Genomic DNA, 72089 nt, shown 5'->3' on the forward strand with positions numbered 1-72089 from the left:
ATTAGAGTAACCATTTCATATGTAGCTCCTTTAGAGCTATGCTGTGCACCTGCCAATCTGTATAATCTCATAGTACTTAGAAAGTACACATTGAATAGTGATGAATTTATATCCAAAAAAATTCTGATAAGCAAATAGCCCATAGTAAATTTGGTGATACCCATATTCTTGTAGTAATATGTTTAAGTTTGGTGAGAGGGCATTTTAAGAGAATCAAGAATGATGTTGTAAAGATATAATAGTCTATAATGCATCTGTTATGAGAAGTAAAAATTCAAACAGTGTGAATGCAATGTGTAAAACTTTCATTTGTCATTCATTTTTATTAGGTATATGATATGTCATGATGGATAAAAACATTTGAGCATAGGGATATTGAAAAAAGCAACACAACGTTTTTGTTCTAAAACAATGAGAAGATATATAGTATTCTGACTTTGATAGACATAAGGAATATGATACTCATTTGCAATTAATTGGTTTTATAGCTTTATGGGGAATATCCCCAAACACATACTGTAGAAAATCTTTCTGAGTACTAAGAATTTGGATATTCTTCTGTGTGTGATGTTTTACAGTCAAATGTGTTGTAATTCACACTACAGGAAAAATTATGAATGCAGTCAGTGTTATAATGATCAGAGTTATTCAAAATTTCTTCAGATAGCTGAAATACATTACATAAAAATTACATATAAAAAGATAATGTTATAAATATGAGACATGTAATAACCATCACAGGTGACTTAACTCATGATGAAGCAGAACACCATAAACATACAAAGGAATGAAACCTTAAGTTCTGATGCTTCTTTACCATTAGAACAAATTGTAAACATAATTCAGATTCTTTACATGATTGATCAGAGTAATGCATGTGGTAAAGTTTCACATGTGCAAATTATCTTTGCAGGCATGCAAGACGTCATAGTGGAGAGAAACCCTATGTGTGTAATCAGTGTGGTAAAGCCTTTGCAAAGCCTAGTCTTCTGCAATATCATAAAAGAACACATACTGGAGAGAAACCTTATGAATGTAATCAACGTGGTAAAGCCTTTGCAAGACAGAGTAATCTCCAAAGACCTAAAATGATACATACCGGAGAGAAACCTTATGAACGTAATCAACGTGGTAAAACCTTTGCACAATGTAGTACTTTCCAATGTCATAAAATAACATATACTGGAGAGAAACCTTATGAATGTAATCAGTGTGGTAAAGCCTTTGCAAGACCTAGAAATCTTCAATATCATAAAAGAACACATTCTGGAGGGAAGCCTTATAAATGTAATCAATGTGGTAAAGCCTTTGTAAGACCCAGTGATTTTCAATATCATAAAAGAACACATACTAGAGAGAAACCTTATGAATGTAATCAATGTGGTAAAGCCTTTGCAAAGCCCAGTCTTCTCCAATGTTATAAAATAACACATACTGGAGAAAACCTTATGAATGTAATAAGTGTGGTAAAGCCTTTGCACATCACAGTACTTTCCAATATCATAAAAGAACACATACTGGAGACAAACCTTATAAATATAATCAATGTGGTAAAGTCTTTGCATGTTAAAGTAGTCTGCAATATCATAAAAGAACACATACTGGAGAGAAACCTTATAAATGCAATCAATGTGGTAAAGCCTTTACAAGACCCACTAGTCTCCATTATCATAAAACAACACATACTGGAGAGAAACTGTAGGAATATGCACAATATTTTAAAGCCTTTTCATAACATAGTTTTTTCCAAAGACATAAAAGAACGCATACTGGAGAGAAACCTTAACATTGTAATCAATGTGGTAAAACCATTGCAACTCCTAGTCATCTCCAATTTCATAAAAGAGCACATACCAGACAGAAAGCTTATTAATGTATTCAACATGTAAAATATATTCTGAAGGGAGAAGTCACAAAATTCTCTGTGCTGGAGAGAAACCAAAAAAATTTAATCATGAATTAATTGGGAGTTAGGGGGCTATCATAGTATGAATATGATAGACTTGGGTGCTTGGCATTAGTTTAACTCTGGATATGTGTCTTTTGATGCTTTGCCAAAGAAGATTGCTGCACTTTACCCTTGTCTGAATAGTTTCTATGAGGCTAAGGTAAAGACGTTTACATTAATTGAATTGATAGAGTAAGTCACTAACATCATTGCATAAAATTTTGCCTGACAGTTTTTAACATGTATAGAAAATAAGAAAGGAAAAACATAAAATATAACGTTCAAAATGCAAGGCATCATCAGGAAATTGAATGAAGTTTAATCCTGTGGTTATTACATTTATCCTAAGTATATACAATGGTATTTAAGGAATGGTTACATTAGAGCAAGATTCTATCCTGCTAAACTTATGAATTTGCAGTGTGTGAAAGAGAACTGCATCATGGTAAAAATTATTATTATCTGATTAGTGTTGTCATATGGACATATGAAGATACAAGTATGTGTCAAACTGACAAAGGATAGATCTTAATGGATCTTCTGGATTTTCAATCTAAGATTGAAAATGGAAAGCTTAGGTCCAGGCATAGTGACACATGAATTTTATCCCAGAGTTTAAGAGACAGAATCCTGCATATCTCTGATTTAAAGATTAATCTACTAAGGAAGTTCCAGACCACCATGTTTAGGCCATGAATGTTTTGAAAAATATAAAATGGTTGAAAACGCAATGGAAGGACCATGTTTCAGCCATATCAAGGAGGAGAATTCAGCAGCTTTGTCTATGTGGCTCTGGATTTAGAGGCAAGAACAGAAGGGACTAGTAAGGCAATTAATGCTGGAAAGCTATGTCAAGAATTAGGGGTGATGGAGAAGAAATCAGCATTACTGAAGTAAAATCACCTGGGTAGTGTTTTCTGAGTGACAAAGAAGGTGTGTTCCAGAGATCACCAAGGTGCAGGTGGAACTGGTCATGTTTAAGAATTACCCAGGTAGTATTGCTGTATTTTGAATGCATGAAGTTGTCATGCAGAGCAGCTGAGGCATGGCACAATTGAGCAATCATAACACGGGCTATGTGTCAAGCCTAATTGCAGCAGAAGAACTCAGCATGCTGAATATGCAAGTACCATCGTATGAGCAGCAAGAACAGTAAGGGCAGTAGAGTGGAATCAACCAGAGCTTGGAGTGATACAGAGTAACAGAGCTCAAGAAGAGACCCAATCTTTTAGAATGCACAGAGATGCACATGTGTAGATCCTGGAGATTGAAACAAGAAGACATAATATTGAAGTTATCTTGGAAACACCAAGATTTTGATATGTTAGAACTGTGTGTTGCCTGCTCAGGAAAACTTGAATAAGGGAATAAAACCACTCAAACAGAAAGAACTGTGATTCAGTGAACAATGCACAAAGTAGATATAGATCAGAAGACTGCTGTGACATCAGACCTGGACATGCAGAGTTTAGAGATTGCCCAGCTGGCTTTTGGTCCTTTTTAGGTACAGGATTTCCCCACAATGAAATTAGGAATGGTGAAGTGTATCATGTTTATATGAAGACATATGATGTACTTTTTGTTTTTGAAAATATATGTGGTTACTATTACATTATAGGATTCATCTCAGAAGAGTCTTTGAACTTTGGACTCTTAACTTTTTGAGACTGCTATAGAAGATGGGTACTTTTGGAGTTCGAGCTCATGTATTCTGCATGTTTATGTATGATCCCTATACATTCAGTGTTTGAACAATCATATGGGGGCCAGGCAGTGGAATATTGTAATTTAAATATGCTAAGCTATGTTTGTATCATTATATTGTGGTATGGCCTTGTTGGAGGAACTGCATCACTTGAGGGTTTGGGCTTTGAAATCCCTATCAGTGATGAAGAGACCCTCCTATTAGGTCCCTGGAAGACAGTCTCGTAGTAGCTTCCTTTGGATAAAGATGAAGAAATCTCAGGTTCTTCTCCAGGATCATGTCTGCCTGCATGCCTGCCATTCATACTGCTATGATGAAAATGGACTAAAGCTCTGAAACTGTAATCCAGCCCCAATTAAATGGTTGCTTTTATAGGAGTGGTGTTGCTCATGATGTCTTCATAGCAGTGAAAACACTAAGACAGAAGCATTGCGAGTGTTTGCAGTGCGGTCATGTCTTTGGACAATTCCTTACTCTTCATGTTCATGAAAGAATATGTACTAGAGAAAATCCTTATGAATATATTTAGTATAATGAAGCTTTGCCAAACCACTATACTCATCATCATTATGAAACTATTCATACCGGAGAGAAATTCTGTGAATATTAGCAATGTGGTAAAGTCTTTATGTTATGGTATCCCTGAGTTCCAACACAAATCAAATAGCAGGACACTTCAACAGACAAGAATTTTTGTAGTCAACTTTCTACTCATTAATCAGGACCACAAAAATATACTGAGAAGCTTAGAAATTGATTTTTGTTTGTATTTTTAGTTAGTTATGTATGCAACAACTTTTCTAAAAGTGTTTATCAGTCAGGAATTGCCTTTGGAAATTTTTTGTTCGCTTATACATATGACCATGCCATCTTAAAATAAATGTAATTTTACTTACTCCTTTCTAATTCATATTTCTTTCATCCCCTTCAGTTATATTGTTCTAGTTAAATTTTAGATAGAACTTTGATTATATATAGAGAGAATTAACCACCTTGACTTCTTTGTGAATTAGTGGAATTGATTGGAATATCTCCCCATTTAATTTAATGTTGGCTATAGGCTTGCTGTATTGTAATGTTAGTATATTTAGGTAAATCCTTGTGCCCTTACTTACTCCAAGATTTTTTCCATAAAGTGGAGTTGTGTATTGTTGGAGAAATTTCATCACCTAACGAGATGATCACTTAATTACTCTTTACATTTAACCACATCATTTTGAAGCATTGTTGCATCTCTTTAATCACCTCATTAATCATGGTGAATGACCTTTTGATGAATTTTCTATTTTATTTCTTTTTATTTTAATTGGTATTTTTGTTTTATTACGTTTTTTTTTCTTGCATTTGTGTTTTTGCAATATTGACCTGTAATTTTGTTGCTTAGTCGTTTTAACTGGATATTTGAGAAGTGATAGGTTCACTAAATAAATCATCTAATGTATTTGTAGACAGATATTGTCCAAATTTGACTTTGTCATGGACTATCTAATTTTTCCATTTGTGTTGATTAAAATTTTTTCTACATACAAAAATCTGTGCATCTGTAATTTCTGCAGCACATGTGTTCAATCCTTTCTGGCATTACCAGACTCCAATGAATGTAAATATCATGAAATTGAATGCTGTTATCACTTTTTGAAGTGAAAAGCTCAGTTTCATGTGGATGACCTTGTTATGCTATAGTTTGTTTGCATACAATGGAATTTATTTTGGCTCCCACCTAAGGAACCATGATAGAAACAGAATGAACACTACCTAAGTCATTCTATCTTTATTTGTTTAAAAAGTAAATTATTGATTTCCAATGCATCACTGCTCTAATCTCTTGTTTGACTTTATTTCCCTACAATTACAGAACATTAAGAATTCCTTCTTGTTTTTTCAAGTTCTATTGATTATTTATTTCTGTACATAGAAATGTTGCCTGTAGCAGAGGCTTCCTCTTTTTAGGTAATTGAGGATTGCCTTAAGCATCCTATCATTTCTCTGCTGCTCAGTGCTAGAATGTGTGTCGTGCAACTTCTCCAGATAGTTCCTGAGTGCCCAGTGAAAAGCAAAAATAAAACACTAAGTGGATTCCTCCAACCTATCTGGCTTTTCTTGGGGCTTAAAATGTAGAGCTTCCTGTGCAAGAATCAATTGCTAAGACCATCTTTGAAGTCACAGTACAAAAAGGGGTGGAAAATAAAGGTAAAAGCATCCCTGTTTTGACTGTGATTGGCATTAGCAGGGAGTTGAGAGGTAATCAATTTTAGATTATCAATAAATGTCCTGACTGGCCATTTCTAGGATCTGCACACTAGGCAATCAAGAATCTGAATAAAAAAATCTGAACTTATGTTAAACCAAATTACTGTAGTTGCACTAGTTCAATAAAAACAGGAAATTCGGATATCATGATGTGGCCCTATCTAAAAGGACTATTATTTTCTAGATTTAAAATGTTCAGCCGGAGAGAAAAAATTATAAATAAAAAGTCTGTGCTCAAATTCATGATCGAAGACTCTGGGCACATGGCCATAAAGCCTGGTATATTTTACAGTTATATTGTGAATTTAATTACATAATTTCTTAACTGCCTTCCAAAATTGCTTAATAAAGATGCCTAAGGCCTAATGCTGGGCAGAAGAAAGGTAGATGGTGCTTCAATTCCCAGGCTTGGTGTCTGGGTTAAGACCATGAAGGATATAGAAGAGGAAGAAGGAAGAATGGTCCATGGGGTACATATTTGGCCAGGAGGACTGGCTTGGGTATATGAGTAGCCTTGGTAAACATGGCAAGTGATATCTCACAGTTATTAACAGGAACTACACAAAATAGTCTGTACAACTGTAGTGCTTTAAATCTTATTATAAATACCAAATCATTTGTGTCTTTCATTTGGTACCTTTATGATTCAAGTGTGGTATTAAAAATAAATAAAAAAATATTTACCACAACAAGGTGGCTTTAATTAGTTTTTCTGTCCATTGATTGAAATGGATTGGAAAGTACGATGGCAGAGGATACTCAGTAGGCCTGGCCCTTGTTCTTTTTAGAAAATGTCACATTGTGCTTTCAGAGATCTTTTTAAGAAGACAAAGGGAGGAACTGTTCCTGTAACATTATTAGATGTGGAAGTTGAAAGGCAGCCCGCTGCTCCCTGTGATGGTGCATGCCTAAATCCTCAAAACTCAACAGACAAGGCAGGAAGATCATAAGGCCAAGACCCAGCTCAGCTATCTAATGAATTTGATGCTATTCTAGGCTAAACTAAACCATGTCTCACTTCCACCTCAAATATTTCCATCAAGTGTGGATAGAAAAATTATCATATGAATACATATATTCACACATAGTCCTTTCTACTTTATGTTTTTATATGTGTATAACAGGATTGGGAATACAAGTAGAATCAATAATAGAATATTAAAATACATTTTGATGGGGGATTTAAGTGTACCTTTTGGGATTTCTCTTTTTCATCCGTATTTAATCATTTTCTTGATCAAACATGGATTCCTTGTGCAGTTTAATCAAAAGTACATGCTGTGACAAGTAGTATACACAAAAGGTGTGGCCTATAATGTCTTCTAATTTCATTCTAATTCCTATGGCTTTAAAAAACAGTTATTAAATAAACATTTGTGATGCAGATGCAAAGATCACATGTGGATCTGAAGGGTCTCTAGAAGGAGAAGGCCAAGAAAATATGCACTGAAAAAGATAAATCCTATAATGGCCAGCAAGAGATTTTGTCTTTTCATTAAGCAGCAGCAAAGCCTGCCTCATAATAAGGCATTGACTCTGCTTATCACAAGAAAAGCTTAGTAAGGTGAAAGCAGAGATTGAGAGCTGGTTTAAAAGCATCTGAATATGAGAAATAAATCAGAAGCTTGTAGAGCAGTTTTCAGCCTTGATGTCAGCAGTGTGATGAACAGTGAAGAGAAGAGACAGTTAGGAAAAAAGGTGACTTAGTGACATCCTTACTTCAGAAGATGAGCACATCTCTCGGTACATGGTGTGCAGTTACTGATCTAGTAATTGCTTTTTGCTGCTATATCTCCATTAACATCACCAGAAGCAGTGTGCTTTATTTGCCATTGACAGTAGTATACCTTTAGTGTTTTGACTTGAGGATATATTATGTTTAGATCAATGTGCCATAACTAAGGTAGAGGGGTCTTTATCATCTGTGTCTTCCAATAAATAAGATATTAATTATCTAAAGTGCACATTATATAGAAATTACCTAGGAGGCACAAGGTGTCAATTAATTTGTACTCATTGGTAACCCATAAGGGCATCAGAGGACCGAAAATAGATCCAACTAAAATGTAGTAATCTTCTAATTTAGTAAAATGCTCAGGAATCTATTGGTGTAGGGTATACAGAAACATTATTTCCAAGGTGTAATATAAGACATTGAACTTGGACATTCACCACAAGTAAAGAAGAACAACAGTGATCATATCAGGATTTTGGAGACACCACACTCCTCACTTGGATTTGTTACCCTAGCCAGTATAACAAGTAGCCCAGAAAACTGCTAAGTTTCTGTTGGGGTCTAAAAACAGGAGAAGGCTCTGTAATGGGACCAAGCTGCTTTGCAGGCTGCTCTACCAGTTTTATGGTCAGATAAGAATATTGTTTGGGGTCTTTGGAAGCCCCTTATTGTGTACTATATGTTTTGAATATTGGACCAATGTTCTACCATCATCAACTCAATTCCACTATTTTCCCTCTTAAAAACAGTTCTTGGCCTACTATTCCACATTAGTAGAAATTGAGCATGTTGAGTCAGGGGAATGTTAGTGATTCCCAAAAAAGGCACATACAGGAGCCAATTAGATGCAACCCACAACAGGGTGCTTTTTTATTAGACCTAGATCAGGTCCTCTCCCCCAGTGCACATAATGTTTTTGATGATGGGAGAACCCATAATGTCTACATGGGCAACCCTTTTTGGTAACCATCAAGCAGGGAGTACATGTGCAAGCATCTAATTGAAAATCTATTGTGGCCTTTAACATAATTGGCTGGTGCTAGGAGTTATATCATAAATGTAACTTCTGCCCCATCTGCATTGATGGTCATTAGGCAAAGGATGGGCCTGTAGACTTGGGATGCAGACTTGTTGCCAGGAATACCATGAGACACTGGTCTTGTTGAGGGTATAACCTGGAAACTCTAGCCTTGTTGGGGTTTAACCTACAGACTGGATTTAGGTTCAGGTTTGTTGGGGGCAACTTGGAATCTAGTGCTAGGTATCAGCCTGTGAGATTGCCTGAGTTAACAATTATGTGTGGTTCTCAAAAATGGAGTCTGACTATAAAGGATTTCGCATTTTTGTGAGGAATGGAAAAGCTGATGGTTTACCTTCTGTAGGACAAGACCTGTCACCACACTCACAAGAAATCAGGTGACAGTAGACTCCTGCTATCCATGATTTTATGGCACCAGTCTGGAGACCCACAAGGTCTCTTGTGCCATACATTGATTCTCTGATTCACAGTCAGTCTCAGGAATCAGATTCTTCCTGGGGATCTTCACAAGATGAGCTCACTGGAAGAAATACTTTAAAAGATAAAGATATTTTTAAATTAACATATTTTTCTCTGTATAATAATTCAAATATGTATATGTCATAATTTAAAGGACAGATATTTTTTCTTGTATTAATGAGGACTATGTCCAATGTGAATTACACCTTCTTATCTAGGACTTGTAAACTGTTTAAAATTAATTTAGAACCTTATTGGATACAGAATGTGTTATGAACTAGAATTTGGACAGGGATCAATGAGATACCATTCAGACCAGAATTGTATGTCCTTAAAAGTAGACAATAAAATTTAAAAATATATCCTTAAGTTACCTATTCCAAAGAAAGATTCAGAATCGTATTATTAATTTATATTTATTTTACCTATGTGGATTTATTGATTAAATGTATTTTCATTCTTTTATATACATTTTTAAGTCTAATGTCAAAAGGAACAAAATGAAATAGGGCCACATTAGCAATTTTAATTTACCTGTAATATACTTGTTATTATATACATGATATTAAATTCAAACCATGATCTCATGTGTATAGTCTATATGTAATAAAAGGGCATATTTTAAAACGCTATGAATTTGTGTTTATTGCTTGTTGGAATTCAATTTCCATAATTTTTACTGTCAAATGAAAATTTCACGTAAAGTCCTTTAGGAAACATAGCATTAGTCTGGGAAGAAACTAAACTTAACTGTTTAAAGCAGAAGAATACTGAAGGGCATTTTGTCTCAGAGGAAAATTAGCTGCAGAAATAGCTGACTGTGAGACCCAGCATAGGGTATCAAAAATGTTCATTGTTGGAATCAGTCTGTCTGGCTCTAGGCAACTTATTTTATAATTATCAGTTGGGTTCTGCTATTATCAATGTTTCCACTTCCTTTGTTAGTATCCAACTGAAAGACTAAAACTTTTTCTAGAGCTGGAAAAAGTATCCAGTCTCTGATTCTGACAGTTGTTTGGCTGCATTAGAGATATGTCTGACACCGGTCTGCTGTTTCAGGAAGTTTATGGTGTCATTCTCACAGATAAGTTTTCAGAGGAAGTCTGAGAATGAAAGGTCTCAAAAGAATCTCCTTCTCTGAGTTACTATAGGCAGATAGCCACTGTACCTAGAAAAACAAATTTGGAATAAGGGTTGAATTGAGATAAACTGCGAGATATAATTTCCTATCTGACTCTTTATGGTTTCCTTATGTCACCAGATTATAGCCCAATGGAAAATTACAAGAATATATAAAAATTCACAGCAGAATAGCTTTGGACTAGCCAGCTCCTGTCTTTGGGGAGGAAAAACTAATGGAATAAAATCATCACCTTCCAGGAATTATGATAAGCAGGAAAGTTCATTAGTTTCACAGTGGCTCTATTTCCAGTTACACACTCCTGGGAAGCCAGGCTCAAGTGTGCCTATTCCAGGAAATTTAACATCACTTTTCCATGACTCACTGAGCCATTCCCGGGACCACATCTTCCTTGCTGTTTTAGAGTGAGATGGAAAGCCATCCTTTTGCCTCTCGCTCATTTCTCTAAGATCCTTATTCTCACTCTCAAGTAGACTTCTCTTCCATCTTGCAGATAAAAATATGGGTGAACTTTCTAGGGACTAATTGAAAGCTCTGAGAGCAGTGGGTATTGCGGCATCACTGGTGATATCACAGGGGATTCCCTGAGCACTCCAGGATACACTAGAATGTTCAGAAAAGGGATTGTTTATGTCAAGGGGAATAGGCTTTTCCTTCCTGTTAATGCTCTCCCTCTACTGAACATGGGATGCTGAGGTGACCATCCAGGTAGACTCTCCTGGGACACAAATGTTGATCACCCCTCCTTTCAAAAGCCAGAGATCTCAGCCACTGATATTTGTCAGTTTCAGAACAATGGAAAAGTGGTGTGCTTTATTTCCAAATGTGTTAACTGTGGAGAACTGGGACAGGATGGAGAGAAGAGACAGCCCATCAAGTTGGTAGTTTAAGACTTGAGATGTCCACTTTCTTCCTAGGCTTTGGCCGCATGAATGTATTAGAAGGCAGTTCCTGGGACACCTTCAGCATGTGGAGATTCAGGATGGGAGGGACGTTCTCAGGATGGTCTTGCTTGGAGATGATGCCTGTGGACCGGGATCAGGAAACAAGATGACTCAGATCTGACACTCTGACAGAGAGACGAAAACAAAGGATATAACATATTCTCTGTGTTACATCCTCTGTCAGACTGTGAGATACACATGTCCCTAGACACTCACCACTGGATATGCATCCACATCTGTCAATGAATTTCAAATTCTACATGCCCCAAACAGCCCCTGTCTTGTCTCTTAACCTTAGAAATGTGCACAAAAATGTTTTAAAATTGAATATTTTCATGGAAAATATAGATAAAATGGTACACATACTATACATTTCTAAACTAATTGAAGTGTTAAGTAGAAACATTTTCTGATAAAATTGTAGATTTTCATTGAAAATATTTCTGATAAAATTGAAGAAATATATGGAAAAAATGTTCCAGCAAAGAAGGAGAACTACAGGCCAATATCCATTATGATGCAAAAATACTCAACAAAATTCTTGCCAATCGAATTCAAGAACACATCAAGATGATCTTTCACTATGATCAAGTAGCCTTCATCCCAGGGATGCAGGAATGGTTCAATATATGGAAATCCATCTATGCAATCCACTATTTAAAAAAAACCCAAAGAAAAAATCCGCATGGTCATTTCATTAGATGCTGAAAAGGCATTTGACAAAATTCAGCATTGTTTCATGCTAAAAGTCTTGGAAAAAGCAGGAACTCAAGGCCCATACCTAAACATTGTAAAAGCAATATACAGCAAACAGATAGCCTACATCAAACTAAATGGAGAGAAACTTGAAGCAATCCCACTAAAATCAGGGACTAGACAAGGCTGCCTCCTCTTTCCATATCTTTTCAATATAATTCTTAAGGTACTAGCTAGAACAATTAGACAACATAAGGACATCAAAGAGATATAAATTGGAAAGGAAAAAGTCAAACTATCACTATTTGCAGATGAGATGATAGTCTACTTAAGTGACCCAAAAAAACTCCACTAGAGAACTCCTACAGCTGATAAGTTCAGCAAAGTGGCAGGTTAAATGTCAACTCAAGAAATCAGTAGCCTTCCTATACCCAAAGTATAAGCAGGCTGAGAAAGAAATTAGGGAAATCACACCCTTCAGAATAGTCAAAAAATCAATATAAATATCTTGGTGTGACTATAAGCAAAGAAGTGAAAGATCTATGTAAGAAGAACTTCAGGTCTCTGAAGAAGTATATTGAAGAAGACCTCAGAAAATGGAAAAATCTTCCATGCCTGTGGATGGGCAAGATTATGTATTATAAATAAATAAATAAATAAATAAATAAATAAATAAATAAATATAAAAATAAATGAAAGAAAAAAGAAAGGAATACTCCCAAAGAATCAGGTGCAGTATATTCCAGTTCTGGAATCAGAAAAGACCTAAGCTCAGAAGTTCACATAAAAACACACTCAAAACACAAATATACACATAACTGAAATTACATAAATTTTAGTTCATTTTACAAAGAAACATATGGGAAAATTGGTTTCATTTTGTCCCATTATTTTTTCTTACATTGTAAGAATATTTTGTTTATTTACTTATTTATTCGTTTCTTTGTTTATTTAAGTTGACCTTCAATTAATTTAGACATATTTTATGCCTACCATTTTATATGGAAAATTGTCCATAATAATCTTCAATTTTAACTTGTTTTTTCTATATAATTCTTCAATTTTTTCATAAATATTTCCATGTAACTCTTTGATTTTTTTCATAAAATACTTCTACCTTCCTTGTCAGTTAATTTAGCCATGTATATATGTCTACTACTTTATCTGAATAATGTGCCATGAAAATCGTCAAATTTAATATGTGTTCCTGTATATTTCAATTTTTTTCAGATTTATTTTCCACTTAAATCATCAATTTTATCAGAAAATGTGTATACATCCTCCTTCAATTAATTTAGAAATATTCTTCAAGTCAACCAATTTATCCATATTATTTTCCATTATAACATTCAGTTTATCAAAAAATGTTTATAAATCCACTTTCAATTAATTTTGAAATGTTTTATGTCAAACTATTTATGTTATTATTGATGAAAAACATGAAATTTAATATTTTTTATATATTTCTTCAATTATACCAAACACATTTCAATGTAAGCCTTCTATTTTTTCACAAAATATTTCTAGTTCATTTCTGAATTAATTTAAAAATGTTTTTATGCCTAACATTTTATCTGTATAATTTTTAAAGAAAATTGTCAATTTTAATGTGAATTTCCATATATTTCTTCAGTAATTTAGAAATATTATCCATGTATCTTCAATTTTATCAGAAAATATCTTAATTCCCTTTTCAATTACTTTAGTAATATTTTATGTCTACCATTTTATTTGTATAATTTTCCATGAAAAATTTTAATTTTGATGTATCTTACTATATATGTCATAAATTTTGTGAGAAATATTTTCTGTGTCAGTAAATATATGCCATTCAAATTTAAATCAATTTAAAAATATTTGTAATATTTTTATCTGTGTAATTTTCACTATAATCTTCAATTTTAACATATGTTTCTGTTACATGTATTGATATATTTCATCAGTTTTATTAGAAGTATTGTTCATGTATCTTCAGTTTTATCAGAAATTGTTTATACTTTCCTCTTCAATTAATTTAGATATCTTTTAAGTCAACAAATTTATCTATATTATTTTCTAATATAATCTTCAATTTTGATATTTTTATATATTTCTTCAATTTATATGAAACATTTCCCTTTAAAATTTCGATTTTATCAGAGAAGCCCTGCAGCCATATTTGCTGTCTGCAGATACACAAAAGGATCACTATGTACTGTAACACCCTGAGCGTTAGATTTCTGGTGGTGCAAACCGCCAGGGGTCTGCCTGCACTCAGGAACTGAGCACGTAGGCAGCTTTTGTCTGCCAGCCCTCCGGGCTTGGGGCCCGTGTCCTGCCCAGGTAGCTGTGGAAGGAGAGAAGCCCCGCAGCCATATTTGCTGTCTGCAGGGACACAAAAGGATCACTAGGTACTATAACTCCCTGAGCTTTAGATTTCTGGTGGTGCAAATTGCCAGGGCTCTGCCTGCACTCAGGAACTGAGCACGCTTTGGTCTGCCATCCCGCCGGGCTCGGGGCCATATCCTGCCCAAGGAGCTGTGGAAGGAGAGAAGCCCCGTGGCCATACTTGCTGCCTGCAGGGAAACAAAAGGATCACTAGGTACTGTAACACCCTGAGCTTTAGATTTCTGGTGGTGCAAGCCGTCAGGGGTCTGCCTGCACTCAGGAACTGAGCACATAGGCGGTTCATCTGCAAGCCAGTCCATCGAAGGATTTGTGTCCTATGTGAGAATCAACAGAGGGAGTGACCCCCACCACAACTTCTTCCCTCCATAATAGAGCAGACAGAGAACCCCTGGTTGACCTTGACAACCTAAGTATAGCATTGCTTGAGGCAATACTGAGAAGGGCTCCAAAGACACAAAAGAGGAAGCCAGCGTATCTGTAATCTGTTCCAGAAGAAACCCAGTCATCCAGTGGTGCAGAGATAATCTTAAAGATCCACAGTAGGTTGAAGCACCAACCAGTGACAATAAGACCATCTAACCACTGGGAGAACCAGATGGCTAAAGGCAAACGTAGGAACATTACTAACGGAAACCAAGGCATTATGGCAGCATCGGAACCCAATTCCCCAACATTAGCAAGTCCTGGATACCCCAACACACCAGAAAAACAAGATTTGGATTTAAAATCACTGGTCGTGATGCTAGTACAGGAACACATGAAAGACATACTTAAAGAAATTCAGGAGAAAATGGATCAAAAATTAGAAGCCCTTACAAGGGAGACACAAAAATCATTGAAAGAAATTCAGGAGAATACAAAAGCCAATAAGGAGGAAACTCAAAAATCACTTAAAGAAATACAGGAGAACCTTGATCAACAGGCAGAAGTCATGAAAGAGGAAACACAAAAATCGCTTAAAGAATTAGAGGAAAACACAAACAAGCAAATGACAGAACTGAGCAAAAATTTCCAGGATCTAAAAACAGAAGTAGAAACAACTAAGAAAGCACAAAGGGAGACAACTTTGGGAAGAAATCGGGGACCATAGTCGCAAATCTATCAACAACAGAATACAAGAGATAGAAGAAAGTATCTCAGATGCCGAAGATACCATAGAAACCATGGACGCAATAGTTAAAGAAAATGCAAAATGCAAAAAGCTTGTAACCCAAAATATCCAGGAAATCCAGGACACAATGACAAAGCCAAAACTAAGGATTTTAGGTATTGATTAGAGTGAAGATTTACAACTTAAAGAGCCACCAAATATCTTAACAAAATTATGGAAGAAATCAGGGACCATCGACGCAAATCTATCAACAACAGAATACAAGAGATAGAAGAATCTCAGATGCCGAAGATACCATAGAAACCATGGACTCAACAGTTAAAGAAAATGCAAAATGCAAAAAGCTTGTAACCCACAATATCCAGGAAATCCAGGACACAATGAGAAAGCCAAATCTAAGGATTATAGGTATTGATGAGTATGAAGATTTACAACTTAAAGGGCCAGCAAATATCTTCAACAAAATTATGGAAGAAAACTTCCATAAACTAAAGAGAGAGATGCCCATGAATATTCAAGAAGCCTATAGAACTCCAAACAGACTGGACCAGAACAGAAATACCTCCCGTCACATAATAATCGAAACCCCAAATGTACTAAACAAAGAAAGAATACTTAGGGCAGTAAGAGAAAAAGGGCAAGTAACATATCAAGGAAGAACTATCAGAATTACACCAGATTTCTCACCAGAGACCATGAAAGTTAGAAGATCCTGGGCGGAGCTCATGCAGACTCTAAGAGAACACAAATGCCAGCCGAGACTAATATACCCAGCAAAACTCTCAATTATTATAGATGGAGAAACCAAGATATTCCATGACAAAACCAAATTTACACAATATCTTCCTACAAACACAGCCCTACAAAGGATAATAGTGAGAAAGCACCATTACAATGAGGGAAACTATACCCTGGAAAGAGCAGGATATTAAGCTTCTTTCATCAAACCCAAAGAGGATAACCACACACGTATAAAATTAAAAACAAAAATGTTAGGAAGCAATAACCACTACTCCTTGATATCTCTTAACATCAATGGACTCAATTCCCCAATAAAAAGACATAGACTAACAGACTGATTACGTAAACAGGACCCTACATTTTGCTGCATACAGGAAACACACCTCAATGTCAAAGACAAAAACTACCTTAGAGTAAAAGGCTGGAAGACAATTCTACAAGCAAATGGTCCCAGGAAACAAGCTGGAGTTTCCTTCAGATAAAATTGACTTTCAACTTAATGTCATCAAAAGAGACATGGAAGGTCACTACTTGCTGGTCAAAGGAAAAATCCAACAAGAAGAACTCTCAATCCTGAACATCTATGCCCCAAATACAAGGGCGCCCTCATTCATAAACTTTACTAAAGCTCAAAGTACACATTGCACCTAACACAATAATTGTGGGTGACTTCAACACTCCAGTTTCACCAATGGATCGATCAGGAAAACAGAAACTAAGCAGAGAGACAATGAAACTAATAGAAGCTTTGAACCAATTGGAGGTAACAGATACATATAGAACTTTTTATTCCAAAGCAAAAGAATATACCTTTTTCTCAGCACCTCATGGTACCTTCTCCAAAATAGATCATATAGTTAGCCACAAGACAGACCTCAACAAATATAAGACGATTGAAATAATCCCATGCCTCCTATCAGATCACTATGGAATAAAACTGGTCTTTAGTAACAGTAAAAACAACAGAAAGCCCACATACACATGGAAACTGAACAATACTCTACTCAATGATACCTGGGTCAAAAAAGAAATAAAGAAAGATATCAAAGATTTCTTAGAATTTAATGAAAATGAAGGCACAACATACACAAATCTATGGGACACAATGAAAGCAGTGCTAAGAAGAAAACTCATAGCTTTGAGTGCCTACAAAAATAAATTTGAGAGAGCTTACACTAGAAGATTAACAGAACAACAGAAAAACGTGGAACAAGAAGAAGCAAATTCACCCAGGAGAAGGAGAAGACAGGAAATCATCAAACTCAGGGTTGAAATCAATCAAGTAGAAACCAAGAGAACCATACAAAGAATCAACAAGACCAAAAGCTGGTTCTTTGAAAAAATCAACAAGATAGATAAACCCTTAGCCAGACTAAACAAAGGGCATAGAGAAAGTATCCAAATTAACACAATTAGGAATGAAAACGGAGGTATTACAACAGAAACTGAGGAAATTCAAAAATCATCAGATTCTACTACAAAAAACCTGTACTCAACACAACAGGAGAATCTGAAGGAAATGGACATTTTCTTAGACAGATACCAATTACCAAAATTAAACCAGGATCAAATAGACCACCTAAACAGACCCATAACCCGTAAAGAAATAGAAGGGGTCATAGATATGCTTCCAACCAAAAACAGCACAGGACCAGATGGTTTCAGTGCAGAATTCTATCACACCTTCAAAGAAGACTTAACACCAATACTCTTCAAACTTCCACCAACTGGAAACATAAGGAACACTACCCAACTCATTCTTTGAAGCCACTATTACGCTGATACCAAAACCACGAAAAGATCCAACTAAGAAAGAGAATTTCAGGGCAATTTCCCTTATGAATATCGATGAAAAATACTAAATAAAATTCTTGCCCACCAAATCCAAGAACACATCAAAGGATCATCCATCATGATCAAGTAGGCTTCATCCCAGGGATGCAAGTATGGTTCAAAATAAGGAAATCCATAAATGCTATCCACTACATAAACAAACTCAAAGAAAAAACCACATGATCATTTCATTAGATGCTGAAAAAGCATTTGACAAAATTCAGCATCCTTTCATGCTAAAAGTCTTGGAAAGGACAGGAATTCAAGGCCCATATCTAAACATAGTACAAGCGATATACAGCAAACCGGTAGCCAACATCAAATTTAATGGAGAGAAACTTGAAGCAATCCCACTAAAATCAGGGAGTAGACAAGGCTGCCCCATCTCTCCATATCTTTTCAATATAGTTCTTGAAGTCCTAGCTAAATCAATTAGACAACAGAAGGAAGTCAAAGGGATACAAATTGGAAAGGAAGAAGTCAAACTATCACTATTTGCCGATGATATGATCATATACTTAAGTGACCCTAAAAACTCTACTTGAGAACTCCTACAGCTGATAAACAACTTCAGCAAAGTGGCTGGCTACAAAATCAACACAAGTAAATCAGTAGCCTTTATATATTCAAAGGATAAGCAGACTGAGAAAGAAATTAGGGAAATGACCCCCTTCACAATCGTTACAAACAGCATAAAGTATCTTGGGGTGACTCTAACCAAACATGTGAAAGACCTATATGACAAGAACTTCAGATCTCTGAAGATGGAAATTGAAGAAGATCACAGAAAATGGAAAAACCTTCCATGCTCGTGGATTGGCAGGATTAATATAGTTAAAATGGCCATCTTGCCAAAGGCAATCTACAGATTCAATGCTATTCCCATAAAAATCTCAACCTAGTTCTTCATAGAGCTAGAAAGAGCAATTCTCAAATTCATCTGGAATAACAAAAAATCCAGGATAGCTAAAACTATTCTCAACAGTAAAAGAACTTCAGGGGGATTCAATATCCCAGACTTTAAACTCTACTACAGAGCAATAGTGATAAAAACTGCACGGTATTGGTACAATATCAGGCAAGCGGAACAATGGAATAGGATTGAAGACCCAGAAATGAACCAACACACCTATGGTCACTTGGTCTTCTCCAAAGGAGCTGAAAGCATCCAGTGGAAAAAAGATAGTCTTTTCAACAAATGGTGCTGGTTCAATTGGAGGTCAGCATGCAGAAGAATGCGAATCGATCCATTCTTACCTCCTTGTACCAAGCTCATCTCCAAATGGATCAAGGACCTCCACATAAAACCTGACACACTGAAACTAATGGAAAATAAACTGGGGAAGACCCTGAAGGACATGGGCACAGGGGAAAAGTTCCTGAATAGAACACCAATAGCTTATGCACTAAGATCAAGAATTGCCAAATGGGACCTCATAAAACTATAAAGTTTCTGTAAGGCAAAGGACACCGTCAAAAGAACAAAACGTTAACCAACAGACTGGGAAAGGATCTTCACCAACCCTAAATCCGACAAAGGGCTAATATCTAATATATACAAAGAACTCAAGAAAGTAGAACGCAGAGAAACAAATAACCCCATTAAAAAGTGGGGTATGGAGCTAAACAAAGAATTTTCACATGAAGAAATTCGGAGAGCTGAGAAACACCTTAAGAAATGTTCAACATCATTAATCATTAGGGAAATGCAAATCAAAACGACCCTGAGATTTCACCTCACACCAGTCAGAATGGCTAAGGTCAAAAACTCAGGAGACAGCAGGTGTTGGCGAGGATGTGGAGAAAGAAGAACACTCCTCCACTGCTGGTGGGATTGCAAGATGGTGCAACCACTTTGGAAATCAGTCTGGAGGTTCCTCAGAAAACTGGGCATATCACTTCCTGAGGACCCTGCTATACCACTACTGGGCATATGTCCACTGGATTCTTCAGCATGCAATAAGGACACATGCTCCACTATGTTCATAGCAGCCCTATTTGTAGTAGCCAGAAGCTGAAAAGAACCTAGGTGTCCTTCAACGGAGGAATGGATACAAAAAATGTGGTATATTTACACAATGGAGTACTATTCAGCCATTAGAAACAATGAATTCATGAAATTCTTAGACAAATGGATGGAGCTGGAGAACATCATACTAAGTGAGGTAACCCAGTTTCAAAAGACCAATCATGGTATGCACTCACTGATAAGTGGATATGAGCCTAGAAACTTTGAATACTTAGGACATAATCCACAAATTAAATGATGTCCAAAAAGAATGGAGGAGTGGCCCCTGGTTGTGGAAAGTCGCAGCACAAGAGTATAGGGGAATTCCAGAACATGGAAGTGGGAACGGGTGGATGGAAGAATAGGGGGACGGAAGAAGGCTTATGGGACTTACGGGGAGGGGGGACACAGAAAAGGGGAAATCATTTGCAATGTAAATAAAAAAAATAAAATAAAATAAGAAATGAAATAAAATATAATAAAGAAAATGTTTACCATGACTTAAATTAGAATAGTTTTTATGTCAGCCAATTGATGTATTATTATCCATGAAACTTGTCAATATTTTTTAAAGTTGTCAATTTTAATACTATTTTCTACATAATTCTTCAATTTCATCAAAAATACTTTCCATGTAAATCTTCAATATATCATAAAATAGCTCTTCATTTTTCAAATTATTTAACTATTTTGATGTGTTTTCTATATATTTCTACAAATTTATCTGAAATAATTTCCATTAATTTCAAGTTACTAGAAAATGTTTATATTTTCTCCTTCAATTAAATTAGAAATGTTTTTCAAGTTAGCCAATTTATCTGCCTTATTCCATGAAAATTGACAATTTTAACATTTTTCTATATATTGCTTCAATTTTATCAGAAATGCTTATAATTCACATTTAACTATTTTGTGATTTATTTATTGCTTCTTATTTTAAGTCTTAGTCTCTTTTGTTCCATTTCACCACCTTTTAAATTGTATTTTCTTCCATTTTTTCAAGTGATTTATTTTTGCCTCTCTCAGGGCTTCTACCTGTTTTTTTGTGGGTTTCTATATTTCATTAAAGGGATTATTTTTATCCTCATTAAAGACATTTGTCATCCTCATGAGGTAACATTTTAGGTTAGACTCTTGTTCTTATTGTATGTTTGGGTATCCAAGGTAGGAGAACTGGCTTCTGATTTGCCAAATTACATTGGCTTCTTTTGGTTATGTTCTCGCCGTTTTCTTTCACCACCTGGTCATTTCTCTTGTTAACCTGCCTGGGCCTCTCTGACTGAAGCAGGTGACTTTGGAGACAGGCAGCGCTGTCTCTGGTTAAGTCCGGCCTTCTGTGTCCATGCTTAGTGCAACTTTCATGTGTCCCCATGTCTCTAATTAAGGAAGACCTCCTGAAATCCAGGTTAGCTTTGGGTTCTTGGGCAGACATATTGATCTGCCCTGGTTTCAGGTGGAAGTGCAGACTGAAAGGACAGTGTGGCTCAGGAAGCGCCTGCTAGATACCACATCTGCTGGTCACTGTGGGGGTAAATAATGGTATGGGGGTAAAAAAAAAAAAAAAAGGTCCGGCCTGTATTTTTAGGTATGGAAGGCCACCTGTTTGACAGGTAGACTGTTAGGAGTTAGTGGCAAAACCAGTTTTTCATAAGTTCAGATAGTATAAATCCTTCAGGTATAAACTCTATATACAGTTCTCTCTATGAAATGAAAACAGATAGAGGCAACCTCATGGTCCACAAAGCACAACATGGAATCAGATAACTGATTTCAACAAGAAATAAAAAGAAAATAAACTGAAAAGAAGCTATGAAATATTATTTATGAGACATAGAAGAACATTTTCTTCTATATACTCATAAAATACTGTAGGGAATTTGTTAAGAATGCAATCCAAGTGTATAACTTAAAGGAAAATGAAAACAAAAAAGAAAAAAGAAAAAAAGACTCCATTTATACTCAGGAAGGATAAAGTGGTGTGTGGTGTGCCTTCTTTCCACCATGTCAAGTCAATAACATGAGCTTAAAGCAGAAAGAAAATCAGTTTCAAGAAATACTGCTTGTGTTCCAAGGACATGGAGAACTTCTCTGTAGAAAGACACATGGAGTCTTACCTCTCAGTCTTGGCTAAATCAAATTCAAATTTATTGGAAGACCTTTATGCTTGACCTATAGTCTGGCTATAATGAGTATGGTATGGATAGAAGTCCAAAGCTCATGTGCATCAAATGACTTCCAAAGGAATGCCACAGCCCAGGATGGCATTTCCATAGTAGTCAGAGTAGAGTGAAGGATCAGCTTCCACGCACATTCCCAATTCATTTGACATGGTATTACTACCCGCTCTACAACAAGTATGGAATATCACAATTTCAAGGCTCACAATTTTCCCAATCTGCAAGTCTGCAAATGTACTAAAATTATTCAAATTGACAAAGTCATAATTCAACCAAAGTATGAAACAGATTTTTATTCATAGTAACTGAGATGGTACAATAAACTCCATAGCAAGATTTTATTATAAGCCAGTGAGTGACATTGAAAACATTCCAAAAATGGAGTTAAGGATTCCATTTTATTCAGTGAGTATATTATGGCCAAAAATGATGTAGTTCAAAAAATATATAAATCAAATTCAATGTTCCATCTGTGTTACTCATTGTAATCTAACCAAGTTACATAAGTTAGCATGACAGACATACATATGTATAGCTGCAAGAGAGGACTGTTTCAAAACAAATACCAACTAGACAAGGATGAAAAATATAAGGTATACACAAAAATTAGCAATATAATTCTCTCTCAGAAATGGCATGTCAATTCTTTCATTTCTTTGAGGAAAACATACAAAATTGTTCTCAAACTTCTTAATGAGGTGTGAACAAATATCAACAAAGAAATGTTTCATCAAATGACACTGACTGCCAGGGACTGACTATAAGGGAAAAGATAAGCATAATAACTCAGTGAATGTATGCACAGGTACTGATATTGGATAGGATGGGTGTTGAATCTTCATAAATCCAGGCATTTTTGGATTTTGCATAATGGCATGTTCTCCACATGACAGGAGTCACAGGAAGTTTGAAGATATCGTAAACATGACTAGCATACAATAGTATATGAACAACAGAGAATGTTCAACTCCCGGTACAATGTTTCATGTGAAACTGTGCTTCCCTACACTAGACAGTGGAAGACATAATGTCCCATTATTCTTCTCAAGGTGTGAATGATTTGGAGCTTTGATGACCTTCTAAACTCTTGTCTATGGAAGTTCTGTTGAAATCCATTGTGTTATACATATGGCTGTTGACACATATTCTGGCCAAAGCTGCGCAATGGAAGATTGTCCTTGGGAATTATTCCATGCATATGAATGAAATCTTGGCACCTGATGGAGAAATTGCTCTCTAAAACATGTTTTCAGAAATATGAATGACATCATGGTACCTGAGGTTGGAAAAATGATCTCCAAAACATATTTTCAGAAATGTTTTGAACAAAAGTTTTCAGACCTCAGATGTAGAGCTTGAGGCCAGAATTTTCTCAATGTATCCAGGGAGAATGACATAGGATGAATCGATGGGAACTGTTGAATATAATTAAGCGGACTTCCACAGAGCAGTAGATTTTAAAAAGACCTATATGTATAAATGTATATGTATGTGATATTTGTCAGCATAGGAAACTGATTTCACAACTGCATCTTAGATCCTAGCAGACATGAAGAATCTTTGTGCTTTCACTATTTCCTTTTTGCTCCTGAAGTTTTCTCTCATTTTGTGCTGTTTGATTGAACCATTTTGCTTTTGGAGGATAAGGAATACTGAAGATAATTATGGAGATTTGAGAAGTGACTGTGGTTTTTTCCTTTTTACAGTAGAGGGACCTGTTGAAGACTATTTTTATAATGATGATTTAGATTTTAGGTAAGCCATTAACTTTATTTTCTGCATCAATGACATTAATTAGAAATATTTAGCTGTGTACACAAAGTGTGGGGTTTGGCCCTGTTCCTCCCCTCTAAGTTTAGGAACCACTGAAAGTTAATTATTATATCAATCACTATTTCAATATTGTAAAATGTGTCACACTTTAGTTTAGCTTTAATTCTTTGGTTCACAGTGCTGTAAAATGAGTCGGATTTTCTCTGTTGAGTCTTAGTTTATATCATATGTTGAAAGATGACTTTTCATCTGCTTTGAATCCGCAATTTCCTCATTGAGCAAGTGTTCAATATTGAAAGACTGCATCATTTTCTCTATTCAGTTTTCTGCCAACAATTCTTATATGCGCATTCATCTAAATGCCTTCATAAAAATGTTATCTAATTTTGGTCTCCAACACTTGGGCATACATTCTTTCATTGAAATATTTTTGTATGTATTGGTCTACTATACATGATTAGATGTATAACATTACATGTGTACTTTTGAAAATACATATATTTTCCTTTGTAAAATAGACATTAAGTGAGCACATACTGCAATTCTGTATTTGACACTGAATATGGTAAAAGACTGTGAGGCTTCATATTCTGTTACAAGAATAGTATTTTGGTCCAATTCTGCAAATACTCAGACACAGATTAAGTTTATTGTCAGTATCAGATAGATGGGATTATTTCTATTAAATATTGAATAAATATAACATTAGAGAAAATCTAGGAGATTAAATGTACTTCTGTTTTATAAGAAGATGTCCTCAGTGTCTGAGATCGTAAGCATGAGATATTACCATATGTGCCTACAGATAATGAGGGAGGTGTGTTGAAATAACCCGTCTTTTAGCTAATCAATGTGTTTGGGACTTGTTTATTTCATGAACTTAGATTCCTTGTGCTTTTCTGTCTCTGATGCTCATCACATCTTTTATTTAATATTCATGTCTTTGGGATTTATAGAATATGCTTTCCAATTTGTAGCTACAATACACTGTACACTTTGATATTGATGGTTGCTTCACCTTATTATTCTTCTGTGTTGGGTTATTATGAAATTCATTTCTGATATTTTCTGTATTTTTCCATACCTCATTGGAAAAGTAGTGGAGATTTTCATTGGTGACACTTTTATAGGATATAATATGGTTTAAAATTACAAATTTATGAATTCTGTGAATATGCTTTTCAAGTTTAGAAACAAAAAATATTAGCTACAAACACGCAATTGAAAATGCAAATTTCATCAAAGAACATGTTTGGTGTGTTTACTCCTGATAAGAGGTAATAACTAATGATAACAGATGAACTGCTGTTGGGCAGATATACAATTTTTTTTATGAAAAGAATATCTCTGTGGTCAGTCATCACTTAAAGGATATCAAAAACTAAGGAACACTGAGGTGTTAAGAGAAATCTGATAGGCTTTTAACAAACTGACATAGTAAGAACAGACTAAAAGTTAACATTAAATTAGTGCATAAAAAGAGCCCAAAGGATAAAAATCTGGGTATGTGGTATATTATAGCATTTTGTGTACTTTCAAATAGATAAATAATTTAAATGAAATATATTATAAAATAATAATTCTCTTGGATGAATATTGACATTTGAAAATATTAAAATAATGATCTACAAATATCATGAAAATATTGTTAGTTTTTTCTCACTGTGCATGAACTTAGCATTCTCTTGATGTTTAACTTCAAAATATTTATTCTATTGTAAAATTTGTAACATATCCTTACGGATAAAATATTTTTTCCTTGTAACACAGATAATCATTTTTCAGTATACTGATGGTTTGACAATATACTTTTAGGTATATAATGCATTTTAAAAATACTCACACAATTCCAGTTTTTATCATATAAAGGCTCTCAAATATATATATATTTGTATATGCATATATATACGTATATGCATATCATATATACATACATATATATACGTATATATATATATATATCATTGGATATTTTCTTTTTTGTGTTTCAACTGTTATTCCTTTTCCTGATTCCTCTCCAGAAACTCCCAAACTCATCCCTCCTTCCACATATTTATGAGTGTATTCCTGCCCAAAATCATCCACAGCTACCTCACTTCACTGGCATTACACTGGGGTATCAAGCCTTGACAGGACTAAGGACATCTGTTCCCATTGATGCCCTACAAGGACATCCTCTGCTTTATATGCAATCAGAGTCATGATTCCCTCGATGTGTATACTTTGTTTTATTGTTTAGTCCCTGGAAGTTCTAGGGATTCTTGTTGGTTAATATTGTTGTACTTTCTATGGGGTTGCAAACTACATCAGTTCCTTCAGTCCTTTCTCTAACTCCTCCATTGCAGAATCCATGCTCAATGCAATGGTTGTCTATGAGCATTCATCTCTGTATTTGTCAGGCTCTGGGAGAGCCTCTCAGGAGACAGTTATATCAGGCTCCTTTCAGCAAGCATTTCTTAGCATCCAAAATTGTGTCTGGGTCTGATGACTTTATGGGATAGATCCCCAGGTTGGGCAGATTCTCAATTGCCTTTCCTTCAGTCACTGCTCCATACTTTGTCTCCCATGAGTATTTTGTGCCCCCCTTCCAGAAAGGACTGAAGCTTCCATACTTTGGTCTTCCTTCTCCTGTAGCTTCATTTGGTATATGAATTGTATCTTGGGTATTCTGAGTTATTGTGCTCATATCCACTTCTCAGTGAGTGAATACCATGTGTGTACTTTTGTGACTGAGTTACCTCAGTCAGAATGATATTTTCTAGTTTCATCCATTTCCCTGAAGATTTCATGAAGTCATTGTTTTTTATACATGGATAGTATACCATTGTGTAAATGCAAATCATTTTAGTATCCATTTCTCTGTTGAGAAACTTCTGGGTTCTTTCTAGCTTTGGTTATTGTAAATATGGCTGCAATAAACTTAGTGGAGCATGTGTCCTTGTTAAATGTTGATGAATCTTTTAGGTGTACGCCCGGGAGTGGAATAGCTGTGTATTCAGGTAATATTATGTCCAATTTTCAGAGGAACCACCAGAGTAATTTCTAGAATGGTTGAAGCAGCTTGCAATCCCACCAGCAAAAGAGAAATGTTCCTCTTTCTCCACACCCTCCCCTGTATCTGCTGTCAACTGAGTTTATGTTGTTGGTCATTCTGACTGGTGTGAGGTGGAATCTGTTGGGTGATGTGATTTGCATTTCGCTGATGACAAAGGATGTTGTTTTTTTAGATGCTTCTTTGCTGTTCGATATCCCTTCATTAAGAATTATTCATTTTGCTCTGTACATCATTTTAATGGGGTTATTGTGTTCTCTGTAGTTTGTTTTCTTCAGTTGTTGTATGTATTGGATATTAACCCATTATCACATGTAGGATTGGTAATTATTTTTTCCAACTCAGTTGGCTGCTGTTTTGTTCTGTTAACAGGGTCATCTGCCTTACAGAAGCATTGCAGTTTTATGAGGTACCATTTGCCTATTGGTGATCTTAGAACAAAAGTCAATGATCTTCTGTTCAGAAAATTTGCCTCTGTGCCTATGTGTTCGAGGATCTTCCCCTCTTTCTCTTCAATTAGATTCAGTGTATGTGGTTTTATGTGTAGGTCCTTGATCCACTTGGACTTGGGTTTTGTACAGGAAGATAAGATTGAATCAATTTGCCTTCCTCTGCATACTGACCTCCAATTGAACAAGCTTGAAAATGCTGTCTGTTTCCCACTGAATTATTTTAGCTCCTTTAAGAAAGATCAAGTGAGAGCAATAGTGTTAAAAACTGCATGGTATTGGTACAGTGACAGGCAGGAGGATCAATGGAACAGGATTGAAGATCCAGAAATGAACCCACACACCTATGGCCACTTGATACACTACAAAGAGGCTGAAAACATCCAATGGAAAAAAGATAGCCTTTTCAACAAATGGTGCTGGTTCAACTGGAGGTCAGCATGCAGAAGAATGCGAATTGATCCATCCTTGTCTCCTTGTACTAAGCTCAAATCTAAATGGATCAAGGACCTCCACATAAACCCAGACACTCTGAAGCTAATAGAAAAGAAACTGGGGAAGACCCTTGAGGACATCGGTACAGGGAGAAAGTTTCTGAACAGAACACCAATAGCGTATGCTCTAAGAGCAAGAATTGACAAATGGGACCTCATAAAATTACAAAGTTTCTGTAAGGCAAAGGACACCATCAAGAGGACAAGTCGGCAACCAACAAATTGGGAAAAGATCTTCACCAATCCTACATCAGATAGAGGGCTAATATCCAATATATATAAAGAACTCAAGAAGTTAGACTCCAGAAAACCAAACAACACTATTAAAAAATGGGGTACAGAGTTAAGCAAAGAATTCTCACCTGAAGAACTTCGGATGGCAGAAAAGCATCTTAAAAAAAGCTCAACTTCATTAGTCATTAGGGAAATGCAAATCAAAACAACCCTAAGATTTCACCTTACACCAGTCAGAATGGCTAAGATTAAAAATTCAGGAGACAGCAGGTGTTGGAGAGGGTGTGGAGAAAGAGGAACACTCCTCCACTGCTGGTGGGGTTGCAAATTGGTACAACCACTCTGGAAAGCAGTCTGGCGGTTCCTTCGAAAACTGGGCACCTCACTTCCAGAAGATCCTGCTATACCACTCCTTGGCATATACCCAGAAGACTCCCCACCATGTAATAAGGATACATGTTCTACTATGTTCATAGCAGCCCTATTTATAATTGCCAGATGCTGGAAAGAACCCAGGTATCCCTCAACAGAAGAGTGGATGCAAAAAATGTGGTATATCTACACAATGGAGTACTATTCAGCCATTAGAAACAATGAATTCATGAAATTCATAGGCAAATGGATGGAGCTAGAGAATATCATACTAAGTGAGGTAACCCAGACTCAAAAGGTGAATCATGGTATGCACTCACTAATAAGTGGATATTAACTTAGAAAACTGGAATACCCAAAACATAATCCACACATCAAATGAGGTACAAGAAGAAAGTAGGAGTGGCCCCTGGTTCTGGAAAGACTCAGTGAAACAGTATTCAGCAAAACCAGAACGGGGAAGTGGGAAGGGGTGGGTGGGAGGACAGGGGAAGAGAAGGGGGCTTATGGGACTTTCGGGGAGTGGGGGGGGGGCTAGAAAATTATATCGAATAAAAAAAAAAGAAAGAGAAAAAAAAAAAGAAAGAAAGATCAAGTGACCTTAAGTGCATTCGTCCATTTCTGAGGCTACAATTTGGCTACATTAATCTATCTGCCCATCTCTTTACCAACATCATACAGATTTTGTCAGTATTTCTGTGTAATACAGTGTGAGATCAGAGATGGTGATTCCCTCAGATGTTCTTTTATTGTTAAGAATAATTTTCTCTATCTTTTTTTTTTGCTATTTCAGATGAATTTGCAAATTACTCTTTACCTCCTTGATCACTTTAGTTGTAATTTGATGGGGATTACATCAAATCTGGTGGATTGTTTTCAGCACGATGGCCTTTTTTACAATATTAATCCTGATAATCCATAATTATTGGAGACCTTTCCAACTTTTGAGGTGTTCTTTGAATTATTTCTCAGAGATGTGAAATTTTTGTCTTACAGATCGTTCACTTGCTTGGTCAGAATCACACCAAGCTATTTGATATTATATATGACTATTGTGAAGAGTTTCTTTTCCCTAATTTCTTTCTCAGCCTGTTTATCCTGTGTGTAGAGGAAGGCTACTGATTTGTTTGAGTTAATTTTATATCCAGACATTTTGCTGAAGTTATTTTTCAGCTTTAGTACTTCTCGGGTGGAATTTTGGGGATCACTTAAGTATATTATCAAATCATCTACAAATAGTGGTAGTTTGACTTCTTCCTTCCTAATTGGGATATAAATGACCAATTTTGGTTATCTAATTCCTCTAGCTGGAAATTCAAGTACTATATTTAATAGATCGTGAGAGAGTGGGCAGTCTTATCTAGTCCCTGGTTTTAGTGGGTTTGCTTTAAGTTTCTCTTTATTTAGTTTATTGTTGGCTCCTCTTTTGCTGTATACTGCTTTTATTATGTTTGGGTATGGGCCTTGAATTTCTCATATTTCCAAGACTTTTAATATAAATGGGAATTGAATTTTGTCAAATGATTCTCAGTATCTAATAATATGATAATGTTGGTTGCTTTTTTAAAAAATTTGTTTATATTGTGGATTGCATTGCTGTATTACCATATTGAACCATCCCTGGATCTCTGTGGTTAAGCCTTCTTGTTTTTGTTGGATAACCTTTTTGATGTGTTATTGGATTCGGCTTGTGGGAATATTATTGCATAATTTTGCATAGATATTCATAAGGGAAATTGGTCAGTTTATATCAGTGTAACTGTGCCTTCATAGAACATAATGAGTAGAGATTCTTTGGCTTCTATTTCATGGAATAGTGTGAAATGTTTTGGTAATAGAATTTCTTTGAAGGTTTGATAAGAGTTCTGGCCTAAAACCATCTGTCCCTTGGCTTTTTGTGATTGGGGGGCTTCTAATGGGTGCTTGTATTTCTTTGGGGAATGTGGGACTCTTTACGTGGTTTACCTGATCCAGATTAACTTTGGTAAATGCTATCTGTCTAGAAAATTAATCAATTTAATCCACTTTTTCTACTTTTTTTGGATACAGATATTTGTAGTGCAATCTGATTTTTTTTTAATTTCCTCAATTTCTGTTGTTATTTCTCCCATTTCATTCCTGATTTTGTTCATTTGGATACTATCTCTGTACCCTGTGATTAGTCTGGCTAAATGTTTATCTTGTTGATTTTCTCAGAGAACAAGATCCTAGTTCTGTTGATTCTTTTTATAGTTCTTTCTATTTCTACTTGGTTGATATCATCCCTGAACTTGATTTTTTTCTGGTGTCTGCTCTTATGGTGTATATTTGCTTTTTTTAATCTAGAGCTTTCCGATGACCTGTTAATCTGATAGTGTATGATCTCTCTACTTTCTTTGGGGAGGCACTCAGAGCTATGATATCATCCCTTAGCATTGCTTTCATTGTGTTCCATAATTTGTATAGGACATTCCTTTATTTTCTTTGAATTATAAAATGTCTTTAATTTCTTTCTTTCTTTTTCCCTGTAATCAAGCTATTATTGAGAAGACAATTTGTTCAGCTTCTATGTATATGTCAGATTTCTGTTATTTCTGTTGTTAGTGAATATCAGCCTTAGTCTGAGCTAGTTGCATAGATTCATCGGATAAATTCAACATCATTATATCGATTGAAGTTTGTCCAAATTTTGGTCCATTTTTGAGAAGGTAACAATATATTTCTTAATGGTTCAGATTTTAATATTTTTTCCTCTTTTTGTATGCTTAATCCCCCAATAATATCGTGTATATTTTGAAATAATTTAATTCTTTACTTAGATAAAGGATCCCCATGCATAGATAATATTAATAATATTTTCAGTGTATGAAAATATAAAAATGTGAAAGTTGAACACTGCTTTTAAAGTATTATTTGTTTCTTAAAATAAACAATATTATTAAGATGTTTGATTATTAAATGGTTTTGAATAATAAAAACTATGGAGAATATATTGTATATTTAATAAGTGGTTTAAGAAAACCTTTTTTTAAATGTATTTGTGGGATCATATCTCCAATATTATTTTATAGTGTCTTATTTTTTGGGATTGCAATATTGTTCAAGGATGGCATTAAAAGGTAAATTGAACTCCTTATCAATTTACACAAATACAAAATTTATCATATCATATCACATCATATCGAATTATATCATATCATAGTGCCCTATGTCTAGGAATTCCTAAATTGTATTCAGCTCTACAGATCCCTTATTTTTGACACTTATTTTAAGACATTTGTTCAGAAATTTAGCGTGTATCATAGTACAAACTTTACTGCAATTGAAAATTTATCTTTAAAACATCTGCCTTAATCCTCACTATGCCTTGTTTTAGAATACCAGCAGCACGATATGAATTTTTTCTGGTAATGCTTTTTGCGACTGATGAGATCAACGAGAATCCTTATCTTTTACCCAATATGTCTTTCATGTTCTCCATTGTTCTTGAGCTCTGTCAAGATACATTGGGAGTTCTGGATAGAGCACATTCACAACAAAACAAACGTGTGAATTTTATTAATTATATCTGTAGAATATATCAAATTTGTTATGTACACCTTACAGGCCCATCATGGAAAACATCCTTAAAACTGGCAATTCATTCTAAGACACCAAAGGTAAGAATACATGACAATGGATGTTTCAACAATATTAAATTCCATTTAAATGTACCAACCATTAAAAAAATGACAGCTTGAATTATGAGTGTCCTGCTAAACACACACAAACACACACACACAGAGTGAGTGAGAGATAGACACACACACAGACACACACGAGACACTATATATATATATATATCACTATATATATATATATATATATAACTATATATACATCACAATATCTATATCTATCTATCTATCTATATCTATCTATATATATATATATAGATACAGATAGATAGATAGATAAGTAGACAGACAGATAGATAGATAGATAGATAGATAGATAGATAGATAGATAAAAAGAGAGAGGCAGAGACAGAGAGAGAGAGGCAGAGAGACCGAGAGATAAATGTATAAATTAAGAAATTAAAAATAAGGTCATTAATGTACTGGATAAACAGGGAAAACTGTGTTCCAGAAAATTCAGACTTGTCATAAACAGTCTAGAATCTAAAAGGAATAATACATGATATTTAGAGTATAATCATACTATCCATGATAGGAGTTTGGAAAGGTGAGCAACATTATTTGTATATGATCCCAAACATTCTAATAATCATATTCCTCATGTGGATGTTTCATCCTCTCTTCTACATCCTTTAGGTTTTCTTTGGTCCATTTAATCCTAACCTAAGTGATCATGACCAGTTGCCCTATGTCCATCAGGTAGCCAGCAAGGACACACATTTGTCCCATGGCATGGTTTCCTTGCTGCTTCATTTTAGATGGACCTGGATAGGCATGGTCATCTCAGATGATGACAAGGGCATTCAGTTTCTCTCAGATTTAAGAGAAGAAATGCAAAGGCATGGGATCTGCTTAGCTTTTGTGAATGTGATCCCAGAAACCATGCAGACATACATGACTAAGGCTATGATATATGATAAACAAATTATGGCATCTTCAGCAAAGGTTGTTATCATTTATGGTGAAATGAATTCTACTTTAGAAGTCAGCTTTAGACGGTGGAAATATTTTGGTTCTCAGAGAATCTGGATCACAACCTCTCAATTGGATGTTACCACAAATAAAAAGGAATTCAGGCTTGATTTCTTTCATGGGACTGTCACTTTTGCACACCACAGAGGCAAGCTTGCTAAATTTAGGAATTTTATGCAAACAATGAACTATGACAAATACCCAGTAAACATTTCTGACTCTATGCTGGGGTGGAATTATTTTAATTGTTCAGTCTCTAAAAACAGCAATAAAAGAGATGATTTTGTATTGAATAACACATTGGAATGGACAGCACTGCACAAATATGACATGGCCCTGAATGAAGAAGGTTATAATTTATATAATGCTGTGTATGCTGTGGCCCACACCTACCATGAACTACTTCTTCAACAAGTAGAGTCTCAGAAAACAACAGGTGTCAAAGGAGAATTCACTGACTGCCAGCAGGTAAAGTTTATTACATTTCATTATATTTAGATATATTAATGTGGTCTGTTAAATGGCTCCAGAGAAATACCTGTCCATTTGTTAGATATTGTTCTTTCATTAGAAATATTTCTACACTGAAAAACTTCCCAATTAATCTTTTATATGGATGAATATCAATTTCAAGGATCACATTTAATAGGAGACAATACTATTTTTAAGATACCAGTGAGTTTTGTGAAAACATGTCTCAACATTTCCACAATTGAGTTTAAAATTTAAAATAGGAGCCAAGAGTTTTATCATGAAAACCTTTAATGATGACAAGACTAGAATCCTTTTCTAAAGAATAATATGTCAAGAATCAATACATGTGTTTTAACTAATAGTTACACATTTAAATTAACAATTATTTACAAAACCATAAATGATTAAGAATATACATATTATTAAGGTTATATTTACCTCATAGATGTTTGCAATATTTACATGAAAGTCTCATAACCAATCTTTATTTTCACACACATTCAGAATCCCCCTTAGTTTGTACATACCTGGCTTCATTTTTTAAAAAGTATTTTTGACAAACTTGTGCACACACATACTCACACACCTTGTTGCTTTCTATTTTATAATCATTTTTCTAGCATGTTTTAGCATTGAACATTAATTAGAAGTATATTAATGATCAAATATCTATGAAGTGTATTGTTTTTACTATGTGATTACTTTAATACACTGTCTTTCATAAAGTCAATTTAAAATTTAGGGGAAATTCTCAAAATTTCCTTCTCTTTATGATATGCATATGTAAGCATCTAATAATGGATCTCATTTAGGTGTCTTCCTTGCTGAAAACCAGGGTATTTATTAATCCTGTTGGAGAACTGGTGAGCATGAACCATAGAGAAAATCAGTGTGCAGGGTATGACATTTTCATCATTTGGAATTTTCCACAAGGCCATGGATTAAAAGTGAAAATAGGAAGCTATTTTCCTTGTTTTTCACGGAACCAACTTTATATATCTGAAGATTTGGAGTGGGCGATGGGAGGAACATCAGTGGGTACAATTTTTATTATTTTCAGTTTAGCTCCATTTTAAAATATGAGGCGATGAACTATTAGCTCTATGTTAAGACCAAGTTACGCTTGCAAAAGGCTATTCTCAGTTACAAGCACCAAAATTTGATATCTCACAATTTCATGTAAATCTGGTCTTAGAGATCAATGCCCTCTGGATTCCATGTTCAGTTTCACCCACATGCATATGCATCACTCAGTAATATATTTATTAAATGTGTATGTATAATCAAAATTTGCAACTACTTCTAGAATGTAAACAAAGAATATAGAAAATAAATTAAAAAAAATTTAAAAAATTGCAACTATATTTAAACTACGGAATTTGCAGATTCTGTGTGAACATATTTATAGCCAAATTGAAAATAGTATGTATTCATTACAGAAATCTTTCTCTAGATTCAAGGTTTCCATTTTATATATATATATATATATATAAAATGTGTATATATATATATATATACACACACACACATATATATACACATATGTATATGTGTATATATATGTGTGTATATATATATATATATATATATGATTTCTACATTTAATTGAATATTTTCTTTATTTACATTTCAGATATCCCCTTTTCATGGCTTCCCCCCAAAATCCCCCTACGCAATTCTCCATCCAACTGCCTCTATGAGGGTGTCCCCCATCCACCCACCCAATCTCATCTTACAGCCCTGGAATTCCCCTACATTGGAGTATCCAACCCTCCTAGGTATAAAAGCTATTCCACCTGCTGATATCTATCAAGTACATCCTCTTCTTCATATGTGACTGGTCCCATGAGTTCCTGCCTGTGTACTATTTGGTTAGTGGGCCAGTCCCTGAGAGTTTCGCTGGGTGAGACTGTTGCTCCCCAAATGGAACTATAATGTCCTCAGCTCCTTCAGTCCCTTCCCCCGTTCCTCTATCAAGGACCCCCAAGTTCAATCCAATGGGTGAATGTGAGCATCGACCTTTGTATTTTTCAGGCTCTAGCAGAGTCTTTCAGGAAATAGCTATATCAGGCTCCCGTCTGAAAGCACTTCCCTGCATCCACAGTAGCATCCTGGATTTAGGATTGTATATGGGATGAATCCCCAGGTGGGGCAGTCTCTTTATGATCTTTTTTCAGTCTCTGCAAGACACATTGTCTCCATAATGCCTCCTGTAAATATTTTGTTCCCCCTTCTAAGAACATATTCTGTGTGCACATATTTATGGCCAAATTGAAAATAGCATGTATTCTTTACAGAAATCTTTCTCTGTAATGGGGTCTTCCACAAATTGGTCTTCCCTATTCTTCAGCTTCATATGGTCTGTGAATTGTATCTTGGGTATTCATAGCTTCTGGGCTAATATTCACTTATGAGTGAGCACCTTTCATGTATGTTCTTTTGTGACTGTGTTACCTCACAGGGGGTGATATATACTAGTTCCATCCTTTTGCCTTAGAATTTTATGAATTATTTATTTTTAATAGCTGTTTAGAACCCCACCGTGTAAATTCACCACATTTTCTGTTTCCAATCCTGTGTTAAAGGACATCTGTTTTTTTCAGCCCCTGTCTACTATAAATAAGGCTGCTGTAAACATAATGTAGCATGTATCATCATTACATGTTGGAGCACCTTCTGGGTATATAGCCAGGAGTGGTATAGTTGATTCCAATTTACTGAGGAATGGCCAGAATTATTTTCAGCGTGATTGTACCAGCCTACAATCCTGCCAGTAGTGAAGGAAAGTTCCTCTTTCTAAACATCTACACCAACATCTCCTGTCACCTGAGTTTTTTATCGTAGCTATTCTGACTGGTGCAATGTGAAATCTCAGAGTGTTTTGATTTGCATTTCCCTGATCACTAAGGATGTTGAAATTTTCTTTCACTGCTTTACAGTCATTCAATATTGAGAATTATGTGTTTAGTTTTGCACTCCAGGTTTTTTTAGGATTATTTGGTACTCCGGAATCTAAGATGTTGTGTTCTTTGTATATATGGGATATTATCCATCTACCAGATGTAGGATTGGTAATGATCTTTTCCTGTCTATTGACTGCCATTTTGTTCTATCTAGACTGTCCTTTGCCTCAGAAAAACATTGCAATTTTATGAGGTCACATTTGTCAATTCTTGACCTTAGAGCATAAGCTATTGGTGTTTTGTTCAGGAAATTTCCCCTGTACCCATGTGCTCTAGTCTCTTCCCCACTTCGTTTTCTATTAGTTTCAGTGTGTCTGGATTTATGTGGAGGTCCTTGAACCATTTTGTCTTTAACTTTGTACAAGAAGATAAGAATGGATCAATTTGCATTCCTCTACATGCTGAATACCAGTTGAACCAACAAAATTTGCCTAAAATGTTGTCTTTTTCCTCTAGAATGCTTTAGCTCCTTTGTGAAATATTAAGTGATCATAGTTGTGTGGGTTCAATTCTTTGTCCTCAATTTTACTCCATTGTTCTACCCAGTAACAATTCCATGCAAATTTTTCACTATTGCTGTGTAGTGAAGTTTGAGGTTAGGGATTGTGATTCTCCCGGAACTTCTATTATTGTTGACAATTGTTTTCGCTATCATGGGGTATTTTCTTATTACAAATGAACTTGAAAATTGCTCTCTCTGATTCTATGAGGTATTGAATAGGAATTTTGATAAGGATTACATTTAATCTTTAGATTGCTTTCAGCATGAAAGCCATTTTTATCAAACTCTTCCTACCATTTCAGGAGGATGAAAGATCTTTCTATCTCATGAATTCTTCTTTAATTTCTCACTTCAAAGACTAACTTCTTGGCATACAGATCTTTCACTTGCTTGGTTAGAGTCACAGCAAGATCTGTGATAATTCAGAAGGGTGTCATTTCACTACTTTCTTTTTCAGACTATTCTTTTTGTATAGGAAAATTGGTGATTTGTTTTAGCTGATTTTATATCTAGCCATTTTGATGAAATTGGTATTATCTGTAGGAGGTCTCTGGTGGAATTTTTGAGATCACTTAATTATACTATCATATCATATGCAAATATTGATATTTTGACTTTCCCTTTTTAATTTGAATCAGTTTTACCTCTTTTTGCTGTCTAATTGCTCTGGATAGAATTTTGAGTACTTTATTGAATAGTGGTGAAAAGAATGGGAAGCCTTGTATAGTCCCTGGTTTTATTGAGATTGCTTCAACTTTTTCTCCATTTAGTTTGATGTAGGCTACTGGTTTTCTGTATATTGCTTTTAATATGTTTAGTTATGGGCCTTGAATTCCTGACCTTTCCAAGTCTTTTTTTTTTTTTAATAGGAATGTTGGATTTTGTCAAATGCTGTCTCAGCATCTAATCAAATGTTCAGGTGTCTATTTTCTTTGAATTTGTTTATATATTGGATTATGTTGATGGATTTCCTTACATTGAACTAACCCTGCCTCCCTGGGATGAGGCCTACTGGATCATCGTGAAATTTTTGATATATTCTAGAATTCGTTTTTTGAGGATTTAATTAAGTATATTTGCATCAGCGTTCATATGGTAAATTGGTCTGAAGTTCTCTTTGTTGGGTCTTTGTGTGATTTTGGTATTGATGTAACTTTGGTTTCATAGATCAAATTTGGCTTTATTCCCCCTGTTTCTATTTTGTGGAATAGGTGGGAGTGTATTGGTATTGAATTTTCTTTGTAGATATGATAGAATTCTGTACAAAAATTGTCTAGTCCTGGAATATTCTTGGTTGGGAGTTTTTTTTTTTTTTGGATTTAGTTTATTTGAGACAGGATTTCTCTGTATAGGGTCATTCTGTAGACCAGGCTGGCCTCGAACTCAGAAATCTGCCTGCCTCTACCTTCCAGAGTTCTTTGATTACAGGCATGCGCCACCACTGCCCAACTGGTTGGGAGATTATTAATGATGGCTTCTATTTCTTTTGTGTTTATGGTACAGTTTTGACCACTTATTTGATCCTGATTTATGTTTGTATTTGGTATCTGTCTAGAAAATTGTCCGTTTCATCTAGGGTTTCTAGTTATGCTGAGTATTAACCTTTGCAATAGGATTTGATGGTGTTTTTTTTTTTTTTTAATTTCCACAATTTCCATTATCATGTCTCCCTTTTCATTTCTGATTTTCTTTATTTGGAGGCTGTCTCTGTGCCCTCGGGTTTGTCTACCTTGTCTACCTTGTCGATTTGGTCAAAGGACCAGCTTCTGGTTTTGTTGATATTTTGTATAGTTCTATTTTTTTCTACTTGGTTGATTGCAGACCAGAGTTTGATGATTTCCTGCTGTCTACTCCTCTTGGGTGGATTTGCTTCTTTTTGTTCTAGATCTTTCAGATGTGATGTTAATCTACTAGTGTATGCTCTCTCCAGTTTCTTTTTGGAGGCACTCAAAGCTGTGAATTATCCTCTTAACTGTGCTTTAATTGTGACCCATTAGTTTTGGTATGTTGTACCTTCTATTTCTTTAAATTCTAATGAGTCTTTTATTTCTTTATTTCTTCCATGAACAAGTTAGCATTTATTATGGTGTATTTCATTTTCCATGTGTATGTGGTCTTTATGTAGGTTTTTTTTTTTGTTGTTGTTGTTACTGATTTTGTTGTTATAGAAGACCAGCCTTAGTCTGTTATAATCTGTAAGTATGAGTGAGATTATTTGAATCTTCTTATATCTGTTGATGTCTGATTTGTGACTGACTATATTGCCAGTTTTGGAGAAGGTACCATATAGGTGCTGAGAAGAAGTATATTCGTTTGTTTTAGTATGAAATGTTTTATAGATATCAGTTAAATCCATTTACTCCATAACTTCTGTTAGTTTCACTGTGTTTCTGTAGAGTTTTTGCTTCCCTGATCTGTCTATTGATGAGAGTGGGATGTTGAAGTCTCTGACTATCATTTTGTGGAGACAATGTGTGCATGGAACATTAGAAAAGTATCTTTTATGAATGTGGCTGCCCTTGCCTATGGATCATAGATGTTCAGAATTCTTCTTGGTAGCATTTTTCCTTTGATGTATATGAAATGTCTTTCATTATGTTTTTTTTTAAAACCTTTTTGTTGAAAGTCAATTTTATTTTATATTTGTATTGCTATTCCAGCTTGTTGTGGGCAGGGTGGGACTACTAGCATTGAAAATTGTTTTCCAGTCCTTTATTCTGTGGTATTGGCTGTCTTTGGAAGGAAAAGTTTTGAGTTTCAACAACCTAAATGTTACATATCTAATATTACATGATATAGTAAATGTTGTGTGACATTCATTGCATTGCAGTGTAATTCAAAATAACAAGGTAACTAAATTGGTAACTAATGCTGGTTATCGGAGGAATACTTAGAACCATATCTATTAATGTTCCATATATCTATTTATGGGTCATTATTCATATGATGAATACATGAAATAGACACACACACATACACACTCATACATTATAATATTTATGTATTGTCTCAGGTTCCCTCCTCCATGTGTAGTGCGCCATGTACTGCTGGATTCAGGAAAATTCATCAGGAAGAAACAGTAGAATGCTGCTTTGATTGTGTTCAGTGCCAAGAAAATGAGGTTTCCAATGAAACAGGTACATGCTTGGATGTCAAAGAAAACTTGATGAATTTGAAAACATTCTCTTTCAAAATTAGAAATATGATATGGCCTAAATGAAACTGAAGTTCTAAAATCTCTGTGTTTGGGACATTTACCAATTATATAGTGTCAACTTCTTTTGGACCCAGCAAATAACCTGCAATATCCTCGACAAACAATGCATCTCTCCCAATGTGATTGCTACTGATTTTATATAATGTGGAAAACGTTTATGGAGACAAATATTTGTAACAATTTTCAACAGAAATTTTAGGCATAATCCAAGCATATGCTTATTTTTCTTTGATATTTTGTACAAAGAATTTTGATGACAAGGCCAGTCCACAATCTTTCCCCCACTCACCCTGCTTCGTCCTTGGAAAGGCCAGTTGCTCAGTTCTTTAAAGAAATATATTTTAAGAGCTTCAATGGTTTAAAGGGTTAAGTGCTTCCTGTCAAAGAATTAGGGATAGACTGAAGATTTCAAGAATGCATCAACATATGGGGCAGTACTTATCATGGATCACAGACTAGTTAAGGAAAGAGGGGTGAATGTGAATATCCATGAACTTCACAGCTTTGAAAGAATAGTTGGGAAAAAAGAGTTTGTACCATAATGATAAGGGCATGCGTATGTCTATGAGGCATAGGGCTTCCAGAATAAAAATATTTTATGCAAATAATATTTGCATGATGAATTATAAGTTCTGGTCATTATGTGTAGATATAGACAGAGAGCACAACTTTCATAGCAAACAAAGTACATTATATATTTCAACTGGCATCAATAACTATGACTGCATATTATCTTTGTCTGTGATTAGTGAAATTCAATTTTGAGGAATTATTAATAAGAAATTATAAGTATCATTTTTCATCACTTTCATTTTGTTTGTTTAATAAATACTTTTAGCTGTTCCATTCCCTATGATGTTTTTTTGTTCCATCACAAAGCATAGTTTAATGGAGAACAATTATTAATTACATAAATATGATACCTTATAAGGGCTTATTGTTTTTCACCAGCAGGTATGGAACAATGTGTGAGATGTCCAGATGATAAGTATGCCAACTTAGAGCAAACGCACTGCCTCCAAAGAGCTGTGTCATTTCTGGCTTATGAAGATCCATTGGGGCTTGCTCTAGGCTTCATGGCCCTGTCCTTCTCAGCCATCACAATTCTAGTACTGTCCACTTTTGTGAAATACAGGGATGCTCCTATTGTGAAGGCCAATAACTGCATTCTCAGCTACATCCTGCTCTTCTCTCTAGTGTTCTGTTTTCTCTGCTCATTGCTCTTCATAGGACATCCCAACCAGTCTACCTGCATCCTGCAGCAGATCACATTTGGAGTATTTTTCACAGTGGCTGTTTCTACAGTGTTGGCCAAAACAATAACTGTTGTCATGGCTTTCAAGCTCACTACTCCAGGGAGAAGAATGAGAGGGATGCTGACATCAGGAGCACCTAACTTGGTCATTCCCATCTGTACCCTGATCCAACTTGTTCTCTGTGGCATTTGGTTGGTAACATCTCCTCCCTTTATTGACAGAGATACACAATCTGAACATGGGAAGATTGTCATTATTTGCAAAAAAGGCTCAGTCATTGCCTTCCATGTTGTCATGGGATATTTGGGTTCCTTGGCTCTCGGGAGCTTCACTGTGGCTTTCCTGGCTAGGAACCTTCCTGATAGATTCAATGAAGCCAAGTTCCTAACTTTCAGCATGCTGGTGTTCTGCAGTGTCTGGGTCACCTTTCTCCCTGTGTACCATAGCTCCAGGGGAAAGATCATGGTGGTTGTGGAGGTCTTCTCCATCTTGGATTCTAGTGCAGGGTTGCTAGGGTGTATCTTTGTCCCAAAGTGTTATGTTATTTTAGTTAGGCCACATTCAAATTTTTTACAGAGGTACAAAGATAAATTGGCTCATTGAAATTTTCATAGTACGAAAATATTAGATGATACTCAACATAATTTTTCTTTGTCCTAACCAAAGTAGTACTAAATTATATGAAAATTTTATTGAAATAAATAAATTTGAACTTGCACATAGTACAGCACTCTCCATTATGTTAACATTTAACAAAATGTGGTAGAAAATGTTTTTTTAAATATGTACACAATCCTGAATATATAGAGAAGGAATGTCAATTGAGGAATAGGAATCTCAATTGAGGAATAGCTACCCTAATGTTTACCTGTGATTTTGGGTGTAAGCCATGTAGTTAATAAATATAAGGTTTCAGTTCTGACTGTGGGCAGGAACCCAAGCAGGTGAGTTGTTATTGAAGTTATAAGAAAGACGACTGCAAACAACATGGACAAGAAGCCAGTAATCAGCACTATTCCGCATGCATTCATGGAGTGCCTGCTTCCAATTTCATGGCTTGGCTACATTCAATATACTGTGGCCAAGGTACATAAGAAAATTAGCAATTTTCTCACGTGTTTCTCTTGATCAGAGGTTTTTTGGTTTTGTTTGTTTGTTTGTTTGTTTTTAGAGCAACAGAATGTAAGACGTCACCTAAATGTTAAAATGTCTCTGTTGGGGTTTAGAATATCATTGATTCTTGATGCAATAAAAGGAACTGATTTGGAAAGTGAAACAAGACTGAATGTTAGCAGAGGGTGTAGCACAGTGACAATATTCCATATGACAACTCAGAATTGATGGAATTGGAGTAGCTTTAAAATATACTAGAAAGATGTTAAGAATATAAGATAATATACAAAGAAGGGAACATTTTGTGAAAGGGAAAATGGAGATCAGACAGTGCCTGAAATATAAGGCTCTGTCAATTTATGTGAAAAACACTATTTCATTATGAAATGGAAGTGTTTATTTAAGTGAGTAAAATCACTATTGGAAATGTCCCACACAAGACCTTTACTCCATTAAGGTCAGTGAATTTGATGGACACATAAATAACTCTAGATGAAGGGTCTTATCATAAATTTTTTTCAAAATATGAGTACTAAAGTTTATTTCAGTTTAATATTACACACACGAACATGCACATATAAACACATAAACATTATTTTTTCTTTACATCAGTTGATGAAGGTCACTCTCATTTTTCTTTCTAAGTACTCTTTGCTGCTTCATTTTTAAGAATTATTTGGTTGTTTATTTTTGACATTGTCATTTAATTGCTTTTTATATTTCCTGTCTCCAAAACACCCTTTGTACTACTTACTGCACTCCTAAAATTCACATGGTCTCTTATCTCATTAATTCTTACAGAATGTTTATATATTTGCATATATATGCAACATATATTGGTGTGTGTATATTTGCATATATATATATATGGAGACTGTGTAAAATTGCATACATTTATCCTCTGATAAGATCACATAGCAATAAAATAACTCTTAAATATATTCTGCTATACTTAAATACCAGGGTCTTGATCAGCAACAATCAGAGAGTTTTTCTTCTGTAATAGATTGGATCAAATTCAGTACCCATAGGCAGACAATTTTTAGGATGTGAAAGGATTTTGAACACACATTCACAAATGGGATGTCTCCATAAAATCCCTTGCATTGGGACTCAGGAAACACTAGGGAAGTGAAAGTAGAAGTATTATAGGGGATTGAGAGCACCCACCATGGAAAACAGGACTTCTCAAACAAGAAAAATTGATGCACATGTGAAATTACAGAGACTGTGGTAGCATGCACAGGACATGCATGGTTCTATTCAAAGTAGGATCTCATCATCGAGAGAGGAATGGAACTGCACCCCCATTCCAATCCAGTTGATAGCCAGTTACAAAATCAATATTAATTGTTTGTTATAATATGAAATGCTTTATGAAATGAAGGATGACACTGTACCTGGGCATCTATCCCATGATGTTGTTGAGGATACCATCCTATATGTACAAATCATTTTCTAGAAACTTAATGACCACAAGATGAATGAAAAGAGATATTAAAGTTCCTTCATATTTTAAAAGTGATTTAATAGACTTGCTTTCAGATATGATTTATAAGAATATATTTTTATCAAGAGAAGTGCCCAATAATAGGACATTCATGGAGTATGCAAACTACTCTAAAGGACGAACCTTTTGCCCAGCATCAGATGGGAAATACATAACAAACTCAAAGACATTGTTGTAAGTTCTTTGTCTCATAATGATTTCCAGGACTTTTATATTTGTTTGATTTTTGTGTTCATTTGATTTGTTGTTTTCAGTTTTTTTTTACCTCAAACTTCCTTTTTAAGTATAATGTGGCTTATACTTTTGTGTTTATATATAGTTTCTTTTTGTGAATTTTAGTTTGTGTATGGTGAGGTTTCTTACATGTTTTCTTTACCATTTCATCTGTTCATTTTAGAAATTTTTTATAGTAGCAGAAACCATTGCTGCTACTATTACTACTACTATTCCTACTACTACAACAACTAGTAGTAATTATAATAATAGTTTATATGTTTATTGTATAACCAGAGAAACAAAGAAAGAAAGGGTATGGATTTGAATGAGTGGTGTGGGGCAGGAAATTCTGGAAACAGTATATAATGTATGAAAAAATATCTACATTCAATAACAGAAAAATGAGAGATAAAATATAAGACCATCAATGAACATTGTACACCGCCATTTCTGTGAAGGATCAAATAAAATGCTTTGTGACATTAAGGATGACACCATACCTTGGCATCAATCCCTTCATGAAGTTCTCCATGATGGCTTCCTATATGTAGAAATGATTTCCTAGAAATGTAATGGCTACCTGATGAATGAAACAAATGAGACACTAGAGTACATGTCCAAATTATCAATCATTAAACTGACTTGCTTTCGGGCATGGTTCACAAGAATCTCTTTTGTTATTTGTAAATTTTTATTTATGATTGAACCAGTAAAAACACATTTAAAAGGTATATAACTGCCACAGAGAATATGGCCATGCTTAATCGAGCAAGCAAACACACACATGAGATTTTATCCCTAACAGATCCCTGAAGCTTCCCTCTAATTAGTCAGCAATCAGTCTGACATTAAAATAGCACTTGCTCAGAAGAATAAAAGCTGTGAATAAAACACAGTGTTATTAAAATGCTCTCACAGGGAATGATTTTTGTCAAATGCCATCTTTTGCTTTCCTTAAATGTGCAGCTTTTTTGTTGGAATTACAACACATCACTGTTGCATTTACCACAGAAGAGCAGTCGATGCTCTTACCTGCTGAGCCATCTCTCCAGTCCTGAGTGTCCTTTGTGATCCAATGTTCTTTTGTTCATTCTAAGCACTCTGGTAGTTTTGCTGGTAATTGCATAGAGGAGCCCTATGGCTTAGCATCTATAATGGTTATGGACTGCTCTGTATATGCTGCTTTGAACCGGAACTCCTCCAGGACCTGTAAAATTTTCTGTCCTGCTCCCTTTTCTTCTATACTGAGAAGTAATCCTGGGGCTATTCTTCTTTATGGCAGAATTCCTTATCTTCCTATATCTTCCTATATCTTCCTTGGTGTCATTCCTATTGATGAATATCTATTCCTTACAATGAACCTTTTTTCCTGTTTCCAAAACATTTGTTGTGAAGAAGACCTTATCCTTGCAGGAGGGAGCTACTGTCAGGAATCCACTACCCACACAGCTACTTGTGGAGCCTGACTTTGTTGTAGAGGCACTGAGGGTGATGGTGGTTGAAGAAGAGTAGTTGCTGGGACTTACCAATCTTGATTGAGGTAGTGGTGACTTGGACAGGTGACAAGGGCTGGGGATCCCCCCATGGAGTGATGCTGAATAGACTGGAGGTTGTCATGAGGCTCTTAGGGTTCTCTGGTTCTTTACCGCTTAAACAGTCAGATTGGGATTTGGTCTCATGAAATAGGTGTTACAGCTAATCAGACAGAGATTGGTTATGCGTGTAACTTTGCTGACATGCTCGCACCAATGAACACATCTTATGAGCCCAGTTGTTGCAGTCTGAAGAGTAACAGGTGTATGAAATCAGTAATTATTTTTATTCTTTGGTAGCATAAGAAATACCTTCTAGCCTCATGAATACTAGTCAGTAAAGGTCAAGCTTTAAGATGTGTACTAGATTGATCTCCTTGTGTTCTGGGACAGAATTTTATTTTTTAAATGATGACTTAAATTTTTTGGTATTTAGCAGTATATGCAAGGCCTCATATGTTTCATAATTGTAAAATTTAGTAAGTCTACAATTTAGGGATTAGATGAAGGACAGAGATCTAATGCAATTTATGTAGTAGTTAGGATCAAAATGCATCAAAAATCTACAAAACCAGGAAAGACTGATACTGTTAATAGGATCTTTTGAGAAATCCAGGTGAAGACAGAAGCTTGCGTTAATCTCCCAGCTTCCACTTGGGTTCAATCTTGAGCAACTTATTTAACCTCTCCAAAACTTGTTTCCTCACTGTGTTCAAATTTGCTCTTGCTTTTCATATCTACAATGGATTTTTCCAGATTTCTACTTTATTTGTATTCTTTCTTCCACTTTTAAGGGGGGAATCATCTAAACAAACAAAACCCAAACCAAACTAAAACAAACCAAAACAAAAATCCAAAACCACCAGCACCACCACCCACAACAAAAGAAATGAATTAAACAATTAGATCAATCTCAATGTCTGTTATAGGAAACTTAATCATTGTACTCAGACAGCAGAATATTTTTTTGAACAAATTCTAGTGATTCTATGAAGCTAACCCACTCTAGGAAATTACTGAGGAATTAAAAGAGAATAGTAATGAGTTGAGCCTCATTCCTGTTTTGGGCAACCAATCCATAACTATTAACCTCTAGAGAGAAATATGAATCAAGCCTAAAGCATCTCACCCTTAATTGTATGGAGAATAAAGTTATTGTCTATACTTGTTCCTGTCTCTACCTTACTGTTAAACTAACTTCTACACACAGTATGTGTACCTCTATCTAACCTTGCCTTACTGACATTATTCCTCTTCCCCTTTCTCTGCCGACATCTTCATATTCTGAGAAATCTGCTCAGAAAATGATCCCACACCCTGTATCCATAATTATGAATATATTCTGATATATTTACTTATTCCTTGCTGACTTGCCTTCTTCAATGTTTTTGACATCACAATGTATTCCACTCCTATATTTCTCTAGATGATACATCCTGGAGCTCTGGCTAGATGTCTCACATCTACCAGGGTCTCCAGATCCCATGAAGACTAGGGGGAGAAAATGAAATTTCCATATTTGAAAGCTGAGTGAGAGCAAGTTCAAAATCACACCAATAATGATTCAATCTGTGGATGTTGTTTCAAAACAATTGGAAATAATAATTTTCAGTGTTGAGAGTTGAACCCAGAGCTTCAAACATGGAAGCAGGTTTCTAACACCAGTCACCCCAGTATACATATTATCTCACATGACGGGCTTTCTCCCAATACACAATATTCTAAAATATATCCCTCTTCATTTAACCAAAGTCAACTGCATCATCTCTACACTTTGCAAGTATAGACCAGGATAGGATTATCCAAAATCAAGATTTCATTAGAAATTCAATCTTCCAAGACCTAGGATGGTGCTGAGCCCATAAATCATGTTAATTAGATGCTTACTGAATATATAACATCTGTGATACACAAATTTTGTTTCCAAGAATTAAGCATAAATTATCCCCCATATTCAAAACTGTGTAATCAAGAAATGAGGCAATAGTTAGGGAAGTTTTATAGCTATTATGTGACAGAGACTGATTCAGGGGCAGTGAAGGAGAGGTTTTCCCTATGGAGCATGGACTGACTAGAAATCCATCAGTGAGAGGGACAAGACCAGACATATTTCCAGAGGAGTAGAGCAGGTGGTGGTTGTGCAAAAGTGACTTAGTGGTTTGTTCTCTTCCCTCCATCTGGCTGTCTCTGGCTGTCTTTCTGTCTCTGTCAGTGATTATGTCTCTCTGTATCTGTCTCTCTATCTCTGTCTCTCTGTTTCTATCTCTCATTATGTCTCTCTGTCTGTGTCACTCACTAAGTCTCTCTTTTTCTGTCTCTCTCTGTGTCTCTCTCTGTCTCTCTGTTTCTGTCTCTCTGTCTCTCTGTCTCTTATGTCTTTCTGTCTCTGTCTCTCTCTGTGTCTCTTTCTGTCTCTCTGTTTCTGTCTCTCTCTGTCTCTCTGTTTCTGTCTCTCTGTTTCTCTCTCTCTCTCTCTCTCTCTCTCTCTCTCTCTCTCATAATAGATTAAGTTTTTTTTTATATAAAAATGTCAATCAGATTACTGAGTTCAAGATCAGCCTGGCACAGAGCAAGGGTAGACTCAAGTTCTGTAGAACTTGTAATTTCTAGAAAGGGAACACACAGCTTGCTTATCATTTGTGCTTAACAGAGGAAAGCAGATCTCTTACTTACTTTGCTAAGTTTAAGGGAAATAAGTAATTGTTGTCTCCTAAGGTTCACAGGATTCTGATTTATAGGATAATCAAAAAGAGAGCAGAAGTTATTTACTGCATTTGTATATAAAATAAGTGACTGGGCCTATGAACTGCAAGAAAAAACTATCAAGGTAAAGTTTTCAGAATAGCAAGAGAGAACTGCTTAGAGAACTGTCACAGGCAGTACATAGAGAGAAAGAGAGCTGCCTGGAGATCTTCAGCGAAAACAGATCAGAAATAAAGATGATTGAACAAAGAGAAAGCTGGTTGTAAAGCTTTTTTGAGCAGAACTTAGGCCACCAGTTTGCACCACAATTCTAGTCATGCTTTTTTTTTTCTACTATCAGACACCTCTTCCTTAGAAACTCTCTCCAAGCTAAGAATATTCCTTGACAGCTGATACATGGAGTGTCACTGACTTACTGATACTGGATGTAAGCCAGAGAATAAAAAGTGGAAGAAGGGATCTAAGGGGTCTTCAGACCACATTTCCTGGCAAACTAAGGATACTTGAAGATCAACATCTGGAAAATCTGGGTGGAATATTTTCTCACCTCCTCTTTTTGAGCTGACCCGGACAAAGAAAGGGCACACTAGAAACTTTTTGAGACTAGGCTTAAGATACACCACCAAAGAACTAGTATATTGAGTAGGTCTCCATGTCTATATTAGTACCTGGAAGGAGACTGAGCCTGGCTATGTTTTATTCATAAGTCCTCAGCACAATGTGTAGTTGCTTTGGGTAATACTATTTGAAGAACAGATTAATCTGGCATCTTCTACTGGAACCTGTGCAGATATAGAATAGTTTCACACCAGACTTTCCCAGACTGAAATGTCCTTATTACATAGTGTGGAGTCTAGTTTCTCAATCAGGTAGCTAAACACTGCCAATCTTAAGAGCACTCTTTCAGCCATCCTCTATGATGGCCAATCTATGTATGGACAAATTCCAAGCTTAATGCCTTTATTCAATCTCCCCTGTAACTTTGGAGAAGATGAATGGGATTCCAGAGCTACAACTCATCGTTCGAGTATTTGGATAGCATATACAATGCCCCAGGATCAATTCTGTCCTAAGAGCCTTCAGAAAAGAAGTGTCTCCATATAGAATTTAATTTACTCTAAACCCCAGTCTCCTCAAAGGACCTACCTGGATTTCCAACAAATGTATATATGCATGTGTATATGTAGAAGTCTGCATGTATATATGTATGTATATGCACACACACACACACACACACACACGTGTGTGTGTGTGAATACATAGATATATTTTTATGAAGATAAAAATATAGATTAAGAGCTTATAAACTCCTTGGATAAAATGATAAGTTAAAAGGATGGTTCACTTTTAAGAATACATCAAGACCACAAGGATAAATGAAGACCTAGAAATGGGAAAAATAAGCCATGAGAGCTCTCATCTCAAGATCATAAAAAATAGGTATACTCATCTGTCCAAAAGAAGAAAGCATCTCCAGCTCTCCCTGACTGACTAAGGCAATGGGAAAATAACAAATATTTGTGTAGAGGATCAATATTCTCAAGATAAAACAGTAGGCCTAAGGGGAGGATACTCTATATTCCTGTTCCATAAAAAATCAGATGTGTGAACCCTGTCTGAATCCAGAGCTGACATACATTTTTTTTAAATCATCATGGCTCATGAGGCTGAGAAGACAATACTGGGAGAGATAACAGTGTCTTTCATGTTCAGCAAAACTTAGTCCAAATGCCACAGGATTATATGATAGGAATGAGGCAGAAGACATAAAATAAGGGTTACAGACTCTGCCGTCCAAAAACAAAGGAAGAAATAACCATTCCACCATTGGTGGGCTCCCTGATAGGCACTTAGATGCAGAAGCATTTCTTCTTGAGATTCTTGTGGTTCTGTGAGGCTTCACTATTCTCATTCTCTAATATCTGCAGGTGTGATATTACCTGCTCATGATCTAACTTTAGCTTCTCACATGTTCGTATGGCTGGACATGTTCCTAGGAGTGTAGAATCCCAGGAACACTGGCCTAAAACATCACATCAGCACAGAGTGATCCTCAAAGAACACATACCATGGGGTGTGATATCCTGGATCCTGTGTACTGTCAAATTACGGTGATTATAAAACATGTTATTCTGACACTAGGCAGACAAAGGCTATGTATACAGCTGTAGGACTCTCGGGTTGCATGAAGTCACTAAGTAAGATTGGGAATGCAGTCAATCCCATTATGTTCTCAGGAGCAAAGTCAGCCAGAAATGGCAAGATAATTTGGGGATGGGAACTAAGAACAAGCCAACTTATAAACCGTTAAGGGTTTTCAAAGTGTACCAAAGTGCTCTCATCCTTGGAGAAGCATTTATGGACATGACATTGGACACTTTCCATGTAAATCTTCAATTTTTTCACTATATATTTCTACCTCATTTTTCAAATTATTCCACAATATTTTTATTCCTGTCATTTTATCTGTATACTTTTCCATGAAAATTGTCAAATTTTGACGTTTTTTCTATATATTTCTACCAATTTATCTGAAATATTTTCCATGAATCATCAATTTTATCAGAAAATATTTGTAATTCCTTCAATTAAATTGGAAATATTTTTAAGTCAACCTGTTTATCCATATTAATTCATGAAAATCTTCAATTTAGACATTTTTCTACATATTTCTTCAATTTTATGAGAAATATTTTCCATGGAAATGTGCAGTTTTATTAGGAAATGTTCATAACTCACTCTTAATTATTTTACAACTGTTTTTTTGCTTGTTTTCAGTGAGATGGAAAGCCAGTTTCCTGTGGCCTCTCTCTCATTTCTCTCATTTCTCATTTTCTCTCACTCTCAAGTAGACTCCCCCTCCATCTTGCAGACATTAATATGGGTGAGCTCTCTAGGGACTAATTGAAAGTCCTGAGAGCAGTGGGTTTTGTTACATCACTGGTGACATCACAGGGGATGCCTAGAGCTCTCAAGGATACACTAGAACATTCAAATAAGGGATAGTTTATGTCATGGGGAACAGGGTTTGCCTTCCTGTTAATGCTTTCCCTCTACTGAACAGAAGCTGAGGAGCCCATCCCAGGGCACATTCCTGGGAAACAAATGTTGATCACCTCCCTTTCAAAAGCCAGAGGTTTCAGCCACTGAGATTTGTCAGTGTCAGAACAATGGGAAAGTGGTAGACTTTATTTCCAAATGTGATAACTGTGGAGAACTGGGACAGGATTGAGAGAAGAGCCAGCCCATCAAGTTGGCAGCAGAAGACTTGAGATGTCGACTTTCTTCCTAGGCTTTGGCCGCATGAATTTATTAGAAGACAGTTCCAGGGACACCTTCAGCAAGTGGAGATTCAGGATGGGAGGGACATTCAAAATGTTTTAAAATTGAAGATTTTCATGGAAAATAATACAGATAAAATGGTAGACATATTAAACATTTCTAAACTAATCAAAGTGTTAAGTAGAAATATTTTCTGATAAAACTGTACATTTTCATCAAAAGTATTTCTGATACAATTGAAGAAATACAAAGAAAAATGTGTTAAAGTTGAAGAGTTTCCTGAAAAATTATTCCGAAAATATGGAGGATTTAGGAAACCTTTCTAAACTAAATAATGATGTAAGTAGAAATATTTTCTGATAAAATTGAATATTTACATGGAAAATATTTTGAAGAATATTGAGGAAATATATAGAAACATGTGTTAAAATAGAATTAGCTGGTAAATAAAATGATAAAATAAAAAACATAGAAAATATGTCTTAATTAACTGACCAAGCACAAATAAGCATATTCTAATGAAATTAAAGTGTTTTTGTTGTTGCTGTTTTGTTTGTTTGTTTGTTTGTTTTGTTTTGTTTTTTTGTTTTTTTTCCGAGACAGGGTTTCTCTGTATATCCCTGGCTGTCCTGGAGCTCACTCTGTAGACCAGGCTGGACTTGAACTCAGAAATCCACCTGCCTCTGCCTCCCAGAGTGCTGGGATTACAGGCGTGCACCACCACCACCCAGCCAGAAATTGAAGTTTTTGATGGAAAATATATCTGATAAAATTGAAGAAATATATAGAAAAAAAAGTTAAAATTAAAGATTTCATGGAATATAATACAGAAAATATAGTAGAGAAAACTAAATATTTCTAAAATCACCAGTGTTAAGAAGAAACAATTTCTGATAAAATTAATGATTTACATGGATAGTATTTTTGATAAACTTGAGAAAATATATAGAAAAGACATCTTAAAATTGAAGATTTTTTTGGAAAAATAGTAAACATAGAAAATATATCTTTACTAATTGACCAAGCAGATAGAAAAATTCCCGATAAAATTGTAGATTTTGAAGGAATATATTACTGATAAAATTGAAGAAATATAAAGTAAAATATTTAGATAGAATATTTTCATGGAAAATACTACCGATAAAAGGTTGACATCAAAAATTGTAATATATTTAAAAAGGAAGTAGAAACCTTTTCTGATAAAATTGAAAATTTATCATTGATAAGTAATTATTTTTTACTAAATTAAAAAAATATATAGAAAATGTTAAAATAGAAGAAATTGTTAGAAAATTATACAGATAAAAAGCTAATATTGAAGAATTACTTTTATTAAATGACCAAGCGCAGAAATATTTTCTGATAACTTTGAAGATTTTGAAGGAAAATATTTTTGAATAAATTTTAAAAATCTAGGAAATGTGTTAAAGTAAATTTTCATAGAAAATAATACAGATAAAATGGTAGAAATTGAAAAAAATCAGGCTGAAGAAATGGCTCAGTGGTTAAGAACACTGATTGCTCTTCCAAAGGTCCAGAGTTCAAATCCCAGTAACCACATGGTGGCTTACAACCATCTATAACAAGACTTCCTCTTCTGGAGTTTTGAAGATAGATATGGTGTACTTACATATAATAATAAATAAAACCTTAAGAAAACAGAAAAAAATCTAAATTAATTAAACAGTTAAGTAGAGACATTTTCTGATGAAATTGAAGATTTTGCTTGGAAATATTTCCAATAAATTTGAAGAAAATATATACCAAAAAGTGCTGGGATTGAAGAATTTCAAGGAAAATTATATAGATAATACGGTAGACATATTGACCATTTCTAAACTAATTAAAGTGGTAAATAAAAACATTTTATGATAAAATTGAAGATTTTCATGGAAAATATTGATAAAATTAATGAAACTTATTGAAGCAGGCATTAAAATTGTAGAATTTGTTAGAAAACAATAGTCGTAAAATAGTAAGAACACAAAATAGCTTTTCTATTTACCAGGCATATAGAAAAAATTCTATTAATTAGTATTTAATGGAAAATATAGGTATATTCTTCATTTACATTTTAAATGATGTCACCTTTCCTCTTTATCCTTCCCTGAAAATCCCATAACCCATCTCCCCTCCCCCAGTTCCCCAATCAACCCTCTCCTGCTTCCTTGTACTAGATACTGAGGATCAAGACATTCCAGGACCAGGAGCCTCCCATTCCTTTGATGTCCAACATCTGAAGAAATCTAAAAAGGTGTTAAAAAAGAAGATTTTCATGGAAAATAATACAGATAAAATGATAAACATAGAAAACATTTTGAAATTACTTTAAAAGTTTAGTAAAACTCCTTTCAGAAAAAATTGAAGATTTTGTTGGAACATATTTTTGATAAATTTGAAAAGTGTTAAGATTCAAGATGTTCATGGAAAATAATACAACTAAAATGATAGACTGAAAATTTTTCTGAAATAATTAAAGAATTTAGTAGAAATATTTTCTGAAAAATTGAAGAATTTGATTGAAAATATTTCTAATAAATTTGAGAAATGTTAAGATTAAAGATTTTCATTGAAAATAATAAAGAAAAATGGTTGATATATTAATCATTTCTAAATGAATTAAAATGGTAAGTAGAAATATTTTCTGATATAATTTAAGGTATTCATAGAAAATATTTGATAAAGTTGAATAAATATATAGAAAAATGTGTTAAATTGTAGAATTTCTTGGAAAACAATAATGATAAAATGGTAAACATACAAAATATATCATTACTAATTGATAAAGCAACTAGAAAAATTGTCTAAAATATTGAATGTTTTGATGGAAAATGTTTCTGGTAAAATTGAAGAACTATAGAAAAATTTATTAAAATTGAAGATTTTTCATTGAAAATAATACTGATAAAATGGTAGACATAGAAAACACGTCTAAGCTATTTAAATAATTAAGTAGAAACATTTTTAATAAAGTCAAAGATTTACATTGAATATATTTCTGATAAAATTGAAGAATTATAGAAAATGTGTTGAAATGATGATTTTCATTGAAAAATACAGATAAAATGATAGATATAGAAAATATTTTAAGCTAATTAAAGAGTTAATTAGAAACATTTCTTGACAGAAATTGAAGACATACTTCGAATATTTTCCAGAAAAAATTAAGATATATACAAATATGTGTTCATATTGAATATTTTAATGGAAATATTTATTTAAAACAGAAGAAGTATATAGGAAAAAGAGTTAAAATTGAAATTGTTGGAAAATAATAATGGTAAAAGAGTAAAAATAAAAAATATATCTTTACTTATTGACCAAGCACATAAAACATATTCTAATAAAATGGAAAGTTTTGATGGAAAATATTTCTAATAAAATTGAAGTATAGAAAAAAAGCATTGAAAATTAAGAATTAAATAAAAATAATACAGAAAAAATTATAGACATATTAATATGTCTAAACTAATTGAATTGTTAAAGACAAATATTTTATGATAAATTTGAAGGTTAACATGATATTTCTAAACTGGAGAAATTTATAGAACAATGTATTAAATTTGAAGATTTTGATAGAAAATAATAGTTGCAAAATTATAAACATGGAAAATATTTCATTACTAATTGACCAATCACATATAAAATATTTCTGATAAAATTGGATATTTTGATGGAAAATATTTCTGAAAAAATAGAACAAACATATAGAAGAAGTGTTCAAATTGAAGATTTCCATGCAAAATAATACAGATAACAGGGTAGACATAGAATGTAATGCTTCACTACTTAAAGAGTTAATTAGAAATATAATCTAATAAAATTGAAGATTTTCAAGGAGAATATTACTGTTAAGATTGTGGAAATATATGGAAATATTGTTAAAAATGAAGATGTTTTGGAAAAGTATAATGATAAAATAGAAAAGATAAAAAATGTATCATTGCTAATTTACCAAGAACATAAAAAACTTTCTAATAACGTAGCAGGATTTGATGGAAAATATTTTTGATAAAATTGAAGAAATATTAAAAATATTGTTAAAATGGAAGATTTTCATATAACACCATACAGACAAAATGGTAGGCATATCAAACATTTCTGACCAAACTGAAGTTGGAAATAGAAATATTTTCTGATAAAATTGATGCTTTACATGAATATATTTCTGAAAAAAATGAAGAAAGATAAAAACTAATGTAAATTTGAAGAATTTGATGGAAAATAATAATGGTTAAATGGTAAACAGAAAATATTTCTTTACTAATAGACAAAACAAAGAGAAAAATTTTGTGAAAATATTAGAGATTTGGATGGAAAATATTTGTGATAAAAATGAATACCTAGATACATTATTAAAATTGAAGCTTTTCATGTAAAATAATACAGATAAAATTTTAGACATGAAAATCATTTCTAAAATAATGATAAGGAAATAAGAACTTTTTCTGATAAAACTGAATTTTTTCATGTGAAATATTTATGATAATTTCAAAGATATATATAAAAATTTTAAAATTGAAGAACTTGTTGGAAAATAATGCTAACATAGTAAAAATACAAAATAAATTTATTTAGTTTAGAAATATGTCCTAAGTCTAACATTTTATCTTTATTATTTTCCATGATAGTCTTCAATTTTGACACTTTTTCTATTTAAAGTCCACTATCATCTTTAAAAGGTTGGATAATACTCATTTTTCTATATTTCAGGCTATCCCTGGCTTGATGAATCAGTGTAGTCCTTCTTTGGAGGTATTATGCATACATGTCTTTTGCTGATTGTGTTATTTCAAGGGTTTCCTGAAAATTTTGGTCCATAAAATTTCTTAATGTAGTGGGTGTTGGGAGGGCATGTCCCTTGTTGATGCTGGTGTGGCAGTCATCTGATGGATATGCTTAGTTTGTTTGTTTTTTTTCAGACCTCCAGTTATTTATGTTTCAGATGAAGGTGTGTGGAGAGGAGGCAGGAGAATGGAGATCTTCCTGGGATTTCAGACTGCTGAGTGAAACATGGCTTGGTGCAGGGGGCTCAGAGATTAGGGAAGATGGGCAGAGCAAGGGAAGCTTACCCGTGTGTGTCTGGAGTCTGATGAATGTGCAGAAGAGATTTTTGATGACTTTATTGTTTCTGATTTTATTTTCAGTCTTAGTCTGTTTTGTTCCATTCCATCCCCTATTAAATTATATTTTCTTCCATTACTTCAAGTGGTTTATTTATTCCTTTCTAAGGGTTTCTACCTGTTTTTCTCTGGCTTTCTGTATTTCATTAAAGGGATCCTTTTTATCCTCAATGAAGATATTTGTCATTCTCATGAGGAGCCATTTTAGGTCTGAATCTTGTTCTTCATGTGTGCTTGGATATCCAGGTTAGGAGAACTGTGTTCAGATAGTGCCAAATTACATTGACTTCTGTTGGTTATGTTCTTGAAATTTTCTTTCACCACCTGGTCATTTCGGTTATTAACTTGCCTGGGCCTACAGACTAGACCGGGCCACTTTGGAGACAGGCAGTGATGTCAAAGGTTAGGTCAGGCCTTCCTTGGCTGTGCTTAGTGCATCCATCATGCATCCCCATGGCTCTGATTAGTACAGACCTCTTGAATGCCAGGTTGGATTTGGGATCTGGGGTAGACATATTGATCTGCCACTGTTTCAACTGAAGGTGCAGACTGTAAGGACAATATGGCTCATGAAGAGCTTCATAGATACCACAGGTCCTGGTCTGTGGGGTGGTCCAAAATGGTGTTGGTATTCAGCCAAAGGTCTGACCTAAGTTTGTAGATATGGAAGACCACCTGTTAGACAGGTAAACCGCTAGATATGGGAGGTACACCCTGCTTTCCTAAGTTCAGACTGTAGAAGTCCTTCAGGTGTAAAACTTATATAGATTATTGAAATTCTTTTTTTTTTTGGTATCCCATGTTTGTATGGTTTAGTATATGCGGCAATGAAGCTTGGAACGAAATATAATCAGAGTTTTAAGATTTAAAGGTTATAAGTGTACAACTTGGAAGAATCAGCAGCAGCAAGACTGCACGGCTATGTATTTTAAGTGTGACTGAAGTAATATTTCATGCCAATTATGATGCATTGTGTTACAATCCTTTTTATAGTTAAGTTATATTTAGTTTCATTAGATTAAGTTGAAGTTTCTACATCAGTCAGGGCAATTATACTTGACTGAGATGTTCTTTGTAATGAAGAAATTGAAGTTATGTTTATCGGTGCATGGATAATCAATAGACATCACATTGGCTTTCAAATATCTGCGGCTAATAAATAAAATCTTTGCTCTTTTATGTCTCATTTATGAAAGATAAAGTCTTTCCATCCATGTAGAGTGATGATTGCAGATACTCAAAACTGCTTCAATACTTTAAAAAGTCACCTTTCTGTGCCATATCGAACCTTATTTCAAGTGACTGACGAAACCAAAATCAGTATCTGATTAATGAAAAACAAACAGGAAAATAAGGTTATACTAATAAGTGATATCCAACATTTAATTAATTTCATTAAACACAACACTAATACTTCAAAAATTATTCTATGAAATGAAAATGTAATAGAGGCTATCTCATGTTCCACATAGCACAACATAGAATTAGATATCTGATTCCAACATGAAATAAAGGGACAACGAACTGAACAGAAGCTATGGAATATTATTTGCGAAACATGGAAGACCATTTTATTTTATATACTCATACAATACTTTGGGGAATATTTTAGGATTGCAATCCAACAGTATAACTTTAACAAAAAAGAAAAAAAAAGACTACCTTGAAAATCAGGAAGGATACTTTGGTGTGTGGTGTGCCTTCTTTCCACGATGTCAAGTCAATAACATGAGATTAGGCAGAAATAAAAGTGATTTCAAGAAAAACCATTTGTGGTCCAAGGACACAGAGGATTTCTCTGTAGAAAACAACATGGAGTCTCACCTCTCAATTATGGCAAAAGCAAATTCATGTTTGTTGAAGGATCTTTATCTTTGACCTGTAGCATGACCTGAGCATGGTATGACTCCAAGTCATGTGCACCAAACAACTTCCAAAAGACTGGCACAACTCAGGATGGCATTTCCATAGTAGTCACAATGGAGTGAAGAGTCAGTCTCCACACACATTCCCAGTTCACTTGACATGGCATTACCACCCAGTATACAAGTAGAGAATATCACAGTTTCAACTCTCTTTGAAATTGTTCTCAAACTTCTTAATAAGGTGTTAACAAACATCAACAAAGAAATGTTGCATCAAATTTCCCAATCTACAGGTCTGCAAAAGTACTGAAAATTATTCAAATTGACAAATTCATAATTCAACCGAATAATGAAACAAACTTTTATTCACAGTAACTAAGATGGTACAATGTAATCTATAGCAAGATTTTATTATAAGCCAGTGACATAGCAACCATTCCAAAAAAGGAGATAAAGATTCACTTTAATTCTCTGTGTGTATTATGGGTCCAAAATAATGTAGTTGTAACAAATATTAATCAAATTAAATGCTAAATATGTGTCACTCATTGTAAAGTAACCAAGTTGCATAAATTAGCATAACAGACATACATTTGTGTTCTTGCAATGTAATCCAAGGCAGGACAGTTTTGAAGCAAATACCAACTAGACATGAATGAAAAATATAAGGTATATACTAACATTAGCAATACAGTTCTCTCTCAGAAATGGCTTGTGAATTATTTAATTTCTTTGAGAAAAATGTATGACATTGTTCTCAAACTTCTTAATGAGTTGTGAAAAAAACATCAACAAAGTAATGTTTCATCAAATGGCACTCACTACCAGGGACTGATTATCATGAAATAGATCAGCACAATAATTCAGTGAATGTCTGCAGAGGTACTGATATTGGACAGGATGTGTGTTGAATCTTTATAAATCCAGACATTTGATTTTGCATAATAACATATTCCCCAGATGACAGGAAACAGAGGAAGTTTGAAGATAATTTGTTAGCATGACTAGCATACGATAGTATATGAACAACAGAGAGAATGTTCAACTCCTGGCTCAATGTTTCATGTGAGACTGTGCTTCCCTACACTAGACAATGGAAGATATAATGTACCATGATTCTTCTCAGAGTGTGAATGCTATAGACTTTTATGACCTTCTAAAATCTGGTCTATGGAAGTTCTGGTAAAATCGATTGTGTTTATACATAAGGTTGTTGACACATATTCTGGCCCAAGCTGCCCAGCAAAAGATTGTCCTTGGGAATTATTCCATACATATGAATGAAATCGTGGCACCTGAGTATGGAGTAAGTGATCTCCAAAACATGTTTTCAGAAATATGAATGAAATCATGGCACCTGAGGATGGAGAACATGACCTCCAAAATATGTTTTCAGAAATGTTTTGATCAAAAGTTTTCAGACCTCAGATGTAGAGCTTGAGGACAGAATTTTTCTCAAGGTATCCAGGGATCATGACATAGGATGAATGGACAGGAATTGCAAATAAGATCATGTGGATCTCCAGACAGCAGCAGCCGTAAAACAGACACTTTGTTGTAAATGTCTGTGTGATGTTTGCCTTCACAACTGCTCCATCTGAGAGCCTAGCAGACATGAAGAAGCTGTGTGCTTTCACTATTTCATTTTTGCTCCTGAAATTTCTTTCATCCTGTGCTGTTTGACAGAACCCACCTGCTTTTCGAGGATAAAGAATAGTGAAGATAATGATGGAGATTTGAGAAATGACTGTAGGTTTTTCCTAAGGACAATGGAAGTAATTGGAGAAAATTTTTATCATGAAGTTATTGATTTTAAGTAAGTCATTAACTTTTCTTCCTGCATCAAAGTCATGCATCAGAAATCTTTAGCTATGTACACAAACTGTTGTTTCTGTCCTGCTTCTCCCGCTATAACTTTAGAAACCACTGAAATTTAATAATAACATCAATCAATCTTTTAATAGATTCAAATGTGTCATGGTTTAATTTAGATTTAATACATTGGGCTCCAGATCACAGTTCTGGAAAATGAGACAGTCTGGATTCTCTCTATTGAGTTATTGTCAATATCATGTATCAAAAGTTGTCTTTTCATCTGCCTTGATTTCACAATTTCCACTTTTGTCAAAAGCTCAATATGAAAAACTGCATCGCAGCCTATATTCAATCGTCTGCCAATGATTTCTGTGTGACCACGAATCAAAGTGCCTTCATAAAATGGTATCTAATTTTGGCAACATTATCCAACAATTGGGAATACATTAATTAATTCAAATATTTGTGTATATATTGATATATGACACTCAATTATATATATATATAATTTGTGAATAAAAATATATTTTGCTTTATAAAATAGTCTTTACATGAGCCCCTCCTTCAATTATAGATTTGATACTAAATGTGGAAAAAGACTGCCAGACTTCATATTCTGGTACCAGAATAATCTTTTTATCCAAGTGTACAAATGCCCAGGCACAGATTTGGCTTATTATCAATATCGAATTTCTGGTCAATATTTCTATTAATTTTTGAATACATAAACATCAGAGAAAATCAAAGAGATTAAATATACTTCGTGTGTCATAAGAATCTGTTCTCAATATCTGAGATCCCAAGTGTGAGATGTTATCATATGTCCCTGCAGATCTTGAGGTAAGATGTGTTTAGATATCTTTTGCTAATTAATATGTTTGTGACTTCTTTCTTTCATGAACCAAGTTTTCCTGTGCTTTTCTGTCTCTGACTCTCATCCCATCTCTTATTCAATGTTCATATCTTGGGGATTTAAATAATATATTTTCCAGTTGGTAGCCACAGTATACGGTACACATTGCTAGTGATGGTTAATTCATATTATTCTTCTGTGTTAGGTTAGCATGAATTTCATTTCTGAAATATTCTGTATTTTCCCATACCTCATTGGAAAAGTAGTGGAAATTATAATTGTTGGCAATTTTAAAAGCCACAATAAGTTTTGCAATTACAAATATATGAACTGTGTTAATATAATTTTCAAGATTAGAAAGAAAAACTTAGGTCAAATCTCTGAATTGAAAAATGCATATTTCAGCAAAGGAGAATGTTTAGTGTTTCTACTCCTGATTAGAGGTAATAGCTAATAGAAACAGATGAATTGCCAATTGTGCTGAGTCATTTCATATGGAGAGAAGATCTCTATACTCAGATATAACTTACAGGATCTCAAAGGATTAGTGTATGCTCTCTCTGGTTTGTTTTTGGAGCTACTCAGAGCTATGGGTTTTCCTCTAACCACTGATTTCATGGTGGACAGAAAGTTTTGGTTTGTTTTGCCATCAAATTCTTTAAATTCTGAAAAGTCTTTAAGTTCTTTCTTTACTTCTTCCATGACCAAGTTATCATTTAGTGGCCCATTATTGAGCTTCTAGTAGTATGTGGGCTTCTTGTTTTGTTGTTGTTGTTGATGATGATGATGTTTCTTTTTTTTTATGTTTTTGCTGTTGTTGTTATGGAAGACCTACCATAGTTGGTGGTGATCAGTTAGGAAGCATGCAATTATTTAAATCCACTTATATCTTTTGAGGGCTGTTATGTGACCATATATATGGTCAATTTTCATGAAGGTAAAATGAGGTGCTGAAAATAAAGTAAATTATTTTGTTTTAGGATGAAATATTAAATATATATCAGTTAAATTCATGTAGACATAAGGTCTGTTAGTTTCATCGAGTTTCTGTTTCAATGATCTGTCCATTGTTTAGAGTGGGGTGTTGAAATCTCCCAAAATTATTGTGTGAGGTGCAATGTGTGCTTTGAGTTTTAGTAAAGTTTGTTTTATGATTGTGGATGCCCTTGCATGTGAAGCATAGATGTTCGCAATCTACAATTATTCTTTGTAGAATTTTCCTTTTATGAGTATGAAGTGACCTTCCTAATCTTTTATTTTTTTTTATAACTTTTGGTGGAAAGTTGGTTTTATCAGTTATTAGAATGGCTACTCCAGCTTTTATTCTTGGGACCATTTGCCTGGAAATTATTTTTCCTGTCCTTTACTCTGAGGTAGTTTCTGTCTTTGTCACAGAAGTACATTTCCTGTATGCAGAAAAATATTGAGTCCTGTTTATATATACAGTGCATTAATTGATGGATTTTCGTTTGGGAATTGAGTCCATTCATATTAGGAGATATTAAGAAAAAGTGATTCTTGCTTCCTGTGTTTGTTGTTGTTGTTATAGGTAGAAATATATATGTGTTGCTATCTCATTTGGGGTTTGTTGAAAGAATGTTGCTTTCTTGTTTTTTATAAGGTATAATTTCTTCTTGATTTATCCTAACTTCTATCTCCATACAACAAAATGTGCTAATTATTTTATTTATAAATTATAGGAGAGAACCTAATGCCACATAAACATCCATTTCATTTAATCAGCTTAGCAAAGTAAATTCTTGATTTTTTACAATCTGAATGTTAAATATATAATATAATATGGTGTAGTAAATATTGTGTGACCTTCATTGCAATGAAGATTTATAAAAAATGGCAATGTGCCTGAATTTGTTAACTAATGGTGATTATCAGAGGAATATTTATAGTAATATCTGTTAATGTCCCATATATCAATGCTTGTGCTATTATACATGATATATATACAATAAATTCACACACATGCACACAAAAAACCACACACTATATAATATTTATGTATTGCCTCAGGTTCCTTCCTCCATTTGTAGTGTGCCATGTACTGCTGGATTTAGGAAAATTCAACAGAAAGAAACAGCAAACTGCTGCTTTGATTATGTTCAGTGCCGAGAAATTGATGTTTACAATGAAACAGGTACATGCTTTCATGCAGAAAGAAATTTGTAAACTTGTATACCTTGTCTTTACAAATTAAAATATGATATTGCCTAAATGGAAACTGAAGACCTAAAATCTCTGTGCTTCAGGACTTAATTAGTTAAATTTTATCAACTTCTTTTGGACACAGCAAATAATATGAAATAACTTCAACAAGTAACACATCTCTCCCATGATGATTATAGATTTTATATTAGAGTGAAAATGTTTAGGGTGACATATATGTGTAACAATTTTTAAACAAAAATTCTAGGCATATTCTAATCATATGTTTATTCTTCTTTGATTATTTGTACAAAGAGAGTTGACTACATGACCAGTCCACAATCTTTCCTTCCATCACCCAGCTTAGTCCCTGAAAAATACCAGTTGCTCAGGGTTGCAGTTGTTTGATGAAATATATTTTAAGAACGCAGATGGTTTAAAGGATTAAGTATTTCTGTCAAATAACTAGAAAAAGAGTGAAGATTTCAAGAATAAAAAAATACATTGAGCAATGCTTATCATCCATCACAGCCTAGCTAAGAAAAGAGTGATGAATGTGCATACCCACAACCTTCATAGCTTTGAAGGAACAGATGAGAAGAAAAATATTTTACCACAATAAAAGGGACATGAATATGTCTATGAGGAATACAGCTTAAAAAATGAAAATATTTATTTATTCAAACAATATTTGCATGATGAATTGTAAGTTCTGGTTCCTCTGTGTACCTATATGCAAATAGCATAACTTTCAAAGCAAACAAATTACATAATGTATTTCATCAACTGCCGTCAATAATTGTGTCTGCACATTACCCTTCTCTGTGAGTAATAAAACGATTGTTTGAGGAATTAAATAAGCTGAGATTCTGCATATAATTTTTCATCATATTTTTGTTTAATAAATACATTTGGCTGTTCCATTCCCTATAAGGGTGTTTTGTTCCATCCTAAAATATAGGTTAATAGAGAGGAATTTTAGATCATTGGTCCCTATAGCAATAAGGAATGAATTAGATCCTCAATATCAAAAAAGTCAGAAAGTGTCAGAAGCAGATATTTGCACCCATCCAATGAAAAGAAGCAGCTGACCCCTGTGGTTGAATTTGGGGAAAATTGGAAGAAGTTGAGGAGAAGGGCAAATCTATAGGAAGACCAGCAGTCTCAATTAACCTGGATTCCTGTGATTGCTCAGAAATTGATCCACCCAACAGCCAGCATACACCAGCTGATATGAGGCCTACAATCCTATACAACAGAGGACTGCTGGGTCTGATGTCAGTCACAGAAGATGTGCCTAATCATGAAGAGACATGGGGCCCTTGTGTGTGGGCAGGTATTTTGGGGTGGTAGTTGGTTGGGGACATCCTCTTGGCGATGGGTAAAGTAAGAAGGTTGAACATGTGGGGTATTAAAAACTGGGCTGTAAAAAGAGATTAAAGAATACATTTAAAAAGAAGAAGAAGAAAAAAAGAGAGTCCACGGCACTCAGTTTGGATATTATGGAGAAAAACATGAGGTAGTTCAAAAAATTACAAATCAAATACAATCCTCCATTTGTGTCATTCATTGTAATCTAACCAAGGTTATAGATATTAGTTTAACAGATATATGTCTGTGTTGTTGCAGTTTAATTGAAGACAGTACTATTTCAAAACAAATACCAAGTAGACATAAATGGAAAATATAATTTATATACCAATATTAGCAAGAAAATTCTCTCAGAAATGACACCTAAATTATTTCATTCCTTTGAGTAAAATGTATGAAATTCTTCTCAATAATCAATCAGCAATGTTTCATCAAATGTCATTGACTGCCAAGGACTGATTTTCAGGCAAGCAATCAGCATTTTAAATCAATTGTCTGCATAGGTACTGACATTGAAGAGGATGGGTTTGGATTCTGTATTATTCCAGGCATTATTGGATTTAGCAGAATGACATGTTCTCCAGGGAACAAGAATCACAGGAAGTTTGAAGAGATTTTGTAAACATGACTAGCATACAATAGTATATGAACATCAAAGAGTATGCCCAACTCCAGATTCAGTTTTGCATGTGACACTTATCTTTCCTCCACTAGACAATGTAAGCTACAATGTTCTATGATTAAACTCAACTTCTGAGTGATATGCAGCATTTATTATTTTCTTAAATTTCGTCTTAATATGGAAATTCTGATAAAATCTATTGTGTTCATACATATGGCTGTTGACACATCGTCTGGTCCAAGCTGTCCAGTAGATGATTGTCCTTGGGATTTATGCCATGCCTATGAATGAAATCATTGCACAAGAGGATGGATAACATGATCACCAAAACATGGTTTTGTAAATGTTTTGATCAAAAGGTTTCAGCCGTAAGATGTAGAGCTTGAGGCCAGAAATTTCTCAATGTATCCAGGTACCATAACATAGGGTGCATGGAAAGGAACTGTGAATATAATTAAGGGGATTTGCAGACAGCAGTAGCCTGAAAATGAACACATACGTTTAAATGTATGTGTGTGATGGTTGTCTGTACAAGGAACATATTTTACAAGTGCTCTTAGATCTTATCAGGCATGAAGAATCTGTGTGCTTTCACTATTTCCTTTTTGCTCCTGACATTTTCTCTCATCTTGTGCTGATTGATTGAACCCACTTGCTTTTGGATGATAAAGAAAAATGAAGATATTTGTGGCAATTTGACAAGTGACTGTGTTTTTTTTTCCTTTTTACAATAGATGAAACTGTTGAAGAACAAATTTTATAATAAAATTATTCTTCTGTGTTAGGTTAACAGAAATTTTATTTCTGATGTATTCTGTATCATCTCATACATTGAAAAAATACAGGAAATACCCATTGTTGATAATTTTATAAGTCATATTAATGTTCAATATGACAAATATATAAAATTTTTCAATACACTTTTCAGGTTTTGAAAGAAAAGTTAGTTCCAAACTCTCAATTGAAAATGCAAGTTTCAGCATATGAGCATGTTTGGTGTTTTACTCCTGATGAGAGGTAATTGATAATATTTAAAACTGAATTGCCAGAAGTGTGGGGGTAAATGAACACATTTCAAATGGAGATAAGAACTATGTACTCAAACATCACTTAAAAGATCTCAATGAATTAGAGACATTGAGCTATTAAGGGAAATAAGATGAATTTTTATACAATTTACATAGTAACAACAAACTAAAATTTAATATTAAATTGATGTGTAAAAGAGCCTGAATATCCTGGTTATGTGGAATATTGTATCATTTTTTATAATTTACCAATGATAATCAAATTTTAAAAGAAGTATATCTTAAAATCATGACTCTGCTTGTTGAATATTAATAGGAGTAAATGTTAAAATCATGTTCTACAAACACCATGGAAAAATTATTGATAATTTTTCTTTCTGTACTAGAAATTAGCATTTGTTTATATAGTGGATAAGACTGATGAATTTCCATATATGGCACCTTTCCTGCCTCCCTGTGATGACGTTTAATTGATCATGATGGATGATCATACTGTTTTGTTCTTGGATTCAGTTTGTGAGACTTTTATTGTGTAATTTTCCATCAGTTTTCATATGTTTAAATTGGTCAGAATTTATATTTCGTTGTTGGTTCTTTGTGTGCTCTAGATACCAGTGTAACCGTGAGATCATAGAATGAATTAGGTAGTGTTCCTTGTGTTTCTATTTTGTGGAATAGTTTAGAGAGTATTGGTAATAGTTCTTTTCTGAAGGACTGATAGAACTCTATACTAATCCCATCTGGATCTGGGCTATGTTGTGTTGGAGGACTATTAATGACTGGACTGTTTCTATTCCTTTAGGAGTTATGGGACTTTTTAGATGGTTTATCTGATCCTGATTTAAGTTGTCAATTTCATATCTGTTTACAAAATTGACCATTTCATCCAGATTTTCCAGTTTCCTTGAGTATATGCTTTTGTAGTAGGATTTGCTGTTATTTTTGATTTCTACAGATTCTGTTGTTATATTTCCCTATTCATTTCTGATTTTGTTGATTTGGATACTGTCTTTGTGCCCTCTGGTTAGTTTCTTTAAGTGCATATCTATCTTGTTGATTTTCTCCAAGAACCAGCTTCAGCTTTGGTTGTTTCTTTGTATAATTCTTGTTTCTATTTCGTTGATTTTACCCCTGAGTTTGATTACTTCCTTACTTCTACTGCTCTTGGGTGTATTAGCTTCATTTTGTTCTACCTATTTCATGTGTGTTGTCAAGCTGCTAGTGTATACTCTCTCCAGGTTCTTTTTGGGGGCACTCAATGCTATGCATTTCCCTCTTAGCACTGCTTTCATTGTGTCCCATAAGTTTGGGTGTGTTGTGGCTTCATTTTCAATAAATTCAATAATATCTTTCATTTCATTCTTTTTTTCTTCCTTGACCAAGTAGTCATTTAAGAGAATGTTCTTCAGCTTCCAAATATATGAGGGATTTCAAATATTTTTGTTGTTTTGAAGACCAACTTTAGTCCATGGAGATCTGGTAGGAGGTATGGGGTTATTTTAATCTCCTTATTTTTTGAGGTGTGTTCTATAACCGATTATATGGTCAATTTTGGAGAAGGTAGCATGCAGTGGTGAGAAGATGGTACAGTCTTTTGCTTTAGGAAAAAATATTCTATAGTTATTTTCTAAATTCATTTCGTTCATTTTTTCAGTTAGTTTCACTGTGTCTGTTTATTTTGTGTTCCAATGCTCTGTCCATTGATGAGAGTGGGATGTTGAAGTATTCCACTATTATTTTGTGATGAGCATTAGCCTTGGTTTCTGTTGCTAGGGTTCTTGAACCTGCCTTTTACCATCTGTTAACCTCTGGTGTTAGTTGGTATTGCTGCCTCTGGCTGCAGTCCATCCTGTGTGCCTGTAAGCTTCTGTCAGCACTCCTCAAACTCCAGCTATCTCCTGGCAAGTCACATTTACAAAGTTTTGTGGGAGAATCTTAGCTACCGTGTGCACATGGTAACTGAAAGGACCGTGTCCCAGCTGCTCTGTCACTCTTAAGTGCTCCTGGCCAGACTTGTTTTAGACAGCCATACTGTAATTGAAATTTTATGTTTCTAACATTACCTTTAATCATTATTATGCCTTATTTCAGAATACCCGCAAGAAACTATGAGTTTTTTCTGGTAATGTTTTTTGCGACTGATGAGATAAACAAAAATCCTTATCTTTTACCCAACATGACTTTGATATTCACTACCATTCTTGGCCAGTGTGAAGATACATTAGGCATTCTTGACATTATACATTCACAATTAATAACGATCTATGGTAATAATTTTATTAATTATATCTGCAGGCAAGAGTAGTTTTGTGATATAGAACTTATAGGACCATCATGGAAATGGCCCTAAAACTAGCAAGTGATTCTAACACACCAAAGGTAAGAATGTGTGACACTCATGAGTTAACAACTTTTAAATTCTATTTACATGTGCCTCAAAAAAACACTTGGGCAGCTGCTATATGCTACACACACACAGACACACATACAGACAAACACACACACACATACACACAGAAACATAATATATATAAAACAAATTAGATAACCAGATCATAGAAATACTGGGCAAACAGGCAAAATTGTTTTCTAGGATATTCAGACTTGTCAGAAATATTCCAGAATCTAATAGGAATAATACATGTTATTTCTATTATAATCTTACTCTCTTTAATATGAGTTCTGAAAGTGTTAATTGTTTATGAGTTCATACAGATTAACAGTCATAAACCTCATGTGGATGTTTCATCTTCTCTCCTAAATTCTTTAGGTTTTCTTTAGACCATTTAATCCTAACCTGTGTGACCATTACCAGTTTCCCTATGTCCATCAGGTAGCCACCAAAGACACACATTTGTGCCATGGCATAGTCGCCTTGATGCTTCAATTCAGATGGACTTGGATAGGCGTGGTCATCTCAGATGAAGACAAGGGCATTCAGTTTCTCTCAGAATTAAGAGAAGAAATGCAAAGGCATGAGATCTGTATAGCCTTTGTGAATTTAATCCCAGAAACCATGCAGATATACATGACAACGTATGATATATGATAAACAATTTATGACATCATCGGCAAAGGTTGTTATCATTTATGGTGAAATGAACTCTCCTTTAGAAGTCAGCTTTAGAAGATGGGAATATTTAGGTGCTCAGAGAATCTGGATCACAACTTCACAATGGGATGTTATCACAAATAAGAAAGAATTCAGCTTTGATTTCGTCCATGGGACTGTCACGTTTGCACAAAACAGAGGTGAGATGCCTAATTTTAGGAATTTTATTCAAACTATGAACACTGACAAATACACAGTAAACATTTCTGAGTCTGTACTGGGGTGGAATTATTTTAATTGTTCAATATCTAAGAACAGCCGTAAAATGGAACTTTTAAATTCAACCACACATTAGAATGGACAGCACTGCACAAATATGACATGGCCCTGAGTGAACAAGATTACAATTTATATAATGCTATTTATGCTGTGGCCCACACCTACCATGAACTCATTCTTCAACAAGTGGAGTCTCAGAAACCAGCAGAAACCAAAGGAATATTTAAAGACTGTCAGCAGGTGAAGTGTCTTACATTTCAGTTTGCTTAGGTATATCACTATGATCTTTTAAATGCATCCAGAGAAGCATTTGTACATTTCTTGGAGATTATTCTCTCAGTGGGAAGATTTCTATGCTCCAAAACTCCCTAATTAACCTTTTATATGAATGAATATCATGCACAAGGAAAACATTTAATAAGAAACAATATTTTTTATATTATCAATGAGTTTTGTGAAATCATGTCTCAACTTTTCACCAATAATATATATATTATTGGTTATTTTATTTACTTAAATTTCACATGTTTTCCTCCTTCCTGATGTCCACTCTTCTGTAGGGGATTGCCTTATCTGGCATCAGTGGGAAGTTCCCCTTGCTCCTGTGCACACTCAAAGCCCCAGGACAGGGGTATGCTAGAGTGATAAGGCAGGGGTCTCATAAAAGCAGGGAAAGGGTGGAAGGGATAGGATATCAAAGAACTCTTTCTTGATATAAACTAGATTTTTTTCTCCATAACCCTCAGTATTCTGATTTTTTATTTATAACTCATGAGAAAAAACTGATACCACGTAAACATTTCTTTTGGATTTCTCAGTTAAGGAAGCAAAAGATTGAAATTGCTACATCCTTAAAATTCCGTATATAATATTACATGATGTAGAAAATATTGTATGACCTTCGAGTACTGCAGAAAAATACAAAATAGTAATGTGCATGAAATAGTTAAGAAATACTGGTTAGCAGAGGAATATTTACAGTCATACCTTTTAAGGTTTCTTATACACATCTATGGGTCATTATACATATTATGTATAAATGAACTTCTCTCTCTCTCTTTCTCATATTATATAATATTCATACATTGTCTCAGGTTCCCTCCTCCTTGTGTAGTGTGCCATGTACTGCTGGATTTAGGAAAATTCATCAGAAAGAAAGAGCAGACTGCTGCTTCGATTGTGTTCAGTTCCCAGAATATGAGGTTTCAAATGAAACAGGTACATGCTTGCATGTAGGAAGAAATGCTGATTTTGAATCATTCTATTTCCAAACTAGAACAATGATATGGCCTACATGGAAACTAAAGTTCGAACATCTTCATGTTTCAGAACGTAATCAGTTAAATAATTGTAACTCTTTTTGTACCTAACAAAAAACTTGCAGTATCTTCTAAAAACAATATATTTCCCTCACAATATTCTGCTCACTGATGTAATATTATGCAGAAAACATTTAGGAGGACATAAATGTGTACCAGTTTTTAAAGACAAACCATGAGTCAAAGAGTATCAAGAATGAAAATATTCCTTGAGGCATACAGTACTTGCATGAGGAATTGTATGTTCTGGTTTCTATAGGACATACAGACAAATGACACAACCCAAAAAGCAAGCAAAGTACATAATGCATTTCATCAACTAAGATCAATAACTATATCTGCACAGTATCCTTGCCTGTGTTTACTGATTTTATAGTTTAAAGAAAGAAAAAAATTGAGATCATGTATATTATTATTTATTGTATCTTCTTTCATTTTCATTTAATGCATAATTTTTCCATTCCATTCTCTATCATGGTGTTTTATTTCACCACAAAACACAGGTTTATAGAGAGCAATTTTAAGTCAGTGGTCCCTGCTGCAAGAAGGAATGGATGAGATGCTCAATACCAAATTGTGTATTGATATATCCTCTGAAAAATAAAAATACCTAGTTAGTAATTAAATAATTATGATACCTTATTAGATTTTCTTTTT

General features: G+C 34.4%; 1 protein-coding gene across 4 annotated transcripts; it reads left to right on the plus strand.

The window, feature by feature from the left end:
- The first annotated feature begins 23724 nt into the window (after window positions 1-23724).
- On the plus strand, window positions 23725-42192 carry LOC127670742 (vomeronasal type-2 receptor 116-like). Of its 4 annotated transcripts, none has more exons than XM_052165234.1 (6): window positions 23725-23930; window positions 31905-32187; window positions 32842-33645; window positions 34464-34685; window positions 40130-40253; window positions 41285-42192. In XM_052165234.1, exons 1-6 carry the CDS (start codon window positions 23725-23727, stop codon window positions 42190-42192), a joined length of 2547 nt encoding a protein of 848 aa, XP_052021194.1. The 4 variants fall into 4 exon arrangements, with proteins under 4 accessions (XP_052021194.1, XP_052021196.1, XP_052021197.1 ...); XM_052165236.1 differs by having other exon boundaries at window positions 41288-42192; XM_052165237.1 differs by lacking the exon at window positions 40130-40253 and having other exon boundaries at window positions 34464-34689; window positions 41288-42192.
- The last annotated feature ends 29897 nt before the right edge of the window (window positions 42193-72089 follow it).

Source organism: Apodemus sylvaticus, chromosome 20 (assembly GCF_947179515.1).
Source record: "Apodemus sylvaticus chromosome 20, mApoSyl1.1, whole genome shotgun sequence".
NCBI classification, from domain to species: Eukaryota; Metazoa; Chordata; class Mammalia; order Rodentia; family Muridae; genus Apodemus; species Apodemus sylvaticus.

Excerpts from the sequence above, each read along its gene's own strand:
- LOC127670742 (XM_052165234.1), top strand. The coding sequence starts at position 23,725 with ATGAAGAATCTTTGTGCTTTCACTATTTCCTTTTTGCTCCTGAAGTTT. Across the intron at positions 32,188-32,841 it reads TTCATTCTAAGACACCAAAG|GTTTTCTTTGGTCCATTTAA; the intron begins GTAAGAATACAT and ends TACATCCTTTAG. Across the intron at positions 34,686-40,129 it reads GGGCGATGGGAGGAACATCA|GTTCCCTCCTCCATGTGTAG; the intron begins GTGGGTACAATT and ends GTATTGTCTCAG.